The sequence below is a fragment of the Eulemur rufifrons genome, unplaced genomic scaffold (assembly GCF_041146395.1).
Source record: "Eulemur rufifrons isolate Redbay unplaced genomic scaffold, OSU_ERuf_1 scaffold_260, whole genome shotgun sequence".
Taxonomy (NCBI): Eukaryota; Metazoa; Chordata; class Mammalia; order Primates; family Lemuridae; genus Eulemur; species Eulemur rufifrons.
The window spans coordinates 45230-116780 of record NW_027183042.1 but is presented as its reverse complement, the minus strand read 5'-3'; the positions used below and the strand labels follow the sequence as shown (position 1 = coordinate 116780).

The 71551-nt window shown below is 48.1% G+C and overlaps 1 protein-coding gene, 2 long non-coding RNA genes, 1 other non-coding gene and 3 pseudogenes across 4 annotated transcripts in view; 3 read left to right on the top strand and 4 right to left on the bottom strand.

The window, feature by feature from the left end:
- The window catches only part of LOC138380041 (uncharacterized), a 28925-nt gene extending 20187 nt beyond the window's left edge, over positions 1-8738 (bottom strand). Inside the window, exons 1-2 of the long non-coding RNA XR_011232511.1 lie at positions 8648-8738; positions 7112-7249 (exon numbers count right to left, since the gene is read on the bottom strand). This is a non-coding gene — a long non-coding RNA (uncharacterized lncRNA). The remainder of the gene's footprint in view (positions 1-7111; positions 7250-8647) is intronic.
- On the bottom strand, positions 5348-5453 carry LOC138380045 (U6 spliceosomal RNA). The gene has a single exon (XR_011232513.1). It is a non-coding gene; the product is annotated as a U6 spliceosomal RNA (small nuclear RNA).
- A 2948-nt stretch (positions 8739-11686) lies between the features above and the next one.
- On the bottom strand, positions 11687-14089 carry LOC138380042 (uncharacterized). The gene is made up of 3 exons (XR_011232512.1): positions 14048-14089; positions 12010-12124; positions 11687-11847 (listed from the first exon to the last, which is right to left on the bottom strand). It is a non-coding gene; the product is annotated as an uncharacterized lncRNA (long non-coding RNA).
- A 9910-nt stretch (positions 14090-23999) lies between these two features.
- LOC138380037 (HAUS augmin-like complex subunit 8) lies at positions 24000-38979 on the top strand (annotated as a pseudogene).
- Positions 38980-44739: 5760 nt separating this feature from the next.
- On the top strand, positions 44740-49777 carry LOC138380036 (C3 and PZP-like alpha-2-macroglobulin domain-containing protein 8). The gene is given in 9 exon segments (XM_069464901.1): positions 44740-44823; positions 44918-45135; positions 46058-46145; positions 46852-46926; positions 47589-47694; positions 47786-47895; positions 48775-48943; positions 49250-49403; positions 49702-49777. Coding segments are annotated over 9 exon segments (1080 nt in total).
- Positions 49778-62347: 12570 nt separating this feature from the next.
- LOC138380043 (zinc finger protein 333-like) lies at positions 62348-65932 on the bottom strand (annotated as a pseudogene).
- Positions 65933-69490: 3558 nt separating this feature from the next.
- LOC138380035 (olfactory receptor 7A17-like) lies at positions 69491-70418 on the top strand (annotated as a pseudogene).
- The last annotated feature ends 1133 nt before the right edge of the window (positions 70419-71551 follow it).

Below are 71551 nucleotides of genomic sequence, written 5' to 3'. Positions count from 1 at the left end.
TGCTGAAAACCTCCTACATGAATATCCCAGGAAACGCAACATGTATAGAAAAAACTTAGTCTTCCCTGTTAACCTGCTGCTCCCCTCTGCTTACCTGACAATTTCCTATTCCTTCCCCATGTCCAGTTTAAATGCCAGTGTACAGCATGGAAATCTATGGATCATTTGAAATTTCTCTCTGCCCCCTAACATCGCACACTCAATAATCGTATTAACTGTACCTCTTTTCTGCCTCTGCTTTATGTTTCTACTACCACTGGAAACATACACATAAGTATTCACATATAAAATAATTATATTCATAATTCTTAGTTTAACATGGGCTCCTAATGAATGGCTTTCGCAGGAAGAGTAAACTGCCAACTATTATTATTATTTCTTAAATTAAAAAACATTAAGCAAAACAAATGAAAAGGCATAATGCCAAGGAAAAGATCAACATTTTAAAATGAATAAACTGAGCTCTCTATCTTTCTGTATTTTACCATGGATCAGTGAAACCTCCTAATATTAATAGATTGAGACTACTCCAAGAATTGGTGACAAGGAAACGATGGCTTTGACTACTGCAAAAGCTTCCTTTGTCTCCCAGTCTCTTTATGTGGTTACCTTCCACCTATCCCCTATATGGGGGCTCAGCAGATTACAGACCACTCATCAGATCCAGCCTGCCATATGGTTTTGTAAATAAAGTTTTTTTTTGTTTGTTTGTTTTTTGAGACAGAGTCTCGCTTTGTTGCCCAGGCTAGAGTGAGTGCCGTGGTGTCAGCCTAGCTCACAGCAACCTCAAACTCCTGGGCTTAAGCAATCCTCCTGCCTCAGCCTCCCAAGTAGCTGGGACTACAGGCATGTGCCACCATTCCCGGCTAATTTTTTTTATATATATTTTAGTTGGCCAGATAATTTCTTTCTATTTTTAGTAAAGACGGGGTCTCGCTCTTGCTCAGGCTGGTCTTGAACTCCTGACCTCGAGCAATCCTCCTGCCTCGGCCTCCCAGAGTGCTAGGAATACAGGCATGAGCCACCGTGCCCAGTCGTAAATAAAGTTTTACTGGAGCACAGGAGTGTCTATATGCTTACATACCGTCTACAACTGCTTTCACACTACAATGCAAGGTTGAGTAGATGTGACAGAGACCACCACCTGGCCTGAAACATTCACTCTGTGGCCCTTAGCGTAAAGAGCTGGCCAATCTCTACTTTAGACCATAACCAATCTCTGTTTTAGACCAAATCTAATCTTGTGGCTCCCTTGCTCAAAATTCACCAGTGAATCCCTGCAGCACACTTTGCTGGCTCCCTACAACAGCCACCTTATTCTTTCTTGCTGGGGAAACACAATCTTAGCTGGATATTTCTCAGCCCAATACCCCAACCCAGCTCCCAAACCAGAAATGATTATTCTAAGCTTATCACTGTCATTACATCTGCTTTCCCAGCGATTGGCTTAGGAATGAGCACGTGGTGTAACTCAGCCAATAAAGAGTTACAGGAAGTCCCCTGCAAGCTTCTGAGTTTTCTCCCTATTTAACAGAAACATGTGAAGAAAAGCAAGCCTTTCGGCCTTCAGATACTGTCCTGTGAGAACATGATGCTTGGAGCTGTTGCTAATTAGCCAACCATGAAAGGAGACAAGAGCAAAGTGCCACCAGCAGCACAGCTGAAAGAGGGACAACAAGTGGGATCCTGATGACACTGACCACCAAAGCAACTCTTGTCCCTATGGTTTTAGCCACTGTTAGTTATGTCATCCGCTGTCTATAGCAAAAAGCATTTTGATAAATTGCCCATGGCCTACAGGGTAAGATCTGCTCATTTCTGTACATTAAAAAGCCTTTCATGAGCTCATCTCAGCGAGGCAGTCACCTCATTCCCGGCCACTCTCACATTACACTTTTGCTGTAGGAAACCGAACTGCTTTAAACCCTGCAAAGTTCACTCGTGAGTACCAGATTTTGCACTTGCCGTTCCTTCTGACAAGCACGCAATCCTCTAAGATGTTCCTCCTGCCAAGCGTCATCCTTCTGCCTCTTCATCTGGCAGACTTTTATTCGCTCTGCCATGCTCACTTCACATCCTACCTATTTTCTTAAAGCTTTAATTTCTCCCCATGGACTTAAAGTGTCAGGCATATGTTACAGTTAACATAATAAATACATAACAAGTGGTCACTATGTGCTCCCGGGGGGCATCAGACACACGGGAAACACTGAATAAAGTAGTAAATAATAAAAAGGACAATGATAATAACCAGCTCCTGACAGTATTTTTGAATGTTTGTCTTCTGGAACATTAGAAAAATGCTTCACACCTAAAAGACACTTGATAGTTATTTGTTAAGTGGGCAAGGGAATAAATGCATAAAAATGATTTCTTTGACAATTCTCTTGAAAAATCACAGAAATTCTTAATAAATAGAAACAGCTCCACTCTGAGCACATTAAAGAACTAAACTAAGTCTATTCCATCTTCTTTCTCCTGCAACTTGCAAAACTTAAGTTACAGAAATTGTTTCAGAAGTAGAGACTACATTACAATTTAGATTACACAATGCATTTGGTGTCAGACTGAGGTGGCACGGTAGCATTTTGTTACTGTGAAGCATTTTTGTACTTTTATTATAATTTGTTGTGCCCAGAGTTGTTCTATTGGAATATTATGACAAAACTCTAGCCAGTAGTAACAGAATATCTTCTTCTAACATTGCTGATAGATACTGTGGCAATTATCGAGCAGAGAGAAGAACACATCCTGTTCTAACAAAGTAAATGTATTTCATTCAATTTCAACTTATGGGCAATGAAGTCGATAACAGTGACAATATGTTGGCACAAGAATATGTAACATGCCTTGTACTTCAAAACAAAGAATTGCCCTTCTGACTTCTCTACCCAGTAGGTATCTTTAAGAAATGACCGACTATTGCTGGTGGTGCACACGGGTACGTTTTGCACTTCTTATTGCCATTTGTTTATGGTATCACAAAGGTATTGTTGAGTTCACAGACATTGCCTTTTTAGTTGACAGAAATCACTATGTAATACAATTGACCCTTGAATAACAGGGGTGTGCACTGCAGGGGCCCCGTTATAAGCAGATTTTCTTCCACCTCGGCCGCCAACAGACAGCAAAACCAACCTTTGCCCTCCCTTCTCCTCCTGAGCCTACTCAATGTGAAGACCGGGAAGGTAAAGACCTTTATGATGATCCACTTCCACGTAATGAACATACTTTTTCTTCCTTATGATTTTCTTAATAGTTTCTGTTCTCTAGCTTTATTGTAAGAATACAGGACAATATTCTTACATTATTGTAAGAATACAGCATATAATACATACCAAAATTATGTGGTAATCAACCATTTATGTTATCTGTAAGGCTTTTAGTCAGTAATAGACGCTTACCAAAGTCTTAGGGGATCCAAAAGCTATACACCGGCTGGGCATGGTGGCTCATGCCTATAATCCTAGCACTTTTGGAGGCTGAGTTGGGAGGATTGCTTGAGACCAGGCAAAAAGAGACCAGCCTGATCAACAGAGCAAGACCCCATCTCTACAAAAAATTTAAAACTTATCCAGGCATGGTATCACATGCCTGTAGTCTCAGCTACTCAGGAGGCTGAGGTGGGGGATCACCTGAGCCTAGGAGTTTGAGACTGCAGAGAGCTATGAGGAGACAGCGCACTCTAGCCCAGGCAACAGAGCAAGACACTGTCTCCAAAAAAAATAGTTGTATGCAGATTTTTAACTGCAAGGGGGATTGGTGCCTCTAACCCTCATGTTGTTCAAGGGTCAACAGTAATGAATATTCCTTTACTAAATGCAAAACACTTATTATGATACTAAATAGAAGATTCATTTTTATAGCAAGTCCAACTCATTATAATGTGACTATAGAGGAAATTTACAACATACTAACTTAAACATCTCTTTTCTTATTCATACAAAAATATCATATAAGATTTCAGAGACCATAAGCAAGTAATTAAGTGAATTTTTTTCCAGAATATTGTTTTGGATTATAAATTACCTACAACCAACTTCTTAAGTAATTCTGAATTTGAGGCTTCTAAGGAAGAAATTAAGAAATTTAAATATTAATTTTTTAACTGATCTTTTGTAGTCACAACTCCTACTCTTATTATGGTAGAACCACCAACAGCAACTCACTATTAGAAGTCTTTCCTGGACTGCGATTTTGAGGATTATGATGCTTCATTTTTTCTTTATATTCTAAAATTTGCCGACATAACCTATGAATAAACAATAAATAAAATTACTATTTTAATACAGATATGAAAAATTTTTACTAAATATAGTAAATTCTTAGAGCACTTCAGAAAATATCACAGCTAATGTAAGAATGTTATCATATACACTTCAAATTTGTAAGGTCTATCTACAAACTTCTAATACAGCTTCTAATTAATGAAGAAAAAAGTAAGGTGAAGTACTCATGAATTAACTCACTACATTAACTGGAGCCAGCTAGACATAATGGAAAATATCCTGAAATCGGAATAAATTCTAGCTCCACAAACAGCTATTTCTTCACGGCCATGTTGCTTCTTTTAGGCTCAATATTTTCTCCTAAAAGTAAGGATTTTACTGCCTTAACTCGGTTGTTATAAAAATGTACTGAGACAACATTTTTTAAATGCTCAGAGAAATAGTGATGCAATGGAATACTTTGTTCCTGAACTTCATTGCTGAAGCTATTATAGAAGCCCAAATGAAACCCAATTTGTGTTTTTTCAAGGTTCTAATATTCAAATGTTGCATTTTTCAGAACATATTATTAAGATCTAATTTTTGTTGTTAGTTGTTCTATTCTTTGTAGCTCATAATTCAGGCCACCTCAGCTATTTCACAATTTTTAACAAACTGTATTTATAAATACATTATCTCCTTAAATTAGATAACATTATGGTCCCCCATCACTGAGACAATCAGTCATGCAAAGGGCAGAAAACAAACAGATGTCAAGACCTGGCTTGCACTACTACTGTTCCCTCCCTAGCTGCTCAGACTCTGAACCAGCAGACCTTGGTTAGAATGATGCTTAACCTCCATGTTCATCTCCAACCGACATGGAAGATAAAATCCTACCTTTTTAAATTCCACAAAGGAAGTTGACATTTTCTCATTTCTGAGCTACATACCAACAACATATGTGCACACAACATGCCATGTGTTGCTAAGCTCCATTCTCATTTCATAGATTACCTTACATAGATACCTTTGTAAAGAACATCACAGTTTTGATATCGAGTGCCGCCCATTGGGCTGGACTCACACAGTTTTGGTGGAGCTAGTCAGCAAACAGTCAAATGACCTTCCAGGGACTGTGCAAAATGGAGCGTCTCAAGAATGAGCACATCATATTGTCACAGGAGCCATGCTAACTGCTCCGTATTGTTTCAATTTTAGGATACATGCTGCCAGAGAAAGCACCAAGCCCCACCTCTGTATGTGGGTATCGATGAGTCCTGGGTGAGGCTTAGCCCTGTTACATCCAACTACCCTAGTTTAGACTCAGAGGTTTCAGCTGAATGGCTTCTTTGTGAAGCAGAATTTGAAAATGTTTTAAAACCTTGAGGTAGAGAACCAAGCAGCTTGGGAGATTTTTGTTATTATGGGGAAGAGATCACTTCAGGGCCAAGGGCAAGTTGGTGCCCACTACTGAGGAAGGATGATATGGACCATTCGCTACCTCAGAAAAGGTGCTACACAGGACACAAACAGACCTCAGGGTACAGAGCTGGTAACAAAGAAGAAAGGGAACTCTGATCTATTCCTGCAACATTGTTTGAACCTCTCTGACAGTTTAGAACAATCTCAACTAACATTTGCTTGAGAAAAGGGCTTCAAAGGATAACTTACCATGAAGGTTTAGACTAAGTCTAAGCCGAAATGTGGGTTCTACGTAAGGTTTGAAGTGCGGGGGGAAGGGTCACTTGCTCACTATGTGTGTGGCTAAAGCTAGCAGGCCCAGCTGCAGAGCAGAGTCCTGCTGCTTTGGGAACAATGGCTGAGCACATGAGCATATGCACGTGAACCAAAAAAAATGTTACTTGGAAGTCTAAGTATGGATGACCATGAAGACTGAGGGATCTGAACCAGCAAAGGTGTCCTAGTACCAAAGGTCATCATTACCGGATGGCAGGATCAGTTTCCATAGCAACAATGCAGCAACCGAATCAAGGGAAACAACTGAATGATTAGAATGTTCTTTTTTCCCTCCTTCTGCCTTATAAAAGAGGATCATCTTCCTTGCACTTTGGAACCCCTTAAGTTCTTTAAAATTCAAGGAGAAGGTTAGGACTGAGGTCCCCAACCCCCAGGCTGCAGGCTGCTGCTGGTCCGGCCGTTAGGAACTGGGCTGCACAGCAGGAGGTGAGGGCCTTCGTCTCTATTTACGGCCACTCCCCATCACTCACATCACCTCCTGAGCTCCACCTCCTGTCAGATCAGTCACTGTCGCCCATCAGCCCCAGATGGGACCATCTAGTTGCAGGAACACAAGCTCAGGGCTCCCACTGATTCTGCATTATGGTCAGTTGTAAAAATATTTCATTATATGTTACAATGCAATAATAATTCTGAAATAAAGTGCACAATAAATGTAATGCACTTGAATTATCCCAAAACCATCCCACCCGATCCATGCAAAAATTGTCTTCCATGAAACTGATCCCTGGTGCCCAAAAGGTTGGGGACCGCTGGTCTAGGAGATAGCCCCCAGGGTATGGTACAAGAGTTTCTGCTAAACTGGACATTTCAAGACCCAAATAACGAATTAGAAGTATCAAGGATGTGACCTTATTTTTATCCCATGCATAGGGGTTATACTTGGAATAAAATGGACAATGTTGAGATCCCTAAGGATAAAGGTCTTAAATGTCCTGAGGAAAAGAATCCTGCACCCTTTGCTACTTCTGACTAGGCTGGCCTTTTGCTTGATTCCCGGCACATGAAGTGGACTACCTCGCGGCCATTCCAGCACTACCTGACCCAAACTATGAAATCTCCCCTGATGTATAAGATGCAATAGCTATAATTATCTTATACCCCAATTTAGTATCAACTAGTCTTTGAATGGGTACACTTACGTAAAAGGCTGAATAGTAACAGCATAATCTTCTGCAGTCCGTCCCTGGTAATCTTTAGCAAAGACATCAACACTTTGCTGGAGCAGAAGACTGACTGTACTGGATGATTCACATTGTACGGCAAGCATGAGGGGTGTTCTAAAATAACAGAGAGATAACTCCACCCTTAGGAACTTTAATAAAGTTACTTAAACAACTAATATGATATACTTTACCAATTCACTATCTTGCCTGTCTGTGTACAATTAACCATTTACATGTACTTGTAGACACAAGAATCCTGGGTGCTCAAGGGTTCACTTTTGTAAATTACCACTGAGGCTAAAAGAAAGGGACAAAAGAAAGCCTCCCGTCTCACTGGGGTATGGGATAGTACAAGTTGCTAATTTATGGTCCTTTGATGGGCAAGAAACTATGCTGAGGTCACTTATCTACAATAGGCCGAGATTTAAATGGAGAATTATCCATTCTTCCCTAGTCTAAACAGAATATATTTTAATTCAAAGTCAGGTAGGGGTCACAGAAGTAAAAGCTACCTACAGCCTTACATCAACAATATTAGTAATAACAGTAAGAACTGTACTCAGAGTACTTTCAGGTATCGATGATGAGAAGCATGTGCTGGGCACTGAAGTAAACGCTGTACACACACGCAGACACACACACACACATAATCTCACACACAGCAACCCTTGGTGGATATCTTTTGATCTGCCTTTTCATATCAGAAAACATATTTGGTGATCAATAATGTCCCCAAGGTCCACACCTAGCAAGTGGGAAGTCAGGAATTGAACCCAGGTTTCTGGGAGTCTAAATCTATCTCTTTTCTCTTTATCACCCACCTATGGCTCATCTTCATTCAAGGAAAAGTTTATCCAATGAAAGCTGTCTTTCTTCCCTCTGCCCATACCAATTAAAAATAAAAACACCAAAATACACTAGAAATGCAAATGGAAAAAGCTGATGAATCCACACTATCTGGTAATAGCAATTCATAGTCACTTAAGGATAACTTAACATCAATATGCTTCAAAGAAAGCAACTTAAAGCAAAGACTCATTGAGTAATGCAAAAGACAAAATGAATTTCAGCTCCTATCTATCTGAAATAGAGCATTTTTAAAGGAAAAGTACGTAAGAAGCAGGGGTTAGACAAATACTCTGACGGGGTGAAGAAGTTCATGTTGAGTCATAAAGCAATCTAAAAGTTAAAGTTCATACTTCATAAAACTAACATGAAACCCCTTTCACTAATACAAGATCATATCACTGAAAAAAGATAATATGATAAAAAACATCAAATTACAAACATCAGTCAATATTGTAAAAGAAGATGAATCCTTCTGTATACTGTTCTTTACATTGTCCAGTCCAAATCACTGATTTTCTAACTGAACATTTCTGTTGACATTTTTCACTATACCCCAATAATTATAAGGTAATCTTCTTATTCGCTTAATATTTCCGACTTGAGTGACTGTTACCATTCTAGAAAAACACTCACTTTTTTTAAAAAAAGAACTAATTACTGTACCTGTCCAGGGCATCAACCGTATTTACATCTGCCTTTTCCTTTATTAAAAATTGTGCCACGTTCACGTTTTTTTGTTTCAGAGCAATCAAAAGTGGTGTGTCTTGTAGCTGTAATACAGCAAAAACAATTAGTAATGGACAAAACTAAGTATTTCTCAACTGAAGTGAACACCTTATATAAGACCCTAAGAATGTACATAATACAGAAAGTGAGTAAAGAGTAGCCCCTTCCTTCTCAGCCCTGTGCTTTCCCATGTGCTGCTCCTTCCCTTGGAAACTCGCCACCTCTGCCTCACCGCGTTAGCTCTGGTCATCTCCAAAGCTCACTTCAGACACTCACTGCTCCCAAGAATCTTTGCTTCTGTCACAGCATTTATCATGGTATATCGTAATGATTTTAGTGATTCTCATCTAAAAAGAGCTTCTTGTGGGCAGGGGCAGGATCTATTGTCTCTACACCCCCAGACCCTAAGATATAATAGTGAACATTTGCAGTATTTTTATTGAGTTAATGATCTAAATATTACCTCTAGAGCAGTGTTTCCTAAACTATATTCCAAAGAATATCTGCCCTACAAGAAGTAATGTTCCCCAACAGAAAGTTTGCATGATCATCTATTGGTGAGAAATATTACAAAATTGTGCACCGTGTGTCCAGTATGAAAACAATCTTCTGAATTTGCCTAATCCCTCTTTGACAATACATCTTTTGTGGCAAATATTAACATTTGAGAAATTATAGATTGAGAGAGACAGGTTTGAAAGCTTTCAACAAAGGTGGAGGATTTCTCCAGGTGATGCCAACTCACTTGACTCTCTTCTACCAATGGTGACAAGATCCCAGATGCCAATGTCTGCCACTCCTGCTCAAGTGGGTCATTAAGGAAATGGGCTTTGAATTAAAAGAGACAGGTTTCAAATGAACTTTGATTGCTTATTATTAAATGGTCCATGGAATTTCTCCTATTACAAGATCACAGATTTTTATCTCAGCTGTTAAAAAACTCAGTATGAAATTTTATTCTCAATGATAATGGTAATCCTGGGACCCTAATGCATATCTACCTTTTTAATCCATTTTCATTCTGGTTTCCCTTTTAGTTGTTACTTAAAACTATTTTTATTTTAGGCAAAATATGAATCAGAAATAGAAATATAATGGTTTCTTAATAAAAGTTCTGCTACTGCCTATATGAATTATTTCTAGCATAAGTAAAGGCACTAAATTACTTGCATTTTTAAGGGACGATGCTGAGAAGTAACATATAACGTCATCTACAATCTGCATAACCAATCCAACCATAACCCTGATTAACCGAAAAAGGCTTATAGGCAGTCTAATAGGAAGACGATTATTTATGGTATATATTAAGAAAAAAGAGTTTTTAAAAAGCCATCTTCTGAATTCTAATACTCAACCCTATTACTAAGGGAATAATATAAAACATAGGCTATATATTGTAAATAAAGATAATCTATCAAAAAGTGGGCAAAGGACATGAATAGAAATTTTTCAAAAGAAGACACAAGAATGGCCAAGAAACATATGAAAAAGTACTCAACATCTCTAATCATCAGGGAAATGCAAATCAAAACCGCAAGGAGCTATCACTTAACTCCAGTGAGAATGGCCTTTATCAAAAAGTCCCAAAACAATAAATGTTGGCATGGATGCGGAGAGACAGGAACACTCCTACATTGCTGGTGGGACTGCAAACTAGCGCAACCTCTGTGTAAAGCAATATGGAGATACCTAAAACAGATACAAGTAGACCTACCATTTGATCCAGCAATCCCATTACTGGGCATCTACCCAAAAGAACAAAATACATTCTATAACAAAGACATCTGCACCCGAATGTTTATAGCAGCACAATTCACAATGGCGAAGATGTGGAAACAACCCAAGTGCCCATCAATACATGAGTGGATTAATAAAATGTGGTATATGTATACCATGGAGTACTATTCAGCTATAAGAAATAATGGTGATCTAGCACCTCTTGTATTTTCCTGGATAGAGCTGGAACCCATTCTACTAAGTGAAGTATCCCAAGAATGGAAAAATAAGCACCACGTGGACTCACCATCAAATTGGTTTCACTGATCATCACCTAAGAGCACATTTAGGAATAACATTGATCGGCTGTCAGGCAGATGTGGGTGGGGGAGGGGATGGGTGTATACATACAGAATGAGTGCAATGGGCACCATCTAGGGGATGGACACGCTTGAGGCTCTGATTCTGAGGAGGGGGGCCGGGGGACAAGGGCAATATGCATAACCTAAACTTTTGTACCTCCATAATATGCTGAAATAAAAATAAAAATTTGTTCTTCCCTCTTCTTGCCCACTTCATTCCCACCTACTCACCACCAATCTGCTTTCCTCAGAGTCCTCCTACAATTGATGGCTTGGCAGGCTGACCACTCACTAACACTCTACCTGAGAATTATCATCCCCACAGCTGAAGAGCTCATGGTCTAAACATAAAAAAACCTCTTCTTGGTGTTTTCCCTGAGTTACATAATTGTCAAATTGGCCTGCATATTTCTGGTAGCTCTCCTTCTCCCTGTCCATTGTTCCCTTTTTAGCCTTGCCACCGAGAGGCATGTTCATAGCAACTAGTTTTTTTACGAACTTCTCAACAGCAAGATTTCCATTTCTGTGAAATGCATTTCTTTTGTTCAAGTTTTATGATAGAGCCCATTTCCAGGGTCAATTTGCTTTGCCATGTTGTTTTACACTAATGAGAAAACAAACAAACAAAAACTTGGTGGGAAAAGAATTTGAAAAAAAATTTTACTTTTAGTGTTAGCACAAATATTTACCCTAAATGCATAAAAGAAGCTGTACCCTCTAATGCTTCTTTAAAAGTATCAATATTTCAAGTAAAACCTTAGACAATTAAGGTATTTCAAAATATTTTCATTCAGGGAATGCTTGAACTTCCAAACATGGAAAATTGACCCTTACATTATGTCAATGTTAAAACAAAGGCATTTCCAATAGTTCGAAAATAAATACCTTGTTTGTCATTTCCAGAGTGGCACCATGAGCACATAGTTTTGCTGCTATTGATAAATCCCCATTATAGGCAGCATAGTGGAGAGCAGTGTTGCCGTAGTCATCCACAACATTGGGATCGGCACCATGTTCTAAGAGCAGAATGACACATTCCTGTGCCTGGCATTGTACGGCCTGTCAGTGTTAGACCAAGAAATAGATTGTAAACTCTAGGAATTCAATATAAACATTTCACAGGTTTCACTTATGAGTTATATTTCAATGAGATAAATTCATTTTTATCCTATGGGTTTAAACAAAACCCATCTCATGCTGAAATAGTTGGCAGCTATATACCTTTATCAGAGGTGTCCTGTTTTTGCCGTCACGGGGGTTAAGGTCACAGTCTTTGTGCAGCAGGAAAGTTACCACCTGTGCATCTCTGCTGGCAGAGGCCAAATGGAGAGCAGTCCTAGGAAGGCGAGAGGACTTTTTAGAAAATTGTAGTTCACCATCTCAAAACATATTTATGTAATTGCAAACATTAAATCTCATGGTAGTCCATCTGTTTTCAAAACAAATCTTTAATTTTCTTGTGAAGGCAGAATATGTCTTCGCTCTTAGTACTCACTGCATTAATGAAAGAGCAGCCTATCGGCATACAGAGACATTGACCTTTGGGTTCATTTCAACTTGGGTTTGAATCCTCCTTTAAGCTGTCACTTAACTGGCTATGACTTAGCTTTTCTGTGCCTCAGTTTCCTCACTACTAAAATGAAAATGAGAAGAGTGGGGACACCTCCCAGGATACCACTGTGATGCTTACGTGAGAATCTATGCTAAGTGTTTTGAAGAGTTCCCAGCACAAATAACAGCTCAATAATTGTTAGATATTATAACGATTACCATGACTACTACCTAACAATGATGACATTCTGATTAAGTAAAAATGATACAATACCTACCTTGTGGTAAGTTTGAAAGATGAGAGATTCAACCGTATTTCAGTGATTCTAAGAAACTCATTTTTTTCACATTTTAACACCTCTGACATTGGAATGCCACTTGTAATTCATGATTTATTATAACTATAATTGGCAGCATTTTAATTATCTTATTGATACATAAGATAATGGGGCATCACACAATCCATGATGACTTACATTAAATGAACTTTGGTATATAGAACAGGTCTCTGGCAGTTCTTTTCATATGATTAGCATTTAAAGACATTTTAGTTTTTACTTTCCACCGTAAACATACTATGAAAAAAGAGGGCTGAAATAACAACAGTGCATTTTTGAAACAAAGTTAATTCTTAATTTGATTTTCAAAGAACTTTAAACCAAAGGAAATGCAGGATTCAAATGAATAGGTATGGCTTATTTTGTTCAGTACTTAGACTTATAGAACGTACGTAAATCAGATATTCCCAATGACTAATATTAGTATTGAAGACTTATACCACATTTTGCTAATGCATTCATGAATTGATGGGCATTTGGGTTGTTTCCACATCTTTGCGATTGTGAATTGTGCTGCTATAAACATTCGGGTGCAGGTGTCTTTTTTATAGAATGACTTTTGTTCTTCTGGGTAGATGCCCAATAATGGGATTGCTGGATCGAATGGTAGGTCTACTTGAATCTGTTTAAGGTATCTCCACATTGCTTTCCACAGGGGCTGCACTAGTTTACAGTCCCAGCAGCAGTGTATGAGTGTACCTGTCTCTCTGCATGCACGCCAATATGTGTTTTGGGACTATCATGGAATATTACTCAGCTATTAGAAATAATGGCGATATGGCATCTCTTTGGTTCTCCTGGAGAGAGCTGGAACCCATTCTATTAAGTGAAGTATCCCAAGAATGGAAAAATAAGCACCACATATACTCACCAGCAAACTGGCTTCCCTGAGTGCACATTTGGGAATAACACCAATTGGGTATCGGACAGAGGTGGGGGCTGGGGGGAAGGGATGGGTGTATACCTACTTGATGAGTGCGATGCACACTGCCTGGGGAATGGGAATGGACACGCTTGAAGTTCTGACTCTGGGGGGATGGGGTGGGGGGAGGGGATGGGTGCATATCTACATGATGAGTGCAATGTTCACTGTCTAGGGAATGGACACACTTGAACCTCAGACTCGGCGGGATGGGGAGGCATAGGCAATATATATAACCTGAACTTTTGTACCCCCATAATGAGCTGAAATTTAAAAAATAGAAAAAAAAAAAGGGGCGCCTGGGAGCAGGACCCCTCCAGGGTTTCCTCATCCCAGGTGCTCAGGAGCCCGCGGAGGGGAGAAAGCCGAGCCCCTTGGGCGACAGGAGGGCTCGGGCTCCCGCACGCCCCCGGCCCGCTCCCAGCCCCGGGCTCACGGTTCCTATCACCTGTGCTTCGTGTCTGTCTCATTCAGCAAGTCTCTGTTGTGGTAAAGGATCTTCTGCACTTTCCGGAGTTTGTGCTGGTAGGCAGCTCTGTGGAACTTCCCCATCTCTTTCAACCGGAGGTCATGGTCATATCCTCGGGTTAAGAATGCGAAGTCACACGTCTCAGTCGGGGGAAGTTGGGTCGCCCTGGAAGGGGCAGGGGCAGGGGGAGGGGCAGGGGCAGGGGCAGGGGGAGGGGCAGGGGCAGGGGGAGGGGCAGGGGCAGGGGCAGGGGGAGGGGCAGGGGCAGGGGCAGGGGGAGGGGCAGGGGCAGGGGCAGGGGCAGGGGCAGGGGGAGGGGCAGGGGCAGGGGGAGGGGCACTGGCAGGGGCAGGGGCAGGGACAGGGGCAGGGGCAGGGGCAGGGGGAGGGGCAGGGGCAGGGGGAGGGGCAGGGGCAGGGGCAGGGGGAGGGGCAGGGGCAGGGGCAGGGGCAGGGACAGAGGAGGTGGACCCCACCCTGCCGCTCAAGCCGAAAGCTTCTTTCGGGTGGCGCCTTCCGGGTCCGCGGACACCTCAGCTCCTCCTCGCGTTTCCTCCGCCTCCGTAGCCCAAGGCTGGCAACCCGGTCTGGCCGACACCCGCAAGGAGCAAGCTCCGCACCTTCGTGCCGGTCAGACCAGTAACGGCCAAGTCAACCGTCAGTGCCCGCGCTGCACCTCAGCAGGCGATGTCGCCGGCGAGACCCACGCGCCGCGGCTGGGGAAGTCTCTGGGGCCGTGGGCGTCGCCGGCAGGTGGCGGCTGCGGCGCGGGAGGGCCCGGCTCTCCGCTGGCTGCCCCGGGGCCCCCGCGCGCTGCCCGCCGGGCCGAGACAGCAGCCGCGGAGCACGCGAGGAGGGTTCCGGGACGTCCTTCTCCGCCCTCGGCGCAGGCAGGTGCCTCTCCACGCCCGCTCCGTCGGCGGGGAGGAGCGGGCCGGGCCGGGACGCTGGGCGACCCTGAGGATGACAGCAACAAGCGGCCTGCGGGGCAGGGCAGGAGGGTTGGCCAGAGGCCCGGAGGCAGGGCTCCCACCTGGATGGAGTGGAACGGGGCCTCACCGATGGAGACGATGTCCCCGGGAACAATCTCGTCGCTGGCGATGGGCCTCCACTTGTGGCTTTGGTAGACCTGGGCGGTGAGGGGCGGCAATGTCACCGCGGAAGACGTGCCTGCGCTGTGCCCACCCCCAGACTGGGCAGGACTCTCCCCGCCACGCGCACCTGGATCACGCGGGGCTTGTTGCCCATCCTCCGGATCTCCGACATGTTCCGCATCTGCTGCTGCGCCAGGGAGGCCGCAAACGCCACCGGCATGGACAGCGTGAAGACGCTGTAGTACCAGTACTCGTCCAGGCACCAGAGTCCCACACAGAACACCTGTGGGACATCAGCCTGTCTGTCTCCACCCCACCCGTCCTGTCCCCCGCCAGCCTCTTCTGCCCACAGGCTCTGACGCACGAGGACAGGGACAGGTTTGGGGGGTTTGGAAGTGGCAGACAGGTTTGCCCCGGCTGTGAAAGCCCCGAGGAAGGAAACGAGAATGGCCAGAGCTGCCGCTTTACCTGAAACACGAAGAACGGGGCTGTGGCTCTCTCCTTGGAAAGCTCCGAGAAGTCGGGCACCACCATCTCGGCCCTGCAAGCGACCAGACCCCACATCCTGTTCCTGGTGCAAGGCCTCTCGGGGGTGGAGGCCCCACCCTGACAGCTCCACTCAGGGCACGGCAGACCCCCCCGGAAACCGAGCGGCCGTGGGTGGGTGTGGGGCACCTGGGCAAGCCTTCAGGCTCCTCCTCATCCGGGCCTCACCTGGGGCAGACGTGCTGCCCGCCCACAGCCCTCTGCTCCGCAGGAGCCCGAGGAAGCTTCTCAGTCTGCTGCTGCTGCGGGGCCGCTGCATCGTGGACCGGGCCTTGCTCACGGGGGAGTCGGTGCCGCAGATGAAGGTGGGTGGCAGGAGGTGGGGGTCCTCAAGCTACTCAGGAGGAAACAGGCCCGGAGAGGGCGGGCCAGTGGCTGGGCCAGGATCCCACCCAGGTGTAGATGGTGGAGGCGGGTGGACTCGGGTGAGTGCCGTGGACAGGAGGAGCTGGGAGGTGGTGGGAAGGAAGGAGGTGAGAGAAGCCAAGGGCAGCCAGGGTATCTGTGGGTGCCCGGGGGTGTCAGAGCAAGGTGGACTGAGAGAAGGGGGTGAGTCCTGGGAGAGGCGGGTGTGGTGGGGTCACAGGGAGTGGGAACTGCAAGTGCAGGGCGAGAGGAGACGGGATGCCGCCCCGGTGAGGGCGGGGCCTGAGATCTGGGTGGGATGCACGGGGTCGGGCAGGGAGCCCCATGAGGTCAGGCTGGCTCATCGCAGCCGCAGGGCCAGCTCTCCAGGGCTGGAGAAGGAGGCAGAGTGGCCCCGGCCATCCAGGGTCACCACCTTCCTCCCCAGGTGCCAATCGAAGACCTCAGCCCAGACCGGGTGCTGGACCTCCAGGCTGACTGCCGGCTCCACGTCATCTTTGGGGGCACTTCCTGAGCCTTGTCTACCTGTACAGGGAGGCCCAGGCCCGGAGCCCTGAGAAGTGAGTGCCACCCCCCAAGAGGTAATGCCCCTGCAGTCAGGAATGGCAGGAGGATGAATGCCCAGACACTGACGGGAGGGCCTGTGGGTCGTCTGGGCCAGGGAGGGACACAAGGCCAGGCCAGTGTGGTCAGCCAAGCAGGGGCCTGGCTCTGTGCCAGGGCAGCAGGGAGCCATAGAGGGTGTGTGAGGAGGAGAGGGAGCCCTGACCCCCACGCATCCCTGCAGGCAAGAGCAGTTTGTGGACCTGTACAAGGAGTTTGAGCCAAGCCTGGTCAACAGCACCGTGTACATCATGGCCATGGCCATGCAGATGGCCACCTTTGCCATCAACTACTTGGTGAGGCCTGGCTCCCCGCCCCCAGCACGCCCCGCCTGCCCACCCATCACCCACCACACGCAGCCAGCTGTCCATCCCCGCAGGGCCCGCCCTTCATGGAGAGCCTTCCTGAAAACAAGCCCCTGGTGTGGAGCCTCGTGGTGTCACTCCTGGCTATCTGCCTGCTCCTCGGCTCCTCGCCCGACTTCAACAGCCAGTTTGGCCTCGTGGACATCCCTGTGGAGGTGAGTGGCCCTTAGGCCACTGGGGCTTGGCTCGGGCCTAGCTGTGGGTCACTGGCTCACTGGCCCTCCTGGGATGGGTCTGTCCTGGGGTCAAGCCCTCAGGAAGGTTCAGGCTCGCGGCTCCTGTCCCCCACGGGGCTGTTCCCCAGTGTGTGTTGGGGAAGGGCTGCGTGGTGGAGGGAAACCGGATCCCCCCAGAAACTCCAAGGCTGACCCCTCCCTTTGAGTGGCTCCCCCTGCCTGTCTGGGGCCAGGGCAGGTGGGAGGTTGGGGGTAGGCCCAGCTCTCACCTGTGCTCCCACCCTCCTTCCTGCTGGGGGTCCGAGTCCACCACCTCAAGGCCGGCTCCGCTCAGCTTCACATCCCGCTGCGGGTGCCCCAAGTCCAGAGGGCCTGGGTCATCGTGGTGGGTGTAGGCCGCAGAGGCTGGCGGCAGCGGCTGCTCTGGAAGGGCGCTGTGGGGGAGGGGATCGGGACTGCAGGCAGCCCAGCGGGACCCAGGGACGGGAGGAGATATGTGGCCCAGAGCAGCAAACATGGGAGGTGAGAGGCGTCACAAGGCGGGGACAGGGATCAGTGGGAGAGGGGCAGGAGACCAGGGCAGGGACTGGGGGAGTCGGGGCCCTGGGGACGGGGAGGGACAAACAGGCAGAAAGGAACCAGGAGCCCACGTCGTGGGGAGGTGATGGACGAAGGGATGGATGCACGGCGGGCGGGGGCCGAGGCCGGGCGGGAGGACGTGGGGTCCTCACCGAGGGTGCAGCGGCTGGGGGGCGCTGGCTCCAGGTGCCCAGCACTGCGGCAGGCGGCCTCCTGCAGGCAGCAGGCGCTGGCGTAGACCGCCCCGTCTGAGCCGCACACCGGGGCCCCATGGGCGCAGCAGCATAGCGTACGCATCGTGGGACCGCCATGGGACCAGGCTCCCCAGGGGTCTAGCGTGGGGGATTGGCAGGATCAGCGGGGCATCGAGACCTCCACCTCATACTTTGCATGCGCCCCACAGGGCCTGGGGGATGGGGAGAAGTCCCTGGGGCTGGGGACCAAGCCCCCCCATAAGGAGGGAGCGGGCGCGACAGTTAATGGAAGGTCCTTGTAGTGCACGTTCTTGCAGAGAGTGAGAAAGACAGAAGATCGACACATGTAATAAAGTTATTGCGGAGTGTGGAAAATACCGTTAGAAAGATACATAATGTGAAGAAGCGCAGGCCGGAAGAGCACCCCACTTCAGAGCGAGAGCTGAGAAGAGACGTGGCGGCCGGGCTGTGGGGCCCGGGTGCTGGTGCAGCGTGCACGCACGTCTTCCCAACTCTGTGTGCGGTGACATCACACTTGGTAGTTGGAGTTGAACCGTGGTAGCATTTGCGCAACAGAAGTCAGCAGACGTGAGGTATCGGGGGTTTTCTTTCTTTCTTTTCTTTTCTATTTTTTCCAGAGTCAGTTATTAAATATTTACCGGCAAGCAAATACAAGCAAAGGGAAATACACCACGGACCGTAAGGAAAGGGGCGCGCGCAAAGGTGCTGAGCTAAGAGGAGCACTTGAGGGAAAGGTGTTTCTGAGCTCTTATTTCGAACACGAAGAATGAATGCACAGTGTTTATTATTAATAATGTACTTTTCTCTGCTGCAACTAAATGCATATTGAACAAATACAATATGTTTGTTTAAAATGATACCAAATTGTTACCTTGACCTCATTTACTCATTACTCATTTCTTGGTTAAGACAAGGATAATATATCAGAGGTTTGTTATAAAGAATAAATCTAACACTACATGTAGAATATACGGCTAAAAGTCCCTGGCACATACCAAAACCTTGATCAATGTTGGCTGTTGTTGTTATTATTAGTAGTAGTATTATTATTTTACTTTGCTCAGTGCACTTGATACTGTAGTTACGCCAGAATCTTGGTAGTTTCTGAAATGCAAAATATTGTTTCCTTGTCTTAAATATCTTGGTCTCTTGGCCTCAAAAATCCCTTTTTGTCTACCTGGAAACATTCTATTCATCCATCAATCTTTTACTAATTTCACATTCTTTCTTTCTTCCTTTTTCCTTCTTGATCTTCTCATAACACCTCACGTAAAAGGCCCTGTATCCGCACACAAGCCAATGCTATAACTTCTATGCATATTTTCACATGGGTTTGTCACACAGTAGATTAAGTCTGAAAAGAAGTTAGCACGTTCTTTTTTGGAGATGTTTTCTATCTTTAATATACTTCAGGGTTTTGTGACATGTTAAGTGGTCTGGTATGGCAAAATATCAAATCCATTGTAATATATTTATCATACATTAAAATGCTACTGAATACTTACTGAAATTATAATGTTTCCAAAACTCTATTACTTTTCCACATCTCTGATATTGTATAGAAATACTCTAAATGTTCTCTGCTTGCATATTTGATATAAGTATCAATTTTATTATTTTACTGATTTATTAATGTTCTGATTGTATTGTATATAACATATATAAAACATTATAAATAATTCCAATATACATAATGTATATAGTATATATACATATAAATAAACATACATATGCATACTTGATTCTGTCATTCATTAAATTAACTTGTATTTTGTATCCTGCTTTCAACTAACAGTTCTGTGTTCCTGATTTATCACAAATTATATCCAAGAATTAACCAAAATTAATGTAAATTCTTAATGATTTCAGTGATGCTAGGACCTTAGAATACTTTGCTTTCAATTACTTTCTCCCTCCTTTAGGTTCTTTTAAACATGCTTTTGTTAGTATCCCAAAGATATTATTTTTGTGATTAGATATTCAGTTTTCAAAAATTTGAATTAAAATAGCATAATTGAAATTTCTCACATAGGAAACTTAATTTGTTAACAATATAACATTTTAAAATCTTGTAAAACTTTAAAAATAATTTTATGTATAAAATTATACTTGCTAATCATTCAGATATCATTGCTATTTCATAATTTTGTAAGCAAAATAAGTTTACTTTCCCAGTTTGAGGGAAAACGTATGCATCTAAACACAGAATTACCCATCCAACCAAATTTTTAACAGCAACAACAAAAAACAAAGATCTAAAACTTAAAACTTAAATTTATATTGGAATAAAATAAGATTGTACTTCATCCCTGTTATGGAATTCTGCTGATTTTCATTATATTCATCACTTTACTTCACTAAAATCCATAATTATTTCTCTCAGATTGTAGAACACAGCTCTTCATCTCAATACATTTTATAAAATATACTCAAAGACATCTACACAGTCATTTGTTTTCAACAATTCTGGAACAAATGACAGATGTTGTTTCCAGAGTTTTCTTCCAATATTCTTAAAAGAACAATAGGGTGGTTTGATTATCTCGTCATCGTGTATCACTTTACTCATTCTCCAAATCCTTGGCATACTCAGGTACTCAGATAAAAGGGAGCAGGACCTAAACCACTTCCCAGTGTCACCTTCTGACCTCTATTTTTACCTACTTTCTTTCTCTGGTCATAGAGGAAAAAGGTTATGTTAATGAAAAAGTATTTTCACTTTTTTATTATATATCATAACTCAAAATTTATTTAACGATTGAAAGCACTAATGAAAAACATAGTTTCTATGCTGGCACATTGTTCTTTGAAAAATTGTTTATTCTTTAGATTTTCTCCTAAGATCTTTCAGATTGTCTCATTTCTCCAATAATTGTTACTCGCTATTAGCTTCTTAGACTAAATAGATAAATTGTAGATGTAGATAGAGATGTAGATAAAATTATGTATCACTTTTTATTTAAGAAATTAATTTGAGAACTATATTTCAGATGAAAAACATTTTTAATATTCCCTAGATGGTTTCTTAGTTACTGTCTGGAACTTGTATGCCCAAACAATAGAATTCATAAATCCATTCATATGTTTTTCTTTCACTATATATTAAGATTGTGATTGATGCCTATTTGAAATTCCATTATTTTCTGACATGTATAGATTTTATTCACATTGCTGGAACTACATAGACCAATGTATTGCAAGTGTGCACATATGATATATTGTGTATTCAGATGTTCACACCTACACCTACGTATAAGCACAAAATATCACAATGAATTAGACTATTCACTAAGAAAACTTTTATTGATACACTGCTATGAATCGAGCATCATGCAGAACACAAGAAATGTAGTGGTGAACAAAAAACTGTCTTGAGGTAAAATAGTGTTTTTCCAAACCATGTCTGAGAATATTGATGTTCTGTTACGAATGCGGTATTTGGGGAAGAAGGCAAGGGGGAATGTACTCCGTGAAGGAGAGGTCTTTCGAGCACGTTAGCAGTGTTAAGGTAACGGCAGTGGAGGCAAGATGACGTGATGAATATTTTACAGAGAAACTTCTTCAAGGCCACAATTGGGTACCATGTGATTAAAGCGTGGTTGCTTCTCAGTTCTAATTCTTACCAGACCATGTGCTATATGAAAACACAGTCACAGAAAAGCCTTTCTTTGCAGCAATTTAAGAGAACCCTGTAACATCAGAAACGGTTTTTCTTAAAGCTGTCATTGTTGAACTGAGCAATAGGAAATGATGACAAATGCTCTGCAATGTGTCGTCCTGCAGAGAAGTGACCCGAGTAAGTGTCAGCTTCTTTCAGCGTCAGTGATTACTCTGCTCGGGGGACCTAAGATAACATGTAAACACGTATTTGTCTTCTTGTTGTTTTTGTTTGATTTATCCTTCTTATGAGCTATTTTTTTCCAGCTTTTTAAGAAATTGACAAAAATTATATATATTTGGCTGGGTGCAGTGGCTCGCCCCTGTAATTCTAGCACTCGAGGAGGCTGAGGCAAGAGGATGGCTTGAGGTCAGGAGTTTGAGACCAGCCTGAGCCAGACCTCGTCTCTACAAAAAATAGAAAAATTAGCTGGGCATTCTGTTTTAAAAATTTTAAAAGCCAGCCAGCATGGTGGCATGTGCCTGTAGTCCCAGCTACTCGGGAGGCTGAGGCAGGAGCTTGAGCCCAGGAGTTGGAGGTTGCAGTGATCTATGTTAATGCCACTGCCCTCTACCTGGGGTGACAGAGTGAGGCTGTCTCAAAAAATATAATAAAAGTACATATTTATGGTGTGCCACAATGATGTTTTGAAATATGTACACGTTGTGGAACGGCTCCATGCAGCTCACTAACATGCATCGGCTGACATCCTTCTCATTTTTGTGTGTGTGGTGGGAACACGAAATCTACTCTCAGTGGTTTCCAGTATGCAATATGTTGTTATTATTAATAATAACAGTTACCACATTGTACAACAGACCCGTTGAACTTACTCCTCCTGTCTACCTGAAATTTTGCACCCTTTGACCACCATCTCCCCACCTCCCCTCTCACCCCAGCCTCTGGTAACCACCATTCCACTCTCTGCTTCTGTGAGTTCAACTTTTTTAGATTCCACATATAAATGAGATCACGCAGTGTTTGTCTTTCGGTGCCTATTCCTCCTGGCATAATGACCTCCAGGATCTAATCCAGGGTCCCTCATTGCATTTGGTATCTAGTAATATGTACCATATTAAAAATGAAAAGGGATATTTCATTATGGATACACAAATATGCATTAATTAATTAACATGATATTCACATAGTAACATACATTTATTTAAAAAAAAACCCATATGTTTCTTAAAACCAAAAGAAAAATTCATGGGAAGAGTGGTAATGTTTCACATTTTTGCAAATCTCTTTAATGTTTGGCTTATCAGAAGACAGACGGACTCTCATGTTTGATTCTGCATTCTCATATTTGGTGTGATATTACATCATGTAGCTTCTGAAAACTCCACCACTTACTTGTCAGAGGAAGAGAGTGAAAAAGGCAAATAATATCTTAGAATCATTATGAACAAAAAAAGAAATAAAAAAGAAAAAAAGAATTATTATGAACATAGTTTTGATCTTGCAGACCCCCTAAAAGGGCCCAGGGGTACCCCCGGGACATGCTTTGGGAACTGCTGCGGTAGCTGATCAGTGAGGCATGAGGAACTTTAAGGGGTTGGGGAGATGTGACGTCCCTTGAACCGCAGCCTAAAAATTCATCGTAAGTGGATAAATGGGCTTAATAAAGCCTGTTTCCAAGCTACAGTTGTGTAAGGAAGACGTCACATCTGCCCTCCTATTCTCTATCCTCAAGTGTGGAGTCTGTCGGAACAGGGGACCCTGCTGCATATCCTCGAAGGCGTCGGGGCCCCTGTGAGCCTGCTGGCCCGCGGTGGGGCTTTGGTGGTATCTGCTTCCTGGCAGTCCTCATCTTTCAAAGTCTGGGATCTCGCCAATGCTCAGAAACCCCAGGAATCTGCCCCCTTTCTGGACTGCACCAGCCTCACTGCAGTGTCCCACAATGGAAGCTACGTCTGCTTCCCCAAAACTGGGGACAAAAACAAAGTCACCATGTGGGACTTGGCAGAAGGTTTGTGAGATGTAAGTATAGTCATGTGTGTGGGTAAGAACTGAAGCTGTCTTAGTCAGTTCAGGCTGCCGTAACAAGTTCCCATAGACTGGGTGGCTGGAGCAATGAACATTTATTGCTCACAGTTCTAGAGGCTGGGAAGTTCAAGGTCAAGGTGGAGACAGGTTTGGCGTCTGGTGAGGGCCCGCTTCCTGGTTCATGGACAGCCATCTGTTGCTCTGTCCTCACATGGACGAAGGTGACAAAGGAGCTACCTGAGGCCCCTTTTATGTATGTATTTATTTTTGAGACAGGGTTTGATTCTGTTGTCTCTTTATCTTAGAGAAAAGTACAGTCAGAAAGACTCCACAATTAGAAAAAACAAGGTCAGAGAAAATGGAGTTGACGTTATTTTCTGCCCCTCGGAAAAAGAGCCCGGTAAGTGTCTGAGATGGAGGGGTTGCCGTTCACAGTTTGCATAAATCTGATTCTGCACCTCCCCTCCGCCAGGTGTCACCTGAGGCCCCAGGGCTCCTGGAGCAGACAAGACAGCCGTGCCCCTTAGGATAAAAATTAAGAGCACAAGCGTTCTTGGATCATCTGTAGAGTCTATGTTTCCCCAAGTACACAGACAGCAGTAGAAACCAACGTGAGATTGCGGCCTTCTCTGTGCCGATGCTGTGCTAGGGAGGACGTGAGGCCAGGCCCCGTCCCCTGGCAGGAGGACAGCTGGGCTGTGGCCTCACCTGGGTGAGGACAGGACCTAGGGGTGAGGGCTGGTGCCGGCACAGCACCGAGTCGCTGGGTGCTCTGAGCTGTCCTTTGCCCGGCTGCTGCCCCCTCCCCTTCCCCTGCCCGGTGCCGTGGGAGGGCCAGACCTCCCTCCTCCTGCTCACAGGGTGCTGGGAAACACGAAACACGTGAGAAAATAGAAGCAGCGGGGCCGCGTACCATAGAGGGTTCCCAAATTATCAAATGAAACACAGGAAACACGAGTCACGTTCCGCCCCTGCTGGGTTCACCCCAGCTCCCCGGGAACTTGAAGGGTCTTTTTCCTCTTCTCAAGAGCTTGTCCGAGGAGAGGGAGATGATGGAGTCCCAGACGCAGCTGCTGGTGCTGCTGGCGGTAAAGGTGAGAACAGTTCCCTGCTCACGTGTGACGTGGTGCAAGGCGGCCCCGATGCACCACCGGGAGGGCGTCCCCTCCAGCCTGAGCCTCCGTTTCTCGTTTAACAGATGGAGAAGGGTCTTGCCCAGTTTGAAGAAGAAGCAGAAAAACATTTATTAAAACTGTGCAAAGAGGAGGAGGAGCTACAGAAAAAGACCCAGAGCTGAAGCGCAGCCTTCTCCTCTGTCAGAGGAAGCGGGAGCGGGAGGAGGCCCTTGACGCCCAGGTGGGCTGTGAGCCACACCTGTGACCGGGGGCTCTGAGCTGAGCATCCTGGCGGGCCGTCCCCCGCCATTTCAGGGGGCGTTCATGGTAGGATGTCACTGCTCGCTCACGTCTCACTCTTTGCTGGGCTTTTGGTGTCGCCCACACTGTGGTCCAGGTGTTGGTCTATGACAGTTTCCCAGAGAATGAGGCTACAACGTAACGTGCCAACCAGGGAGGGGACCGGTGCCTTCAGCTCACTTGTGCAGATGTTCCTTGAGCGCCTCCTGATCACCATCGTGTGCGGTGACAGGAAGATACGATCTGGGCCTGCCCTGGAGGGTCAGTGGGCTGGTGGGAGACACGTCAGTCTTGGCACCGTGTGGCCAGCACTGGCACAGAGGTGTCCGCGTTGGGGAAGGACACGGAGCAAACGCTGGGAACCCAGAAAGGCCCGGCCAGGGGGACGGGCCCCCGTGCCCGGGGCGTGGGTTTCCTGCGGCTGCTGTAACAAGCACCACAGCGGTTCATTGTCTCGCCGTTCCGGAGGCTAAAGGTCCAAGGTCAAGGCTTTGGCATGGGTGGTTGGTGGGGGGGCAGTGATCTGTCCCAGGCCCCTCTCCTTGGCTTGTGGACGGTCGTCTGTGTCATCTTCTCCCTGTGTCTCTTCGTGTGTCCTCCCTGTGTGTGTCTGTGTCCAGGTTGCCCCCAGGACACCAGCCATGCTGGGTTAGGGCCCACCTAGTGACCTCACTCTAACTTGATGACCCTGTAAAGACCGTGTGTCAGAATAAGGGCACATCCCGAGGTGCTGGGAGTCGGGACGTCAGATAGGAATTTGGGGGACACAGTTCACCCCGTAATGCCCAGCATGTTCACGTGAGTGGCCCTGCAGCCAGGCCTGGGCTGAGACCGGGGCCCCTGACCTTGTGGAGCTCACAGAGGAAGGAAAAGAAAAGACGCTCAAGTGAGCAACTACGGTTGAGCCTTGAACGTGGGTTAGGACTACGTGCGTCCACTTATCAGCAGACGGTCTTCAATAAATACATTGGAAAATCTGTTGGGGATTTGCAACAACTTGAAAAGCCTCATAGATAAACCTTATGGCCTAGAGGTACTGAAAAAATTAAGAGGAAGGTATATCATGAATGTACGAAATATATGTAGATAGTGGTCTATTGTGCTAATCAACTGTGTTAGCGGCAAGGCTTCTGGTCAACTGTGGGCCATTAGTAGTTCAATTTAGGGGGAGTTAAAAGTTACACACAGCCAGGCACGGTGGCTCATGCCTGTAATCCTAGCACTTTGGGAGGCCGAGGCAGGAGGATTGCTTGAGGCCAGGATTTCGAGACCAGCCTGAGCAAGAGCTGGTCTATTTCTACAAAAAATGGAAAAATTAGCTGGGCATGGTGGTGGCTCACCTGTAGTCCCAGCTACTTGGGAGTCTGAGGCAGGAGCAACGCTTGAGCTCAGGAGTTTGAAGTTGCGGTGAGCTATGATTGCATTATTGTACTGTAGCCCAGGTGACAGAGTGAGACCCTGTCTCCAAAACAAAAACAGTTGTATAGGATTTTCTACTGCTATGGGTCAGGGGAGGGAGGTGACAGCCCTAACCCCCAATTTGTTGAAGAGTCAACTGTATATTGTCACAAACGCCCGTGAAGACCCAGGCAGCACGTATGGGGTGGGGGTGGGCCGTGCCAGGCTGGCCTTGGGAAGGCAGGCTCGTAAGTGGAGTGCTCCAAGGCAGGAGAGCCCAGGCCCGGAACACACTGGAAGGGGACACGTGTCCGTGGTGAGGAGCCTGGGCCGCCCTCCTGTCTGCTGGGCCGTTGGCGGGAGGGGGGAGCACACACCCACCCCTCACACCCTCAGAAGCCTCCTGAGCTCTGATCCCCTCGGGGCTCGTGAAAGAGCAGAGCCGTATCTTAACCTTGCTTGAGCCCTTAAACTTCCGGGCTGGTGACTGCAGGATCCCCTCCCACGGCCCCCTTCCGTCCTGCTTGCAGATGGAGATGCTCAGTCCCTTTGAGGCAGTGGCCGAACGCGTCAAGGAACAGTACAAGGCGTTCGCCACGGCCCGGGACACCACCCGGCACGAGCTGCCCGTGAGGTCGGTCCACCTGGAGGGAGACGGGCAGCAGTTCTTAGGTAGGAAACGGACGTCCGGCTGCGCCGCGCAGGCTGCGGGGGTGAGGAGCCTGTGTCAGCGCTTCCCATGGGCCTTACGTCACTTTGACAAGTGTCCTCTTCCCCGTCTAGTGGCAGAGGATGGTGGGGACTGGCCAGGCTGTGGTTCCTCCAGGGTCTTGCCCTGAGTAAGCGACTTTTGGGATTTGAACCCAGGGCTGTGGGATTCACCGTGATCTCCTGTCCTGCTGAAAGGCATTCTTGCGGGGGCAGCCTGCAGTCCCCTGGGCCCTACACGTGCCAGTCGGTGGCTGGAGGGGGCTACAGGGCCACCAGCCCGCCCTGGCTTGCCGTCTCTGCAGAGCGGTGAGGTCCTTTCTGTGTACCGGTTTCCCACCTCGTCCCCACTGGAGCCCTTGGCAAGTGTGAAAACCGCCACGCCCCATCCTAAAACCCTCTTCAGAACAGCGGTCCTGCCAGAGAGCGACTTCAGCTGCCCTGGAGTCTGGGTGTTCCTGAGAGGAGCTCTCATGCATCATCTCAGTACGTTTTGCTTGCGGCTGTTGCAGGAGAGGCCGGTATCTAAGACCCAGAGGTGGGCTTCCCTGCGAGCTCCGCCGGGAGCGCATCTGAGGCAGAATGAAAACACGGTCCAGGGTCCCAAGGGTGCTGCTCGATTGGCAGCCTCGGACAGAAGTGGTTTTCAATAAATCGAGCTTTCTCCAGCGTGACATGGTATAGGCATGACATCGAACTTCGGAAAGTGAGCCAAGTTGTAAAGAAAAAAGTGACAATTGTGGGTAATGTCACGGTTCCAGGATAAGCGCTGTTTGTCCATGGGAGTGTTTTCTTTCCATCGTTAGTGCAGCATAATGTCTGCGTAAACAGACTTGACATCGAGCCACGCGTGTCCTGGTTTCCCGCTTATTTCGTGCACGTTTCTTTGTTGGAAGTCGTCATTAGAAGGGTGTAATGAGCACATAACTCGTCACACGGGTGTACACAACTCCGCCCTCATTGGATGCTTGTCAGCGTCTGGGTTTCTGATTTTATGGCGACCGCAGTCACTTCTGCAGCAGTAACTCTTGGGCTCCGTCCGTACTACGTTCCCTAGGTCGCTGCCAGGAGCTGGACTAGGGACTTGACGCATTTTCTGCGGCTGCCGTGACAGATGGCCACAGACTGCGTAACTTAAAAGGACAGAAGTGTATTCCCTCGCAGTCCGGGAGGCCGGAGTCTGACGTCAACGTGGTGCAGGACTGGGTCCTTCCAGGCTCTCGGGGAGAAGCTAGTCCAGGCCTCTCTCCTGGTTTCTGGTGTTGCCGCTGACCTTGGCGGTTCCCTGGCCTGTGGCTGCATCACTCCAGTCTCTGCCCTGTCGTCACGTGGCCTTCTGCCTCGTGTCTTTATCTACATTCCCCCCGTCTTGTAAGGACACCGGTTATTGGATTAGAGCCCACCCTAATGACCTCACCTTAACTCAGTCACATTCAAAGAGACCCGGTCCCCAGCTAAGCTCACACTCACAGGTAGCTGAGAGTAGGACCGGAACATTGGAGGACACGGTTCAGTCCACAGCAGGACGGAGATGCTGTTTGTGAGGCTCTTAGGTTCCTGGAATGTGACCCTAATGTACAGCTGGCCTAGATATGGCGTGTGTCAGAGGGGAGAGAGGTGTGTTGTCTTAATGCACCTGGCGTATGTACGTGGGTTGCAGGTGTCCCTCGGCTCAGGGGATGCAGGTGCGCCAGGATCAGGGAATGCAAAGGATGGGGTTTTAAAGTTGCTCCGGAGGGAGCAGGGAAGATGGCGGAGTGGTGGTGACGGCCTGGATCTGCGCTCCCGGGGAGGAAGGCATCGATCCGGACCTGCCACAACGCTAGAAGACCGCTCCCACACAGGAACAGCGGTGTGAATCCACGGAGAATCAGCGTGGGACAAACAGAGCGAGTGAGGTCTGAGGTGAACGAACATTGGGAACGCGGGACAGACACTAGCCAGCGGAGCACGGGTCGGATACACCCGCCCCCAGCCGGGGTGGGTGCAGCCTCTCGGGAAAGCGGCTAGCCCTCCGCTCCCAATTGAACAGAGCCCTGACCCAGGCCAGCACAGAATCACTGAGGGATACGTGGCGCATTGGAGACAGGAGGCTTTTTTTGAGAAATTACCTTAGAACCTGGGGGATCTCAGCTGAGACAGCGCTTGGCGAGGAGGGACGGATCTGCCTCAGGGCGGAAAAACACAAAAGACTCCCGGACAGCAAATAGCGTCGTACCCCGTGCTGCCTTTTTCGGCAGTTCTCCAGCCGGTCACCCCCGGTGCGTGTCCTTGCTGGCCAGCTCCCGGGCAGTGGCGGTCTCTGCCTGCCGGGGAGCCGGTCCCCTCCAGCCCCGGAGCTCGGCAGGCGCCCTCTTGAAAGCGAGGGCGAAACCGCTCGGGAGCCATAAAGTGCCCAGCGGCTCTTTCTGCCCGTGCTGCCTTTTTCGGCGGTTCTCCAGCCGGTCACCCCCGGTGCGTGTCCTTGCTGGCCAGCTCCCGGGCAGTGGCGGTCTCTGCCTGCCGGGGAGCCGGTCCCCTCCAGCCCCGGAGCTCGGCAGGCGCCCTCTTGAAAGCGAGGGCGAAACCGCTCGGGAGCCATAAAGTGCCCAGCGGCTCTCTCTGCCTGGCGCCCTCCGCTGGTCTCTGAACCAACGCCAGGAGTGCGGGATATGCATGAGCACGCTGGGCAGCAATAAAGAGAGAGGCTTGGACACTGGGGCAATCTCCGCCGGGGCCGCGCTGCGCTAAGGCGTAAAAAAAAAAAAAAAAAAAAAAAGAAGAATAATAGGCTCGCCGAACTGTATGTTTTGTTCTTGGTGAATTTTTTTCTGTTTTTTTTTTTTTTTTTTTTTTTTTTCCGGCGGCTCACGAGCCGGACAGCCTCGGTGGTGCCTTTGCCCTCCGGGCCTCTGGCTGCTGCGCCTTTTTCAGCACGGAGGCTGGATCCCCACCACCCTCGGAGCTGTGCGGGCGCGCAGACGCCATCTTGAGATCCACTGCGAAACCGCCCGGGACCCAGCCGGGCAGGCGTGAAGGGGCGGAGCTGCACTAAGGCATAAAACAAAACAAAACAAAAAAATCATTGAGTCGCTGAACTATATACTTCAGATTTGTGTATCTGTCCGCTTTGCGGTGTGGTGTGCTGCTATGTAGTTTATTGTTGTTCATTTTTGTTGATGTTTTTGGTGTTTTTTGGTTTGCTTTTTTTGTGTTTCTTTTCTTTTTCTTTTTTTTTTTTTTCTTTTTTCTTTTCTCTTTATTTTTCTCCTCTTTCTTTTCTTTATTTCCTTTTCTTTTTCTTTCTTTCTTTTTTCTTTCTTTCTTCTCCCTTTTCACCTTCTAACTGAGGACCCATGGTGAGCTTCGGAACGGGCCAGGTCCCTGGCTCTGGTACATACCGGATCCTGAGCAGTCACCCCCAGCGCCGGCGATCTGCGGGCGCGCAATGGCCATCTTAGGGCCCACAGCCAAGTCACTGGGGAGCAATAGGGTACCAAGAGGCTCCCTGGATGGCCCTCTCCCCTGGTCCATGGACCTTATATAGGGGCCCCGCCCATGTGTAAACACTGAATACGTCTCCAGAAGCGAGAGTGTGGAACCTGATCCCTGGGGACATTGGGCCAAGGCAGACTTTTGCCCGTGGGAGCTACAGCAACTGGGGCGCTGAGCGAGCGAGGGCACCATCCTCTCCCCATAGCTAGTATCTTGCCTGTGGATAGAGACAGAAACCTCCCCTATAGAGGAAGAACCAAAGGGAAACAAACAAACAAACAAAGAGAATTTCGGTCTACTATTAGTGTGGACCCTGCCTGCCTTCTGAAAGACCACAACACAGTGTCCTAACTCGCCAAAGCGGTCTTGGATCACTCCAATCCTCTAGGATTGGACCCATCAGAAGCAGTCCCCCAACGGAAACAGAAAAATCTCTAAACAATACACAACACTCTCCCCCTCTTGCCAAAAGAAGCAACATACCAGACTGCTTCACAGCCTAAGAATAGAGCACAAAGAGTGCTGTTAACCAGACTAAATCTATAAGAAAAGATCCAACGATAAAGCTAGATGGAAAGGGCCTAGCGAAAAAACACGGAGAGCACAAAGAATCAAACAGAAAGCTCATCCCGAAAGAGAAATACCAGCTCCCAACCATTTGACACAAACCAGACTCAAAACACCAACATGTCACAGGAAGAATTCCAATTATGGATCATAAACAAGCTGAATAATATACAAGAATCAATGGATAAACAACACAGGGAAACCACAAAAAAAAAAAAAAACAGGATTTGGAGGAAAAATTCACTAAAGAAATTGAAATATTGAAGAAAAACCAAACTGAACTCCTAGAAATAAAGAATTCACTCAGAGAGCTACAAAACACTGTGGAAAGTCTCAAGAGCAGGGTAGATCAAACAGAGGAAAGAATCTCAGAAATTGAAGAGAACTCCTTCCAACTAAATAAGTCAGTCACAGAGATAGATCGAAAAAGTAAGAGAAATGATATGAGTCTTCAAGAAATGTGGGATTATGTGAAGAAACCTAACTTGAGAATTATTGGCATTCCTGAGGGTGAAGAAGATAATAAGCAAGGGTTGGACAAGCTATTTGAAGACATAATCGAGGAAAATTTTCCAGGCCTTGCCAATACTCTAGACATACAGATTCAAGAAGCTCAAAGGACCCCTGGGAGATTCATAGCAAATAGGAAAACACCATGCCACGTGGTCATCAGGCTGACCAAAATATCCACTAAAGAGTCCCTTCTCCGAGCTGTAAGGAGAAAGAAAGTAATTTACAAAGGAAAACACATCAGAATTATGCCAAATTTCTCAGCTGAAACCTTACAAGCAAGAAGAGGTTGGGGCCCCATTTTCACGCTTCTGAAACAGAATAATGCCCAGCCTAGAATCTTGTACCCAGCTAAGCTAAGTTGTCTATATGAAGGAGAAATTAAGACATTCTCAGATAAACAAAGGTTGAGGGAATTCACCAAGACAAGACCAGCCCTCCAAGAAGTACTCAAAAGAGAATTACACATGGATCAGCACAAGAAAGATCCATGAATGTAAAACTACTCAAGAGCTAAAGATCAAATTCCAGATACCACAATGGCTCAGGAGAGAAAACATCGCAATGAAGTTCTACCCAACAAGCTGAACAAAAAACTGTCTCACTTATCAGTTTTCTCAATAAATGTGAATGGCTTGAATTCCCTGTTCAAGAGACATAGACTGGCCCAATGGATAAAAAAACACAATCCAAATATCTGCTGTCTTCAAGAAACTCACCTAGCCTGCAAAGATGCATTTAGACTGAAAATAAAAGGATGGAAATCAATATTTCAAGCAAACGGTAACCAAAAGAAAGCTGGCGTGGCAATCTTAATTTCCAATAACTTAGCTTTCAAACCAACAAAAATAATAAAAGACAAAGATGGCTACTACATACTGGTTAATGGGACAATTCAACAAGAAGCCATGACTATACTCAATATATATGCACCCAACCTAGGTGCACCTAGATTCATAAAGCAAACCCTACTAGATATGAACCAAATGATAGATAACAATACTGTAATAGCTGGAGACTTTAACAGCCCACTGACAGTACAGGACAGATCCTCTAAACAGAAAATAAACAAAGACATAATGGACCTAAATAGAATGCTAGAACAAATGGGCATGACTGACATCTACAGGACATTCTACCCAAAGTCCACAGAATATACATTCTTCTCATCAGCTCACGGGACATTCTCTAAGATTGACCATGTCCCAGGACATAAATCATGTCTTAAAAAATTCAAAAAAAATAGAAATTATACCATGCATCTTCTCAGATCACAGCGGAATAAAAGTAACAATGATCACAAAGAGAAACCCTCACTCTTACTTAAAGTCATGGAAGCTAAATAACTTTCTCCTGAATAGTTATTCTATAAAGGAAGAAATCAAGACGGAAATCAAAAATTTCTTTGAATTAAATGACAATGGAGATACAACTTATCAAAATCTATGGGACGCAGCTAAAGCAGTCCTGAGAGGAAAATTCATATCCATAAATGCCTATACCAAAAAGACAGAAAACATGCAAATAGACAACCTAACGAATAGACTCAAAGAGCTGGAGTAAGAAGAACAGAACAATCCCAAACCCAGCAGAAGGCGAGAAATTACTAAGATCAAATCAGAATTAAATGAAAAGGACAACAAAGAAATTATAAGGGAAATTAATAAAACAAAAAGTTGGTTCTTTGAAAAGATAAACAAAATAGACACACCCCTGGCTAGACTAACCAAGAGCACAAAACTAAAATCTCTAATAAGCTCCATTAGGAACATGAAAGGAGAAATCACAACCGATGCCACAGAGATACAAGATATCATCTATGAATTCTACAAAAATCTTTATGCACACACTGGAGAATGTGGAGGAAATGGACAAATTTTTAGAAACACATAGTCTTCCCAGGCTCAACCAGGAAGAAATAGAGTACCTGAACAGACCAATATCAAGAACTGAAATCGAAACAGCAATAAAAAACCTTCCCAAAAAGAAAAGCCCTGGTCCAGATGGGTTCACACCTGAATTTTACCATACATACAAAGAAGAACTGGTGTCCATCCTACATAAACTATTCTCCAATATCGAGAAGGATGGACTTCTCCCCAACACGTTCTACCAAGCCAATATAACATTGATACCAAAACCAGGAAAGGATGCAACAAAAATAGAGAACTACAGACCAATTTCTCTCATGAATATAGATGCAAAAATTTTCAATAAAATACTAGCAAATCGAATCCAAGTACTTATCAAAAAAATAAACCACCACGACCAAGTGGGCTTCATCCCAGAGATGCAGGGGTGGTTCAACATACGTAAATCTATAAATGTAATTCACCACATAAATAGAAGCAAAAACAAAAACCATATGATACTCTCATTAGATGCAGAAAAAGCATTTGACAAAATTCAACACCCTTTTATGATAAAAACGCTTAACAAGGCATTGATGGAACCTACCTAAAAATGATACGAGCCATATATGACAAACCCACAGCCAACATCATACTGAATGGGGAAAAACTGAAAGCACTCCCACTTAGAACTGGAACCAGACAGGGCTGCCCACTGTCCCCATTACTTTTCAACATAGTATTGGAAGTCCTTGCGAGAGCTATCAGGCAAGAGAGCAGAATCAAGGGAGTCCAAATAGGGAAGGAAGAGATCAAACTCTCACTTTTTGCTGATGATATGATGTTATATCTGGAAAACCCCCAAGATTCAACCATGAGACTCCTGGAATTGATTAACGAATATAGCAAAGTCTCAGGCTACAAAATTAATATACACAAATCAGAGGCATTTATATATGCCAATAACAGTCAATCGGAAAACCAAATTAAAGACTCAATACCCTTCAAAATAGCAACAAAGAAAATAAAATATCTAGGTATATACCTAACTAAAGAGGTAAAGGACCTGTATAAGGAAAACTATGAAACACTGAGAAAAGAAATAGCAGAACTTGCAAATATATGAAAAACTATACCATGCTCGTGGATTAGAAGAATCAACATTGTTAAAATGTCTATACTACCCAAAGTGATCTACAGATTCAATGCAATCCCTGTTAAATTACCAACATCATTCTTTACAGATGTAGAGAAAATAATTATACACTTTGTATGGAATCAAAGAAGACCCCGTATAGCAAAAGCAATTTTAAGCAACAAGAACAAAATGGGAGGTGTTAATTTGCCAGACCTCAAACTATACTACAAGGCCGTGGTTCTTAAAACAGCCTGGTTTTGGCACAAGTTCAGGGACACAGACCAGTGAAACACAACAGAAAATCCAAATATAGAACCATCCTCATATAGTCACCTAATTTTTGACAAAGCGGGAAAGAATATACTCTGGGGACAAAAATCACTATTCAATAAATGGTGCTGGGAGAATTGGTTAGCCACTTGTAGAAGACTGAAACAGGACCCACAGCTTTCACCTCTCACAAAAATCAAATCACGGTGGATAACAGACTTAAACCTTAGGTGTGATACAATCAGAATTCTAGAAGAAAATGTAGGAAAGACTCTTACAGACATTGGCCTAGGCAAAGCAATTATGAAGAAGACCCCTAAGGCCATCACAGCAGCAACAAAAATAAATGAATGGGACATGATTAAATTAAAAAGCTTCTGCACGGCCAAAGAAATAGTCACGAGAATAAACAGACCACCTACAGAATGGGAAAAACTTTTTTCATACTACACATCAGATAAAGGACTGATAACAAGAATCTATTTAGAACTCAGGAAAATCAGCAAGAAAAAATCAAACAACCCTCTCAAAAAGTGGGCAAATGACATGAATAGAAACTTCTTGAAAGAAGATATAAGAATGGCTAACAAACATATGAAAAAATGCTCAACATCCCTAATCATCAGAGAAATGCAAATCAAAACCACAATGAGATATCACTTAACCCCAATGAGAATGGCCTTTATCAAAAAAACCCAAAACAACACATGTTGGCGTGTGTGTGGAGAGACAGGAACACTAATATACTGCTGGTGGGATGCAAACTAGTGCAACCCCTGTGGAAAGCATTATGGAGGTATCTTAAACAGATTCAAGTGGACCTGCCATTTGACCCAGCAATCCCATTACTGGGCATATACCCAAAGGAAAAAAGGTCATTCTGTAACAAAGACACATGTACCCGAATGTTTGTAGCAGCACAATTCACAGTAGCAAAGATGTGGAAACAACCCAAGTGCCCATCAATACATGATTGGATTAGTAAGCTGTGGTATATGTATACCATGGAATATTACTCAGCTATAAGGAATGATGAAGATACGACATCTCTATGGTTCTCCTGGAGAGAGTTGGAACCCATTATATTAAGTGAAGTATCCCAAGAATGGAAAAACAAGCATCACATGTACTCACCAGAAAATTGGTTTCCCTGATCATCACCTAAATACACACCTGGGAACGACACCAATCGGATATCAGACTGAGGTGGGGGGGGGAGGGGATGGGTGTATGCCTACACAATGAGTGCATTGCGCACCGTTTGGGGAATGGTAACTCTTGAAGGTGCTGACTCGGGAAGGGGGGGTGGGGAAGGGAGGGATATATACCTACATGATGGGTGCAACGCGCACTACCTGGGGAACAGACACGCCTGGAGCTCTGACTTGGGGGGAAAGGCGGTACAGGAGCAACGTATGTAACCTGCAATTCTGTATCCCCCATAACAATAAGATGAAATAAAAAAAAAAAAATAAAGTTGCTCCGGGCCTGGCTGGGAGACCCCGAGTGAGGCTGACACAGCAGAGCCTTTCCTGCATCTTGCATTGGTTTCTGTTGAGGATCCCAGTCTGTTTGAATGAGCACCTGGTGGACATGCCTGTCCCACTATCTCCGGCCACCATGATCTGTGGCCAAGGGACAAAGAGAAGGCATCAATGCATGAGTGTCTTGCTTTGCTTACCCTTCTTGCCTGTGAGCTCTAGCAGAGCATTACATTGGAGTGAGAAAAATCTAGTCGGCTACTCAACTCGTGCGTCTGTTGCTTTGGGCACCTTGCAATCCATCACTCACGACCGCTTTCCCCCACCCCAGACGCCCTGCAGTCCGAATTGAAGACCACTCAGAAGCTCCTGAGAGAACTTGGCATTGGCAATTCAGAAACAAACGTGCAGGTGCTGGACTTGCTGGGCGAACTCAAGGACGTGGCCGTGAAAAAGGACCTTGAGCTCCAAAGGTCTCTCAGAAAATATTTTCAGAACAAGGTGGCACTGCGTCCGGGCAGGACGTGGGCCGCTGGGGGCTGCACTGTCTGGAGTGGCTCCAGACTCCCCCTGGGGCTCAGCTCCCTGAGCCAGCCGCTCTTTCCCCGGACCGTGCGCGCTGCGGGAACAGCCAGCAGGTGTCGCTGTCGTCCGGGTTGTGGAGAAAGTCTCAGTCCAGGAGCACCTGCCGCGTCTTATGTCCCCTTTCTCCCCGCTCTGGAGTCGGTTCTGGGGGCGCGGGGGTGCTGGTGCCTTGGGGGTCAGAGACGTTGCAGGGTGGGCCCCAGAGTCACAGCGCGAAGGTCGGGCGAGGCAGGGGAGGGGATGGCGGGAGAACTGACACCGGCTCTGGAAGATCCGAGAAGTTCTCAGGCAGCCCAGAGAGAAAGGGCCTCGCCCCTCACGCACCTTCGCCCCCGCAATAACCGGCACAGAACAGGCGCCCTCGGATCAGCCCTGTTCGTGTTCTGCGTGTCTTCCAGGGCTAGGGTTTGGGAGGATGCTTCTGAACTCTTTATTGAAGTATAAACACACGCAGAAAAGACACAGATCCTAAGGGACTGCTCGATGGCTGTCACGGAGCACGTACCCTTGTGGGACCAGCCCTAGATCTGACACAGCCGGTGACAGCGCCCCGAAACCCCTCAGGACCCCCTCTTTTCACCTCCCCCAGGAGATTTCTACCTATGGGCTTTTGCACCTCTTCTAGAAAAGAATCTTGTTTTCTCTTCCTTACGATGCTCAGTCTGTCTCCTGAGATGCCTAAAATATTTGGAAAGGACTCATGAGAAACAGCTGTCACCTGCTGTGGCACGTCTTCTGTGGGTGGCTGCAGGGTGAATCAGGGCACACCAAAGGCTTACAGATGGCAGGGGTCACGGGTTTGAGGGGTTAAACACGCAGGTGTCACACACACTGCTCCATTGCCACGTAAGTGGCATAAGCAGGGACTTCATCCTGTTCACCGCTGTCCCGCCTGCTCCTGAGACAGACGTGCCCAGCTGTCTTGGTTTTCTGTTGCTTCTAACGATAACTGAAACTGGGTGATTGATAAAGACAAGGAATTTATTTCTTACGGTTCCGGAGACTGAGAAGTTCAAGGTCGAAGGGTCCCATCTGGTGAGGGCCTTCTTGCTGGTGGGGACTCTGCAGAGTCTGTTGGTGGTGACGCAGGACATCACGTGGTGAGGGGGCTGAGGATGCCAGCTCAGGTCTCTCATAAAGCCACCAGTCCCACTCCCGTGATAATGGATAATTAACTAATCCTTTAATTCACGAATGGCAGAGCCCTCATGACCCAGTCACCTCTTAAAGGCCCCACCTCTCAGTGCTGCCACTGTGGGGATTGCGTCTCAGCATGAGTTTGGAGGGGACAAGCGTTCAGACCACAGCGCCAGCACCGTGCTGATGCGCTCTGAGTATTTCTGGCCCAGTGAGCCTTCTTTCACGCCTGCCTGGTTCCGTCCTGGCAGTGTCCCTGACGGAGTCTTCTCAGACCAATCCTCTCCCCCACGCTCTGCCACCGAGCACACGGGGGACGTGGAGATCCCCCCCCCCACGCCGCAGCCCTCGCTCGCCACGAAGGGGCTGTGTGACCTGGCGCTCAGCTGTGAGTGAGAGGCCTCCGCTCCTCCTCTCGCTGCCCAGGAGCCTGGCCCAGCTGCGGGAACTCTCCGCCGAGGCGAGCAAAGAGGCCGCCTTGAGAAACCAGGGAGTCTGGGAAGAGGCCCAGGGCCCGGCGACCCCCAGCCAGTGGTACTTCAGCGAGGACAGCGCCCGTGAGGAGTCCCAGGGAGCAGTTGAGGGCACACCCTCGCCTGAGGACAACGCGCCACATGCCCCGGGAGGCCACACTCATGCCGTGTTCGCCAACCCCATGAAGACCGTCCTTCCGGCAGACGAGCAGAGAGCCTGCTGTGCCTCTCGTCCAGCGGGGACTTGCAGGGACGTGTTGGTGAAACTCAGGACACTTGAGCACTCTGTACACGACCTTGTTTGGTACTTAAAATAAACCCGTTTGCAACTGAAGCCTTCGTTTCCTATGCAGGGGGACACTTGGAAGGCCTGTGTTGTCTCACGTTCTGGTGAGGGGCAGCTCCTGGGTCTCGGGACCTCCAAGACATGACGAGTGTCCGCTGTCAAGATGATTTCACGTCCTTCGTCACAAGGGTGGTTTCGATGACTGTCTGATAGCAAGACAGGAATTGGCGCACAAGCGGGCGTTTTCCGGTCCCAAGTTCCAGCAGTTGCTGCTGGGAGGTGCTCACAGGCGTGGGCTGTGGCCGGAGATTCTTCCACTCAGCTCTCCAGCTTCCACCCAACTCTGCGTGGGCTCCGGGGTCTTCCTGGTCCTCATCGCACATCTCTGATTAATGGTGCTTGAGGGCAGATTTCTGTGCCTCCGTGTGACGTCGCCAGGTAGGGGACACAAGCCCCGTCAGACACAATCTGCACCCCCATCCTACGTTCGGGTAAAAGAGATGCACCTCTTCACCTCAGGTGGTTCAGGGATACGGTTTTGGTCTAAACTTTCACCTTAATACCACCGACCCTCACATTCCCCCCTGTAGCCTTGGCGAGGACTTCAGCAGCAGGTTCTGGTTTTACCATAGTAGATCAGGGGAGAGGAGGCACAACTTCTGCAATTTTCATCCAAGCTTCCACCCCAAACCCATCGCCTTAGTCTGTTCAGTCAGCTATAACGAAATACCATAGACTGGGTGGCTTATTATTAATAACAAGAGAAGGTGATGTCTCACAGTTCTGGAGGCCGGGAGTCCCAAGTTCAAGGTGCTGGCAGATTTGGTGTCTGGTGAGGCGTGCTTCCTGCCTGGCCGCCTTCTGTCTGTGTCCTCACGTGGTGGAGGGAACGAGGGAGCTCTCTGGGGCCTCTTGTAAGGGCACTAATTCCATTCAGGAGGGCCCCACCCTCGTGATCTAATCACCTCCCAAAGGCTCCACCTCCTGACACCATCACCTTTGGGGTTGGGGTTTCCAGCATAGCAATGTGGGGGGTGGACACACCTGCAGACCACAGCACCCAGCCCCACATGCGGTATCCTCCCAGTCTAACTGAAAGCCCACATCAGGGCTAATCTAAAGGCTCCTGCATCGAGGAATCCCGGAAACTGTTCTGCACACCTTGACTTTATTTCCCGCTTGTGAGCAGAAAGCTTTGAGTTCACAGCAGGGGGCTGAGCCAAGGGACCTTGGCCCTTTTGTCATTCTTTATCTTGATTAATCTGATTATTGCCCACGATGATTCCAGGTGTGGTTACACATTGTAATCTCCGCCTTCCAGTTTTTAAAATGTCTACAAACTGGAGTAAATATAGCAGACTTGTCTGGGGCCCTTTAAAATATTGAAGGATCCTAGACGGTCCCTTTGGTTCAACCAACCTTCCAAAGTGCTGTCTTAAGACCCTTGTTTCAACCCTATGAATGTCTGTGCCAAGGGTTTTAGGAACCCTGTGCCAGGAACTGTGGACAAAGGCCAAATATATATTTTTTATTATACTACAGGGACATCATTAAACCCACATTACACAAAAAAGGAGCCAGGCACAGTGGCTCACGCCTATAATCCTAGCGATCGTGAAGGCTGAGGCAGGAGGATCCCTTGAGGCCAGGAGTGTGAGACCAGCCTGAGCAAGAGCAAGACCCCATCACTATAAAAGATAGAAAAATTAGCCGGGTGTGGTGGTGCACACTTGTAGTCCCAGCTACTCGGGAGGCTGAGGCAGGAGGATCACTTGAGCCCCAAAGTTCGAGGTTGCAGTGAGCTCTGATGACACCACTGCACTCCAGCCTGGGTGACACCCTTGAGACAGGGTCTCGCTCTCTTGCCCAGGCAAGAGTGCAGTGGCACAGTCATAGCTCACTGTAACCTCCAACTCCGGGGCTGAAGTGATCCTCCTGCCTCAGCCTCCCACGTGGCTGGGACTCCAGGCGTGCACCACCACGCCTGGCTGATTTTTAAATTCTTTTTTTTTTTTTTTTAGAGACAGGGTCTTGCTATGTTGCCCAGGCTGGTCTTGAACTCCTGGCCTCAAGTGATCCTCCCACCTCGGCTTCCCAAGGTGGTGGGATCACAGGCATGAGCCACCACGCCTGGCCTCATCTCAAGATTCTTAACTTAATTACATCTGCAAAGACCCCTTTTCTAAATAAGATCACATTTATAGGTTCCGGGGAACATACCTTGTCGTGGAGGAGGGAGGCAGGCACCATTCAACCTGCTACACCTGCACCGAGTGTCCGGGTCCTTCCCAGCGTGGTGTGGCCTCAGCAGCATCCTTGAGACCCTTCCTGGTCCCATGGCCTGGAGTAGCCCCTTGCCTCTGGGATGGCATCCAGCACCCCCGCCCCCAGGCGATGGGCTTGTGTGGGCCAGGCCTGGGGTCTGGTTAATCTGCCCCGTTCATCCCTGGCACATGCCCCAGGTGGCACATCACAATGGCGCACCTTGGGGACAGTTGCCATGCTTTGTCCTGGTCTAAGGATCTAAAGTTTTGGAAGGCATTCTTTCTGCGATCACGTTTACCAAAGCTGGGGCTGCCAGAACACCTTTGCTCGTTTCTTAAATTCACTCATCCTCCTGCTCACTCATTTCTTCCATTTAATCAACACTATCAGGCAACTTCTCTGAACCGAGCCCATTGCCAGAACATGGACTCAGTCCCTGTCTTCCAGCAGCTCACATTCCCAGGGTGTGTGCAGGGTCGGTGGGCTTCTCCAAGGAGGTGACGAGGCCTGGAGGGATGAGGAGGGCCTGGGCAGGGTGGTGGTGGAAGCCAGATGTCTTAACAAAGACCTGGCCATGGGGCATGGTGGGACAGGGTGGCCAGGGCTCTGCCCACTTCCCCCAGGATGTCTCTGTGCTCATTTGCTGTACACACAAGCACTCTGGCCAGACCTCATCTGGGGCTTGAACTTAAAAGAATGGAGATGGGGTTTGAAAGCTGAGTCTGCAGGAAGTGGGAGCCACAGATGGTTGCAAAGCGAGAGACAAGGAGCCATCCAGGGCTCTCCCCAGGGAAGCCTGTGTGTTGGATGGGTTGGATGAGGACAGGGCAGCCTCCCAGGGTTCCCCTTTGCACCCCTCCCTGCAGGAGGAGAGAGGCGCCATCGCCAAGGCGAGGCGCTTTCTGGAGTCCAGCATGCCCTTGGCCACGGACCCCTACAGCTGTGCCCTCACTGCCTACGTGCTGACCCTTCTCCGCAGCCCGGCAGCCCCCGAGGCGCTACACAAGCTCCGCAGCCTGGCCATCATGCACGGTAGGTGACACCCTCCCGCCAACACCTGAAGCCACCACGTGGGGCAGCCCCCTGTGGACCCTAGTAAAAAAAAAAAAAATTAAAGTCCAGGCACTGTTGCACATGCCTGTAATCCCAGTACTTTGGGAGGCAGAGACTGGAGGACGGCTTGAGCCCAGGAGTTTAAAACCAGCCTGGACAACACAGAAAGACCCCATCTCTAAAATAAAACAGTTAGCCAGGTATGGTGGCATCCGGCTCCTAAGTCCTAGCTACTTAGGAGGCTAAGGCAAGAGGATTCCTTGAGCCCAGGAGTTCAAGGCTGCAGTGAGCTGTGATCACACCAGTGTACTCCAGCCTGGGCAAGAAACCAAGACCCTGTCTGAAAAAAAAAAAAATAGTAATAATGCAAAATTCTAAAACCACCCAATTGGATGAGTGACAGTGTCTATTCCTGACTAAATGTTCAGGATCAAGGGTGGGGGTGGGATGTAGGAAGGAGGGCTGGTTTCTCTCTGGGGTTGAGGGCTTCACAGCCCATGGGAGCTCAGAATCCTTGGAGCCCTGCAAGTGGGGAGTCACTGTTGGGCACTGAGTGGGAACATCTGGGGTCACCTCAGGACCCAGCCAGGAAGGAGGCCATTGATTGGTGATGTCTGCCAAGGACACAAGAAGGAAGCCATTGACTGGTGATGTCTGCCAGGGGCACAGGAAGGAGACCATTGAATAGTGATGTCTGCCAGAGGCATGGGAAGGGCTGGGGCTGCCACATGTTTGCAGATCTGAGATGGAGCTCTCAGGCCCTTCCTGTCCCAGCTGTCTTCCCCCCGGCACTCTCTTTCCACTGAGGTCCAGCACCCCAGTTTTTCTCCTCCTGAGACCACATGCACGGACACCCACCATGGGATGCCAGGCGGAGGCCTGGGTGGGGTTGTGACCCCGACCAATCCTGTCCTTGCAGATGGGGTCACCCACTGGAGCCCAACAAGTTCCTGGGACATGGACAAGGATGCATTTCTGAGCTACAGCGATGGGGTCTCTAAGTCAGGTACTGGCCACCGGCTCCCCGGTGCCTGCCTTGGCCGCTGTCTCCATGGAACTGGGTCCGGGTCCCAGCATCGAAAGGGCACCCGCTGGCCTCTTCTGTTGCAGTGGTCTCAGCCGAGGTGGAAATGACGGCCTACGCCCTTCTGACCTACACCCTCCTGGGCGACGTGGCCGCCGCCCTGCCCGTGGTGAAGTGGCTGTCCCAGCAGCGGAGCGCACTCGGGGGCTTCTCCTCCACTCAGGCGAGCTGGGCGGGGCCAGAGGGCGGGGCAGGGTGGGGTTGCTACAGTCCAGGGCCCTGAGCTTGCCAGGCAGTCGGGCCCCTTCCCACCTGCAGACCCTGGAGGCACGGACCCCAAGAGAGGGCAGGGATGGGGGACAAGGGACAAAGGACGGTGCAGCTGGACCCTCTGCAGGAACCTAGCCCCTACCTCTGTGGACACGCCCACCTGGCTGTCTCAGGACCCCCAGCTCTGTGGGTGTCTGCCAGGTTCGGTCTCCATTCCAGCCCCACTGGTGGACAGGGGCCAGGGGACCTCTGGCCACCTTGCTCTCGGGGCTGATGGCAGCCTCCCCCCTCTGTCCCCAGGATACGTGTGTGGCTCTTCAGGCCTTGGCTGAGTATGCCATCTTGTCCTATACCGGACACATCAACCTCACTGTCTCCCTGGCCTCCACCAACCTGGACTACCAGGAGACCTTCAAGCTGCACGGGACCAACCAGAAGGTTCTGCAGATGGCGGCGGTGCGTGTCCCCGCAACACGGCGTGGGCTGGGGTGCGTGTGTGTCGGCAGTGGGGTTGACAGGGCCTCACGGTGACTTCTCTCTCCAGATTCCCAGCCTCCCCACGGGGCTGTTTGTGAGTGCCAGGGGGGACGGCTGCTGCCTGATGCAGGTGAGTCTTTGGGGACCGTGGGGCACTCTGGGTCTTGTCCTCCCCTGGCCCCCCTGCCACACACAGCGGCATCTGGAGCCCCAGGGAGCCCCAGAGGGCTCTGAGCTCAGCATCGGGCCAGACCGCAAGGCAGGCTTTCAGCCCCCTCGTATGCAGCCCGCCAGGCCCCAGGCAGGTGGCCAGGGAGCCCATCAGGTGTGGGGCTCAGGATCCCCCCAGGAAAATCCATTTGACCTTCAGTCCAGTGGTCTCTGAGCCTACGCAGACCCTAAGCAACGGGTCAAGGTTATTCCCCCTCTGTGGCCTGGACAGGGACGCCCCACCTGGACTCCCCCAGCTCTCGCCCTTCAGCCCAAGCACCACCCACCACGTTCTGGGATTTAGCCCCCAGCTGGGCTGGCGCAGGTAGGACTCGTGGGCTCTGCCTGCCAGTCCGAGCGCGAATTGCCAGCCTCCGCCTCCCCGTCTCTACGATGGGAGCCCAGACCGCGCAGTGCGTGGGAGAGAGAGCCCCGCACTAGGATGAGGTTTGAGCGCAGCTCTGCTCCTGCACCTGCACCGCTGGGCTGACCATGGCACCTCCACCTGCGTCTGTGGTTTCAAGGCTAAAAGGAATAATGGTCGTCCCTAGAACTGTCATTGATGTCGTTGCCATCGTAATTCTCGTTGTCCCCACCTCCCTCCTCCCCTACCCCATACCTGTGGGGCGGGGCTGGGACCCCTAAGCCTCAGTCCTCTAATACCCTCCAGATTGACATCACCTACAATGTGCCTGACCCAGTGGCCAAGCCGGCTTTCCAGCTGCTTGTCAACCTCCAGGAGCCTGAAGTCCAAGAGCACCCACCTGCTGCGCCCGCCTCCGTCACTGCCAAGGGCCCCCGAGGGGACCGGCACCCAGCTGACGATGATGACCCAGCTGCAGACCAGCATCACCAGGAATACAAGGTGACGCTGGAGGTGTGCACTAGGTGAGGCCGACTGTCCTGCTGGCTGGCACCCGGAACAGTGCTGTAGGTGGTGGATGGCCTCCCGGGACCAGGGGGAGCTTCCAGGCAGGAGCTCAGTGATGGTTTCTGAAATGAATGAAAGAAAAGCAAATGCTTTCCAATGGACACAGCAGACGCCAGTGATGGTTGGGGCAGGAGGGCTGGGTGGGACAGCTGTGTGTGGCCAGCGTGCTGGGCCCCGCTCAATGCACCAGCTCCAGGCCCCTTGGTTTCCGGCAGTGAGCCTGGTACCCAGCCAGAGGGCCCCTCATCCACAAAGAGGATGCTCGTTGCCATGGCAACAAGGATGCTCATCACCATAGTGATGATCTGGCGGCCCAGAGGTGGGTGGGTCAGTGGTTGCCATGATACCTGTGATACCCACAGCCCATCAGAGCAGCCCAGGTACCTGCCCAGCCCACAGCCTGCAGGCTCCACTCTGAATGTCAGCCTCCCTTCCCTGTCCCCAGCGCCCTGCAGGAAGGGCCTGGCATGTAGCAGGTCCCACAGAAAGCCCAGTCAGCCACTCCCACTATGTTACAGAAGGAGAAACTGAGACCTGGAGCTAGGAAGTGACTTGCCCAGGGTCTCCTGCCAGGGGGGCAGTGGTCGAGGACCTGGTCTGAAGCTGCCCTACAGGGCCACGGCCCCCCATCAACAGACCTGGGTCAGGCCTAGAACCCTCGGCAAAGCCCTTTCCTTCTTGCCTCAGTGTTCTGGCCATAAAATGGGCTGATTGAACTGACCAAGCCAAAAATGTTTGTGCCAATGGCCACCAGCCAAACCCAGGTTAGGCGTCCCCAGGACATCAGCTGGGTGGACTCCAGAGGGCAGAGAGGGGAACCATGCATTCAACCTTGGGGCTGGAGTTCTAGGGCCTCTCTGTCTCCCCTGTCATTGGAAGGTGGCTGCATGCAGGGTCCTCCAACATGGCTGTCCTTGAGGTGCCCCTGCTGTCGGGCTTCCAGGTGGACACCGAGAGTCTGGAGCAGGTAAGGTGGTGCCGATAGCAGAGGAGGGCAGGGGTCTGGCGGGGTCTGTGGACAGTGGGCACCCCGGGTCAGGCTGGCTGGCAGCTCAGCCCTTTGTAAAATATCGTGGATTTTTTGTTCTTGTTTGTATTTGTTTGTTTTGCCTTTCTGCATGAAGATGGGCCTACCTAGGAGCTGGTGGGGTGGGGGAGGTGATGGGGAGGCTGAATGGAACAGCAGAGGAGGGGAAGGGCCAATTCAGAGGCCCTGGAGTGGGAATAAGCTGTTGTATCAAAAACCAAAGAGAAGTCTCAGGCTGGGAAGGGAGGTTACCTGGTGCAGTGAGGCCAGAGCAGTTGGCAGGGCTCAGCCGGGTGCCTCATGGGCCACAGAGAAGCCAGACTTGGTCCTGGGGCTGGACTGGGGGAGGCTGTAGGGAGGGAGGCAGATTCTCTGGGCAGGGATACCCAGCCTTTGAGCACCCTCTCCCAGGTGCTGGGGGGCCGACAGGGCCTGGGGAGCACTGATCATCACCCCCTGGTCCCAGCCAGGTGCACATAGACCCTGGCCCATGGGGACTTGCTAGATGATCACAGGCAAGTTCCTGAACTTCTCAGAGCCTCAGCTTCCTTCTGGGCTTGGTCTGCCTCGCACTGACCAGTGTGGACCAGGAGATCCGGGAGGAGCAGAGGGGCTGAGCGGACCCTGACTCTGGCTTCCTCTCCAGTTGCTCTTTGACAAGCACATCGGGATGAGGAGGTACGAGGTGGCTGGACGCAGAGTACTCTTCTACTTTGATGAGGTACAGCCGGTCAGGGTTGGTGGAGGAGGCTTCCCTGGTGCCCACACTGGTGAGGGAACAGCGGTCACTGGTGCAGCTCCCCACAATCTTGTACGTTGAAAAAGACACAGGGAGGATAAAGTCCAGGCAGAGCTGATGGCTCTATGCCCCAGACGTACGGCTCTTGGTGGAAAAAACGGGGAGAAGAATGTGGTGGAATATTACGCAGCCGTAACAAGGAACAAAGCACTGATCATGCTACAATGCGGATGAACCTCGAAACCAGGATGCTGAGTGAGACACAAAGGGCCACACGGTGTATGAGTCCATCAGCAGAAGTGCCTGGAACAGGCCAATCTGGAGACACAGGAAGCAGATTCGTGGCTGCCAGGGGCTGGTGGGGAGGGGAACGGGGAGTGACTGCTGATGGGGACGGCGTCCTTTTCCGGGAAACACATTGTTCTGGAACTAGATAGAGGCGAGGGCTGCGCAGTACTGTGAATGTGCCCCATGCCACGCGCACAGTGAGGAAGTGCCCGTGTGCGCAGCGGGCGTTGACACCGGGCAGGGCCAACTGAGGACCCCAAGAATTGAAAAGTGAGATCGGGTTTCTGTGTGTCAGCCTCCTGGGTAGCAGAGGGACCCACGGTGGCCCCAGCCGAGCGTGTCCGCTGTCCCCGCAGATCCCCAGCCGGTGCCTGACGTGCGTGAGGTTCGGGGCGCTCCGCGAGTATGTGGTGGGCAGGACGTCGGCGCTGCCCGTGTCCGTGAACGACTACTACGAGCCCGGTAGGTCCGCGCCCCCCGCGCTCTGGCCCGGCCCTCGCCCTGTCACCCCTTGCCCGGGTTGGTCATCCACCCGTCATCCCTCGCCCCCCAGCCTTCGAGGCCACGCGCTTCTACATCAGCACAGGCAGCCTGCTCACCAGGGAGCTGTGCGCCCGGCCCGCCTGCAACGAGGTGGAGCGCACCGCAGCCCCAGCCCGGTGAGTGTGGGGGACACCCCAAAACTGCCACCGCACCTGCCGGGGTGTCCCTGGGGTCTGGGCAGAGGAGGAGCCGGTACAGTGAGGTCAGGAGGGCACAGACCCCTGGTGGTCCCGCACGTCCTCTGCATGGAAAGGGACAGGCTGCTGGGGAGAGGGGCGAGGGGCGGGGCTGTGTGGGGGAGATGGTCAGTGTGGGGGCGGGGCCGAGCGTGGGCGGGGCTGCAGGGTGCGGGAGGGAGGGTCCCTCAGAGCCGTTCTTAAAAATTTCCACATTTCTTGGAATGAGTTTGGGTTATTTTAAAAGTTTTTTAACGGCCGGGTGCGGTGGCTCACGCCTGTAATCCTAGCACTCTGGGAGGCCGAGGCGGGTGGATCGCTCAAGGTCAGGAGTTCGAGACCAGCCTGAGCAAGAGCGAGACCGTCTCTACTAAAAATAGAAAGAAATTATCTGGCCAACTAAAATATATATAGAAAAAATTAGCTGGGCATGGTGGCGCATGCCTGTAGTCCCAGCTACTGGGGAGGCTGAGGCAGTAGGATCCCTTAAGCCCAGGAGTTTGAGGTTGCTGTGAGCTAGGCTGACGCCATGGCACTCGCTCTAGCCTGGGCAACAAAGCGAGACTTTGTCTCAAAAAACAAAAAAAAAAAAAAGTTTTTTAAAAATTTGTTTTCCTAAGTTCGTAAGTACTAGGCAATATCTGTGAAATTCCACTGGATCAGGGCTCAGGACCTTCCGTTAACTGTCGCACCCGCTCCCACCTTATGGGGGGCTTAGTCACCAGCCCCATGGACTTCTCCCCGCCCCCCAGGCCCTATGGGGTGCATGCAAAGTACGGATGGGGGGGTTCCCGTGCCCCACCGACCCTGCCCTGTCCCCCAGGCTGGACTCCCCGGGGAGCCTGGCCCCAAGGTGGCCCCTAAGGAGGGGGCGGTGGTCCCGCGATGCAGCTGCACCCATGGGGCCCTGGTGTGCTGCTCAGATGGTGTGGTCTACGCCAGCGCCTGCCGCAGTGCTGGGCACCTGGAGCCAGCGCCCCCCCCCCCCCCCCGTGCATCCATCCCTTCTCTCCATCACCTCCCCGTCCTCAGTCTCATCTCCTCGCGACCTGGGCTCCTGGTTCCTTTCTGCCTGTTTGTCCCTCCCCTCCCCCAGGGCCCCCCACTCCCCCAGTCCCTGCCCTGGTCTCCCGCCCCTCTCCCACTGATCCCTACCCCCGCCTTGTGACGCCTCTCACCTCCCATGTTTGCTGCTCTGGCCCACATATCTCCTCCCCTTCCTGGGTGCCGCTGGGCTGCCTGCAGTCCCGATCCCCTCCCCCACAGCGCCCTCCCAGACAGAGTCCCCTTCCTTCCAGAGCAGCCGCTGCCGCCGGCCTCTGCGGCCTACACCCACCACGATGACCCAGGCCCTCTGGACTTGGGGCACCCGCAGCGGGATGTGAAGCTGAGCGGAGCTGGCCTTGAGGTGGTGGACTCGGACCCCCAGCAGGAAGGAGGGTGGGAGCACAGGTGAGAGCTGGGCCTACCCCCAACCTCCCACCTGCCCTGGCCCCAGACAGGCAGCGGGAGCCACTCAAAGGGAGGGGTCAGCCTTGGAGTTTCTGGGGGGATCCGGTTTCCCTCCACCAGGCAGCCCTCCCCCAACACACACTGGGGAACAGCCCCGTGGGGTACGGGAGCCCCGAGCCTGAATCTTCCTGAGGGCTTGACCCGGGGACAGACCCATCCCAGGAGGGCCAGTGAGCCAGCGACCCACAGCTAGGCCCAAGCTGAGCCCCAGTGGCCTAAGGGCCACTCATCTCCACAGGGATGTCCACGAGGCCAAACTGGCTGTTGAAGTCGGGCGAGGAGCCGAGGACGAGGCCGACAATAGCCAGGAGTGACACCACGAGGCTCCACACCAGGGGCTTGTTCTCAGGAAGGCTCTCCATGAAGGGCGGGCCCTGCGGGGATGGACAGCTGGCTGTGTGTGGTGGATGCTGGGTGGGCAGGCGGGGCATGCAGGGGGCTGAGAACCAGGCCTCACTTTGTAATTGATGGCAAAGGTGGCCATCTGCATGGCCATGGCCATGATGTACATGGGGCTGTTGACCAGGCTTGGCTCAAACTCCTTGTACAGGTCCACAAACTGCTCTTGCCTGCAGGGATGCGTGGGGGTCAGGGCTCCCTCTCCTGCTCACACACCCTCTATGGCTCCCTGCTGCCCTGGCACAGAGCCAGGCCCCTGCTTGGCTGACCACACTGGCCTGGCCTTGTGTCCCTCCCTGGCCCAGACGACCCACAGGCTCTCCCGTCAGCGTCTGGGCATTCATCCTCCTGCCATTCCTGACTGCAGGGGCATTACCTCTTCTGGGGGTGGCACTCACTTCTCAGGGCTCCGGGCCTGGGCCTCCCTGTACAGGTAGACAAGGCTCAGGAAGTGCCCCCAAAGATGACGTGAAGCCGGGAGTCAGCCTGGAGGTCCAGCACCCGGTCTGGGCTGAGGTCTTCGATTGGCTCCTGGGGAGGAAGGTGGTGACCCTGGATGGCCGGGGCCACTCTGCCTCCTTCTCCAGCCCTGGAGAGCTGGCCCTGAGGCTGCGATGAGCCAGCCTGACCTCATGGGGCTCCCTGCCCGACCCCGTGCATACCACCCAGGTCCCAGGCCCCGCCCTCACCGGGGGGCGGCATCCCCTCTCCTCTCGCCCTGCGCTTGCAGTTCCCACTCCTTGTGACCCCACCACACCCGCCTCTCCCAAGACTCACCCCCTTCTCTCAGTCCACCTTGCTCTGACACCCCCGGGCACCCACAGATACCCTGGCTGCCCTTGGCTTCTCTCACCTCCTTGCTTCCCACGACCTCCGAGCTCCTCCTGTCCACGGCACTCACCCGAGTCCACCCGCCTCCACCATCTACACCTGGGTGAGATCCTGGCCCAGCCACTGGCCTGCCCTCTCCGGGCCTGTTTCCTCCTGAGTAGCTTGAGGACCCCCACCTCCTGCCACCCACCTTCATCTGCGGCACCGGGTCCCCCGTGAGCAAGGCCGGGTCCACGATGCAGCGGCCCCGCAGCAGCAGCAGACTGAGAAGCTTCCTCGGGCTCCTGCGGAGCAGAGGGCTGTGGGCGGGCAGCACGTCTGCCCCAGGTGAGGCCCGGATGAGGAGGAGCCTGAAGGCTTGCCCAGGTGCCCCACACCCACCCACGGCCCCTCGGTGTCCGGGGAGGCCTGTCGTACCCCGAGCGGCCTCCACCCCCGAGAGGCCTTGCACCAGGAACAGGATGTGGGGTCTGGTCGCTTGCAGGGCCGAGATGGTGGTGCCCGACTTCTCGGAGCTTTCCAAGGAGAGAGCCACAGCCCCGTTCTTCGTGTTTCAGGTAAAGCGGCAGCTCTGGCCATTCTCGTTTCCTTCCTCGGGGCTTTCACAGCCGGAGCAAACCTGTCTGCCACTTCCAAACCCCCCAAACCTGTCCCTGTCCTCGTGCGTCAGAGCCTGTGGGCAGAAGAGGCTCGGGGGGACAGGACGGGTGGGGTGGGGACAGACAGGCTGATGTCCCACAGGTGTTCTGTGTGGGACTCTGGTGCCTGGACGAGTACTGGTACTACAGCGTCTTCACGCTGTCCATGCTGGTGGCGTTTGCGGCCTCCCTGGTGCAGCAGCAGATGCGGAACATGTCGGAGATCCGGAGGATGGGCAACAAGCCCCGCGTGATCCAGGTGCGCGTGGCGGGGAGAGTCCTGCCCAGTCTGGGGGTGGGCACAGCGCAGGCACGTCTTCCGCGGTGACATTGCCGCCCCTTACCGCCCAGGTCTACCGAAGCCGCAGGTGGAGGCCCATCGCCAGCGACGAGATTGTTCCCGGGGACATCGTCTCCATCGGTGAGGCCCAGTTGCACTCCATCCAGGTGGGAGCCCTGCCTCCGGGCCTCTGGCCAACCCTCCTGCCCTGCCCCGCAGGCCGCTTGTTGCTGTCATCCTCAGGGTCGCCCAGCGTCCCGGCCAGGCCCGCTCCTCCCCGCCGACAGAGCGGGCGTGGAGAGGCACCTGCCTGCGCCGAGGGCGGAGAAGGACGTCCCGGAACCCTCCTCGCGTGCTCCGCGGCTGCTGTCTCGGCCCGGCGGGCAGCGCGCGGGGGCCCCGGGGCAGCCAGCGGAGAGCCGGGCCATCCCGCGCCGCAGCCGCCACCTGCCGGCGACGCTAACGGCCCCAGAGACTTCCCCAGCCGCGGCGCGTGGGTCTTTGTGCGCACGCCGGCGACATCGCCTGCTGAGGTGCAGCGCGGGCGCTGACGGTTGACTTGGCCTTTACTGGTCTGACCGGCGCGAAGGTGCGGAGCTTGCTCCTTGCGGGTGTCGGCCAGACCGGGTTGCCAGCCTTGGGCTACGCAGGCGGAGGAAGCGCGAGGAGGAGCTGAGGTGTCCGCGGACCGGAAGGCTCCACCCGAAGGAAGCTTTCGGCTTGAGCGGCAGGATGGGGCCCACCTCCTCTGTCCCTGTCCCTGCCCCTCCCCCTGCCCCTGCCCCTGCCCTTGTCCCTGCCCCTGCCCCTGCCCTTGTCCCTGTCCTTGTCCGTCCTCCTGCCCCTGCCCCTGCCCCTGCCCCTGCCCCTGCCCCTGCCCCTGCCCTTGTCCCTGCCCCTGCCCCTGCCCCTGTCCCTGTCCTTGTCCCTCCTCCTGCCCCTGCCCCTGCCCCTGCCCCTGCGTCTGCCCCTGCCCCTGCCCCTGCCCCTGTCCCTGTCCCTGCTCTGCCCCTGCCCCTTCCCCCCTTCCCCTGCCCCTTCCAGGGCGACCCAACCTCCCATGCCTGAGACAGGCTGCACCACCTGCGCATCCAGCGGATATGTCGTCCAAAGGAAAGAGCTGGCAGTGTTCCACGAAGCTGTCTTCTTGGGTGAACTCGAGATCGTGCAGGAGATCGCTTCCTGCCCCTGCTCTTTCTGCTCCAGAGAGTTGCTGAATGAGACAGACACGAAGCACAGGTAATAGGAACCGTGAGCCCGGGGCTGGGCGCGGGCCCGGGGGCGTGCGGGAGCCCGAGCCCTCCTGTCGCCCAAGGGGCTCGGCTTTCTCCCCTCCGCAGGCTCCTGAGCACCTGGGATGAGGAAACCCTGGAGGGGTCCTGCTCCCAGGCGTCCTTTTTTTTTCTTTTTCTTTTTTTAATTTCAGCTCATTATGGGGATACAAAAGTTCAGGTTATATATATTGCCCATGCCTCCCCATCCCCTCAAGTCTGAGCTTCAAGCGTGTCCATTCCCTAGACAGTGCACATCGCACTCATCATGTAGGTGTGCACCCATCCCTCCCCCTACCCCATCCCCCCCCCCAGTCAGAACTTCAAGCGTGTCCATTCCCCAGGCAGTGCGCATGGCACTCATCAAGTAGGTATACACCCATCCCTTCCCCCCAGCCCCCACCTCTGTCCGATACCCAATTGGTGTTATTCCCAAATGTGCACTCAGGGAAACCAGTTTGCTGGTGAGTACATGTGGTGCTTATTTTTCCATTCTTGGGATACTTCACTTAATAGAATGGGTTCCAGCTCTCTCCAGGAGAACTAAAGAGATGCCATATCACCATTATTTCTAATAGCTGAGTAATATTCCATGGTAGTCCCAAAACACATGTTGGTGTGGATGCAGAGAGACAGGAACACTCATACACTGCTGCTGGGACTGTAAACTAGTGCAGCCCCTGTGGAAAGCAATGTGGAGATACCTTAAACAGATTCAAGTAGACCTACCATTCGATCCAGCAATCCCATTATTGGGCATCTACCCAGAAGAACAAAAGTCATTCTATAAAAAAAGACACCTGCACCCGAATGTTTATAGCAGCACAATTCACAATCGCAAAGATGTGGAAACAACCCAAATGCCCATCAATTCATGAATGCATTAGCAAAATGTGGTATAAGTCTTCAATACTAATATTAGTCATTGGGAATATCTGATTTACATACGTTCTATAAGTCTAAGTACTGAACAAAATAAGCCATACCTATTCATTTGAATCCTGCATTTCCTTTGGTTTACAGTTCTTTGAAAATCAAATTAAGAATTAACTTTGTTTCAAAAATGCACTGCTGTTATTTCAGCCCTCTTTTTTCATAGTATGTTTACGGTGGAAAGTAAAAACTAAATGTCTTTAAATGCTAATCATATGAAAAGAACTGCCAGAGACCTGTTCTATATACCAAAGTTCATTTAATGTAAGTCATCATGGACTGTGTGATGCCCCATTATCTTATGTATCAATAAGATAATTAAAATGCTGCCAATTATAGTTATAATAAATCATGAATTACAAGTGGCATTCCAATGTCAGAGGTGTTAAAATGTGAAAAAATGAGTTTCTTAGAATCACTGAAATACGGTTGTATCTCTCATCTTTCAAACTTACCACAAGGTAGGTATTGTATCATTTTTACTTAATCAGAATGTCATCATTATTAGGTAGTAGTCATGGAAATCGTTATAATATCTAACAATTATTGAGCTGTTATTTGTGCTGGGAACTCTTCAAAACACTTAGCGTAGATTCTCATGTAAGCATCACAGTGGCATCCTGGGAGGTGTCCCCACTATTCTCATTTCCATTTTAATAGTGAGGAAACTGAGGCACAGAAAAGCTAAATCATAGCCAGTAAGTGACAGCTTAAACGAGGATTCAAACCCAAGTTGAAATGAATCCAAAGGTCAATGTCTTTTTATTCCAATAGGCTGCTCTTTCATTAATGCAGTGAGTACTAAGAGTGAAGACATATTCTGCCTTCACAAGAAAACTAAAGATTTGTTTTGAAAACAGATGGGCTACCATGAGATTTAATGTTTGCAATTACATAAATATGTTTTGAGATGGTGAACTACAATTTCCTAAAAAGTCCTCTCGCCTTCATAGGACTGCTCTCCATTTGGCCTGTGCCAGCAGAGATGAACAGGTGGTAAATTTCCTGCTGGGCAGAAACTGTGACCTTAACCCCCGTGACGGCAAAAACAGGACACCTCTGATAAAGGTATATAGCTGCCAACTATTTCAGCATGAGATGGGTTTTCTTTAAACCCATAGAATAAAAATGAATTTATCTCATTGAAATATAACTCATAAGTGAAACCTGTGAAATGTTTATATTGAATTCCTAGAATTTACAATTTATTTCTTGGTCTGATACTGACAGGCCATACAATGCCAGGCACAGGAATGTGTCATTCTGCTCTTAGAACATGGTGCCGATCCCAATGTTGTGGATGACTACGGCAACACTGCTCTCCACTATGCTGCCTATAATGGGGATTTATCAATAGCAGCAAAACTATGTGCTCATGGTGCCACTCTGGAAACGACAAACAAGGTATTTATTTTCAAACTATTGGAAATGCTTTTGTTTTAACATTGACATATGTAAGGGTCAATTTTCCATTTTTGGAAGTTCAAGCATTCCCTGTATGAAAATATTTTGAAATACCTTAATTGTCTAAGGTTTTACTTGAAATATTGATACTTTTAAAGAAGCATTAGAGGGTACAGCTTCTTTTATGCATTTAGGGTAAATATTTGTGCTGACACTAAAAGTAAAATTTTTTTTCAAATTCTTTTCCCACCAAGTTTTTGTTTGTTTTCTCATTAGTGTAAAACAACATGGCAAAGCAAATTTACCCTGGAAATGGGCTCTATCGTAAAACTCAAACAAAAGAAATGCATTTCACAGAAATGGAAATCTTGCTGTTGAGAAGTTCCTAAAAAACTAGTTGCTATGAACATGGTTTACCTCTCAGTGGCAAGGCTAAAAAGGGAACAATGGACAGGGAGAAGGAGAGCTACCAGAAATATGCAGGCCAATTTGACAATTATGTAACTCAGGGAAAACACCAAGAAGAGGTTTTTTTATGTTTAGACCAGGAGCTCTTCAGCTGTGGGGATGATAATTCTCAGGTAGAGTGTTAGTGAGTGGTCAGCCTGCCAAGCCATCAATTGTAGGAGGACTCTGAGGAAAGCAGATTGGTAGTGAGTAGGTGGGAATGAAGTGGGCAAGAAGAGGGAAGAACAAACTTTTATTTTTATTTCAGCATATTATGGAGGTACAAAAGTTTAGGTTATGCATATTGCCCTTGCCCCCCGGCTCTGCCCCCTCCCACCCCGGAATCAGAGCCTCAAGCGTGTCCATCCCCTAGATGGTGCCCATCGCACTCATTCTATACACCCATCCCCTCCCCAACCCACATCTGCCTGACACCCGATTAATGTTATTCCTAAATGTGCTCTTAGGTGATGATCAGTGAAACCAATCTGATGGTGAGTCCACGTGGTGCTTATTTTTCCATTCTTGGGATACTTCACTTAGTAGAATGGGTTCCAGCTCTATCCAGGAAAATACAAGAGGTGCTAGATCACCATTGTTTCTTATAGCTGAATAGTACTCCACGGTATGCATATACCACATTTTATTAATCCACTCATGTATTGATGGGCACTTGGGTTGTTTCCACATCTTTGCCATTGTGAATTGTGCTGCTATAAACATTCGGGTGCAGATGTCTTTGTTATAGAATGTCTTTTATTCTTTTGGGTAGATGCCCAATAATGCGATTGCTGGATCAAATGGTAGGTCTACTTGTATCTGTTTAAGGTATCTCCATATTGCTTTCCACAGAGGTTGCACTAGTTTGCAGTCCCACCAGCAGTGTATGAGTGTTCTTGTGTCTCCGCATCCATGCCAACATTTATTGTTTTGGGACTTTTTGATAAAGGCCATTCTCACTGGAGTTAAGTGATAGCTCGTTGTGGTTTTGATTTGCATTTCCCTGATGATTAGACATGTTGAGCATTTTTTCATATGTTTCTTGGCCATTCTTGTGTCTTCTTTTGAAAAATTTCTATTCATGTCCTTTGCCCACTTTTTGATAGGTTATCTTTATTTATAATATATAGCCTATATTTTATATTATTCCCTTAGTAATAGGGTTGAGTCTTAGAATTCAGAAGGTGGCTTTTTAAAAACTCTTTTTTCTTTTTTTTTTTTTTTTTTTTTTTTTTTTTTTTTTTTTGAGACAGAGTCTCACCCTGTTGCCCAGGCTAGAGTGAGTGCCGTGGCGTCAGCCTAGCTCACAGCAACCTCAAACTCCTGAGCTCAAGCGATCCTCCTGTCTCAGCCTCCCGAGTAGCTGGGACTACAGGCATGCGCCACCATGCCCGGCTAATTTTTTCTATATATATTTTTAGCTGTCCATATAATTTCTTTCTATTTTTAGTAGAGGTGGGGTCTCGCTCTTGCTCAGGCTGGTCTCGAACTCCTGAGCTCAAACGATCCGCCCACCTCGGCCTCCCAGAGTGCTAGGATTACAGGCGTGAGCCACCGCGCCCGGCCTTTTTTCTTAATATATACCATAAATAATCGTCTTCCTATTAGACTGCCTATAAGCCTTTTTCAGTTAATCATGGTTATGGTTGGATTGGTTATACAGATTGTAGATGACTTTATATGTTTCTTCTCAGCATCATTCCTTAAAAATGCAAGTAATTTAGTGCCTTTACTTATGCTAGAAATAATTCATATAGGCAGTAGCAGAACTTTTATTAAGAAACCATATTTCCATTTCTGATTCATATTTTGCCTAAAATAAAAATAGTTTTAAGTAACAACTAAAAGGGAAACCAGAATAAAAATGGATTAAAAAGGTAGATATGCATTAGGGTCCCAGGATTACCATTATCATTGAGAATAAAATTTCATACTGAGTTTTTTAACAGCTGAGATAAAATCTGTGATCTTGTAATAGGAGAAATTCCATGGACCATTTAATAATAAGCAATCAAAGTTCATTTGAAACCTGTCTCTTTTAATTCAAAGCCCATTTCCTTAATCACCCACTTGAGCAGGAGTGGCAGACATTGGCATCTGGGATCTTGTCATCATTGGTAGAAGAGAGTCAAGTGAGTTGGCATCACCTGGAGAAATCCTCCACCTTTGTTGAAAGCTTTCAAACCTGTCTCTCTCAATCTATAATTTCTCAAATGTTAATATTTGCCACAAAAAAATGTATTGTCAAAGAGGGATTAGGTAAATTCAGAAGATTGTTTTCATACTGGACATACAGTGCACAATTTTGTAATATTTCTCACCAATAGATGATCATGCAAACTTTCTGTTGGGGAACATTACTTCTTGTATGGCAAATATTCTTTGGAATATAGTTTAGGAAACACTGCTCTAGAGGTAATATTTAGATCATTCGCTCAATAAAAATACTGCAAATGTTCACTACTGTATCTTAGGGTCTGGGGGTGTAGAGACAATAGATCCTGCCCCTGCCCACAAGAAGCTCTTTTTAGATGAGAATCACTAAAATCATTACGATATACCATGATAAATGCTGTGACAGAAGCAAAGATTCTTGGGAGCAGTAAGTGTCTGAAGTGAACTTTGGAGATGACCAGAGCTAACGCGGTGAGGCAGAGGCGGCGAGTTTCCAAGGGAAGGAGCAGCACATGGGAAAGCACAGGGCTGAGAAGGAAGGGGCTACTCTTTACTCACTTTCTGTATTATATGTACATTCTTAGGGTCTTATATAAGGTGTTCACTTCAGGTGAGAAATACTTAGTTTTGTCCATTACTAATTGTTTTTGCTGTATTACAGCTAAAAGACACACCACTTTTGATTGCTCTGAAACAAGAAAATGTGAACATGGCAGAATTTTTAATAAAGGAAAAGGCAGATGTAAATATGGTTGATGCCCTGGACAGGTACAGTAATTAGTTCTTTTTTTAAAAAAAGTGAGTGTTTTTCTAGAATGGTAACAGTCACTCAAGTCAGAAATATTAAGCGAATAAGAAGGTTACCTTGTAATTATTGGGGTACAGTGATAAATGTCAACAGAAATGTTCATTTAGAAAATCAGTGATTTGGACTGGACAATGTAAAGAACAGTATACAGAAGGATTCATGTTCTTTTACAATATTGACTGATGTTTGTAATTTGATGTTTTTTATCATATTATCTTTTTTCAGTGATATGATCTTGTCTTAGCTAAAGGGGTTTCATGTTAGTTTTATGAAGTATGAACTTTAACTTTTAGATTGCTTTATGACTCAACATGAACTTCTTCACCCCGTCAGAGTATTTGTCTAACCCCTGCTTCTTACGTACTTTTCCTTTAAAAATGCTCTATTTCACATAGATAGGAGCTGAAATTCATTTTATCTTTTGCAATACTCAATGAGTCTTTGCTTTAAGTTGCTTTCTTTGAAGCATATTGATGTTAAGTTATCCTTAAGTGACTATGAATTGCTATTACCAGATAGTGTGGATTCATCAGCTTTTTCCATTTGCATTTCCAGTGTATTTTGGTGTTTTTATTTTTAATTGGTATGGGCAGAGGGAAGAAAGACAGCTTTTATTGGGTAAACTTTTCCTTGAATGAAGATGAGCCATAGGTGGGTGATAAAGAGAAAAGGGTTAGATTTAGACTCCTAGAAACCTGGGTTCAATTCCTGACTTCCCACTTGCTAGATGTGGACCTTGGGGACATTATTGATCACCAAATATGTTTTCTGATATGAAAAGGCAGATCAAAAGATATCCACCAAGGGTTGCTGTGTGTGAGATTATGTGTGTGTGTGTGTCTGCGTGTGTGTACAGCGTTTACTTCAGTGCCCAGCACATGCTTCTCATCATCGATACCTGAAAGTACTCTGAGTACAGTTCTTACCGTTATTACTAATATTGTTGATGTAAGGCTGTAGGTAGCTTTTACTTATGTGACCCCTACCTGACTTTGAATTAAAATATATTCCATTTAGACTAGGGAAGAATTCTCCATTTAAATCTGGGCCTATTTTAGATAAGTGACCTCAGCATAGTTTCTTGCCCATCAAAGGACCATAAATTAGCAACTTGTACTATGCCATACCCCAGTGAGACAGGAGGCTTTCTTTTGTCCCTTTCTTTTAGCCTCAGTGGTAATTTACAAAAGTGAACCCTTGAGCACCCAGGATTCTTGTGTCTACAAGTACATGTAACTGGTTAATTGTACACAGACAGGCAAGATAGTGAATTGGTAAAGTATCTCATATTAGTTGTTTAAGTAACTTTATTAATGTTCCTAAGGGTGGAGTTATCTCTCTGTTATTTTAGAACACCCCTCATGCTTGCCGTACAATGTGCTTGTTTTCTTCCCAGCACAGTGCTAGGCTTAAAGGAAGTCAGATTGAACAACTTCAACTCTCTGATCTCAGAGAACTTACAGAAAAGATGAAGATAAAGTCCAGTCAACAATTCCAAAAAGCAGTGTGATATAGGGAGGAAAGCAGCGTGATTTAGGAAGTGTGGTTTCTTGGATGTAGAAACCTACTAGGCATTGCTATCATCTCGCAACAGGAAAAAGCTGAATAATTGACAAAAACATAACCTTTCTTAAACCCATCGGTGAGCTGAGGTTGCACACAACCTACTAGCCTGGAATCTAAGAGAAAAGCTGTAGCGGCTCCCCTGAAGCAGAGCCACTAGACGAGACGTAAAATTTCTGCTAAAATTTTTAACAAACTACTAAAATCCAAGTGTGGGCTGGTATGAAGGGGAAGAAATCTGAGGCTCAGATGTAAGGGGAGTTCTCACCCTCTCACAGGTTTTTTTCCTTGGACAACACCAGGTGCTCATGACAAACACTGGGGGCAAAGCGGAGACGGGAGAAAGCCGCCCTCCTCAAGTTCATTAAGTACACATTCTCTCTCCCAAGTTACCATCGACAGCATTCTTACCAACGGCTTCCCCACCACAGAACCTTTGCCTAACCTCTAGTAGCACTTTCCTTACCCCCTTTCAGCTGCTTTCTTGCTGCTTAATTTCAAAGTCAATGCCACATTTTAAGATTTTGTGGAACTTCCATACCATTTTCCACAATAGCTGGGCTAATTACATTCTCATCAACAGTATACAAAGTTTCCCTTTTCTCCACATCCTTGCCAACATTTGCCATTTTTCATCTTTTTGACAGCATTGTGGAGAGAGCCACTTGCCACTCGGGTGACCCGGAATAACTCAACTTAACTTGCTTCAGCTTCCTCGTCTGTGAATTGGGGATGACAACAGTACCTACCACAAAGTGTCACTGCGATGATGAAATTAAAGGATGCTAAGCTTTAGGCAGTGGCTACTATCTGTTAACAGTAAGCTCTAAGTAAGTATTTGCTATCACTGTGATGAATGGTTGAAGGCTCATCATTAGGGAAAAGATGGTTACTTTAAAAGAATAAAGTACCAATGTGCTGGAAATGTATCCAGTGTCAAAATCTCTTCATTTGACAATCCAGTCATGATGGGAAAGTTTAATATCTCTCTCTCTCAATAATGATATGTCAGAGATCAATAGTTATAAATGGGTCGATGGTGTGTAAACACAAACAATATACTTGACCTAGTGGACATACCATACCCTGATTTCAACCACCCACAAAGCATTTATTAAAAATTGGCATATGCTAAGTGCATCAGGGATTGCATTTGGCTGAAATAAACCCACCCCCTCCCAAAAATAAGGTCTAGTACCAATAAGAAATGCGTTTTTTTCATATAACGGGACGTCCAGAAGTAAATAGTCCAGGGCTGGTGCAGTTACACAAAGATGCCAACTCTACAAATATATTCTAACTATTTTTTAGGTTAGGGAACCAGGATGGTTGTGATTTCTGGCCACACCCTCCTTAGCCTGTGGCTTTTACTCTCCTGGCCACAGGATGGTTTCTCTGGCTTTGCACATCATGTCTGCTTGTTGAAAAGGCAAGAAGAGATCTGGCTAAATGAATCTATTTCTGTGCAGCGTCTTTCCGTGGAGGCACACCCAGGGAATTCCCATATTTAGGCTTGCCAGGACTGGAGAACATGGCCTCCTGCCCTTGCTACAAGAAGGGGTGGGAGATGGAGGTGTTTGAATAGTCCACATTACCAACCTGAACAAAAAACCCAGGTTCTGTTCTAAGGGAGAAGAGGCAATTTGGTTGGTAACTAGCAGGATAAGCCACAGCAGACCTAACAGCAAAGTCAACAAATACCTAAGATCCAATAACACAAGGGCTACATATTCTGCTCACCATGTAATTAAATTAGAAACCAAAAACAGAAAGGCAACTAAGAAACAGCCATATAACATGCAGGAACCTTCCAGAATGACAGAAACATTCTATATCTGGAATGGGGTATTGGTTACATATATGTATACATCTGTCCAATTCATCCAACAGTATGCTTAAATGTATGCATTTCACTATGTCATTATGCCTCTCTGAAAATATATCCACGTACTGATATTGAAAAATCTAATTCCAAATAATGCATGGGTCAAAGAAAAAGTGATAATCAAAGTTAAGACAATACTTAGGATTAAACCAAAATGAAAACATTATACATCAAAACATAGGATGCTGCTAAAGGAGCATTATGAGGAACAGTGGTAGCCCCAAATGTTTATATTTCTACAAACTGGAAGTTAATTAGCAAGGGGACCACCATAGGAATCAGACACTGATAAAGGCAGGCCACCATTCCTAATGTTCTCTCTCCCCATGTGGGTCCTTTTGTGCACAGTGAGTGAGGAGCTGTGTCTGAAGGCTTTATCACACTGATTACACTGATTGAGTCTCCCCGCAGTGTGTGTTCTCACGTGCATGATGAGGTGTGAAGACTGACCAAATGTTTGCCCACATTCCTGGCACGCATATGGCTTCTGGCCACTGTGAGTCCTCGCATGTTTTCTGAGGGAGGAGGGCTCGCTAAAGGCTTGCCTGCATTCCTGGCATGCGTAGGGCTTCTCTCCAGTGTGAGTTCGCATGTGACTCTTCAGGGTTGAGAGACGACTCAAGACCTGACCACAAGTCCCACACTCGTACAGTTTCTCCCCTGTGTGTATCCTCTTATGCACATTCAGGTGAGTGGTTGTCCAGAAGGGCTTGCCTCACTGGTGGCATTCATACGGTTTCTTTTTGGTATGGGTACGCAGGTGAGTCTTCAGTGACGAGTGTTCCCTGAAGGCTTTCCCACACTGGCTGCACTTGAAGGGCTTCTCTCCCATGTGAGTTCTCACATGGCTCCTGAGGGATGATGGCTGATTGAACGCCTTTCTGCAATCCTTACACTCACAGGGCCTCTCTCCTGTGTGATTTCTCTGGTGCAAAATCAGGTTAAAGTTCCTCATGAAGGTTTTCCCACACTGGCTACATTTGAAGGGCTTCTCTCCAGTATGGGTTCTCAAGTGTTGCCGCAGGTTTGAGGAATACTTGAAGGCTTGCCCACATTCTTGACATTCAAAGCACTTCTCTGTGCTATGAGTCTTCTCTTGCCTGATGAGGTCAGAGCTGTATCTGAAGGATTTTTCACATTGGTTACATGCATAGGTTTTATTCCCATTATGGATTTTCTCAGGCATGATTAAGTGAGTGCTCTGGAAGAAGGAATTTCCACTCTCTTGACATTCATAGGGGGCCTCTCCCACATGAAGTCTCTGGTGCTGGAAAAGTAGTTTGATGCTGTTAAAACATTTCTCAGGTTCATTATATCTACAGTTTTTCTCCAGGCTGAGGTTGCTCCCATCAATTAAGGAAAATGTGAAGACCAAAGACTTTATTGCATTCACAGATATTCTTCCCCATGCGAACTGAATGTAAGAGACAGACATTTCTATATCTACCACTTTTACCATTTTAGTGAATCTGTACCATTTCTACCCCAGAGAATGGAACAGGGTGGATGCTCTGGTACAAAGAGCCATCTTTTCATTACTTTCATGGGCTTTTTAGATGCAGAGTTTTTCTGAATTGTTTAAGACTAAATTAAGTTTTAAACACTAAGTATCTGTGTCACATTTGTGAAAATAGTTACTTATGGGAACTCTATGAAAACACAAGTCTTGATCTACATTTAGAATTTTCTGCCAATTCATGATTCACCAACTCTCTCCCAAGAAATTGCTTCTCCCGGGCAGGCACCAATTGCCTCAAATGTCAGCTATTGTGTTGCTTGTCTAACCTACAGCACCCCAGACTCTTCATACCATGGAGGACCAAGAATAATCCCTGGTGAACCTTACCCTTTTCATGCCAAAGGACCGAATCTCCACAAAAATATCTTCACCAGGAATTGACTCTCTGGGTTGAAGCTGAGGTTCTGAAATGAGTTAGGGGAAATAATTAAGGACACAGAGAAAGAAACTGTGGGACCAAGGTGACTAAAAAAGTAAGCAAGGCACATACAAATTATTTCTTTTTAAATATTTATCCTAAATATGGGGAAAAAATTGCAAAGTGTAGGAACGTATCAAAGAGGGAAGGAAAATTTTAAGGCATTTGGCTATGTGAGGCATTATGTAATTATAGGAATGAAGGGTGAAAATAGCACATAATTTACTGAGAAAGGATTCTATGAAGATTGTGACTAATATAAAGTAAAATCATTTGCAAGAATGTACAGTGGGGAGGAAGTGGATAAAATATACACGTGGAAATTTAAAGATGAAGAGGAGGTAGGACAAATCTTTCTATGCAATCAGAGTAAAATATAAGAGATTAAAAGGAAAGGGAAAGAGGAAAGAAGATCGAATTGACTAAGGGCGTTCAACCAGACTTCTCAGTCAAGGGCATTGAAAATGTTTCCCTGATTGATAATTTCCCAATCTAATGCTCTTCTCACTGACCAGAGCTGGTGCTCACCTGATCCACCTGGTACTCACCCGGACACGTATCTGAGATATCTCTTCTCTCCTTGGTCCACAGCTCTTCTCTTTGCTCCAAATGGGACAATGTACAGGGTTTGCAGAATTGATCTCCTGCTTGTAGGAAAAGATGCACAGTGTGGGTGGACTTCATGCCGCCATGACACTGGGGCCGATATTCTAAAGTCTTTAGGGGCTCTGGAGACGGGAGTAGCAAAATGAGCCTGCCTGAATTCTGATGGAGACAGCAAAGCTATTTCACTAAGGAACTAAATACAAGTTCCCTCACTGAGTCCCAGAGGGTATTAGGCCTCCCTAGTCCCAAAAGGCCAGGGCCTACCTCAGGAATATATTTGAGAAGCCCAGATGCTTTTAACCATGGACAGAGTGCGGCAGACAGATCTTCATTTCCATGGAAAGGCCACCAGACTGCAGGCATCGTGAGTGTGGGACTTATCTGTCTTTCCACCCCTTGGCTTCCCAAACCTGCACAGTTTCTGGGACCCATGGCTGCTGTATGAGTGTGTGGATGCAGCGACGAGGCCAGCCCTACCCACGGAGGCCAGGTTCCTGTAGTTCTCCCGCATCCCGTCTCTGTGCAGGCTCCTCTGAGCAGAGTCCAGGAACACCCATTCTTCTGGGGTGAACACCACAGCCACATCTGCGAAGGTGACTGGTTCCCAAAACACACACCCATCCCGGCTCAGCCAGGCACCACCACCACCAAGACTCAAGAGGACGCTGGAGACCAGCAGGCCTGGGGAAGGGAGGACCCGTGCAGAGCATTTTCAGACAGGCTTCTGAGGTCCTCCAGAATCTGCCCCCTGGCTCAGGCTTCAGAAAGAGAACTCTTCTCTCTCTAGTCTCCGCTCCCTGAGTGACGGCAGCAAGAGGCTATAACTAACGTCAAAAGGCTTCCACTTCACGAAAGGACTTATCTGCTGACAACCAGTCAGGAAGTCCTTGCAGATTTATACCCCTCTCGCTCCAGGGTCCAGCAGACCTGAGCACATTGCAGGCAGGAGAGAATTATCTGGCAAATGACTGAACTCTTTGCTCAGCAAGACCGTGAAGACCACGAAAGAAGGACAGCTCACATTCTTGCTTTGTTTTCCCTCCTAGCTCTCAACAGCCTGGGGAGGGGTCTGAATGAGGGGGTGGGATTGTCGTCCAGGCTGCTTCCCACTGGCTGCAAGAGGCCCAGAGGGTCAAGAGAGTCCAGGCAGGTCACGGGAAGGCAGCAAGTCCAGCCTTTGGGCACAGCAGAAGGGTTTTTTACTTACCTGTGAACAGGTGGTCAGCAACCCTAGGAGCCACGGCTTCTTCCTGTGCTCTGTCCTCCTGGAGCCAGGCGGGGCCCGCTGCAGGCAGAGCTAGTGGAGAAGAGAAGAGGTGCGAGGGTCAGTGCCCAGCCCAGGGAGCCACTCACAGGCCCAGAGGCTGCCCGCCCTGTGAGTGACCACGTGTGTGCACCCACACACGGTTATGGTGGAACACACATGCAGAGACGCAAACACATGCTCTTACACTTGTACACACACATGTACACACAGACATGCACACACAGACACACCACGCACACACATGCACACACAGACATACACACAGACCAGCACACAAACACACACAGCCAGACACACAAAGAGAAAGACACACACACACACACACACACACACGCATCCCTCCATATCCATATTCCAAGAGCTGCAGTCTCATGTCACCAGGAGACTCCAGAGCTCCCGTGGCACCCACCGTTCCCCTGTCTCAGCCTTGGGACAACTCTTCCTCCCCAGCTGCCGGCCCCTTCCTCCGCCCCCTACCCCACATGGCTGGCATCACCCCAGAACTCACCACAAGTAGGGAACAGATGACCCAGTACCACCCTGTGATTCTGCCTAAAAAGGAAACGTCCTTCCCACCTGCCTTCAAATCTCAACTGCCCCCCTGCCCCCACACCAGGCATCCTCCCTCTGGCCGAGGACAGACAGGCGAGTGACTCCTTGGTCACCCCTGGTCCCCCTGCACCCTCACCTCTCCCTCCTGATGGAGACTTTCCCCTCAGTACTTAAACCTGGCCCACAACCAAAGCAAGAGCCCAGCCCGCAGGCTCACCAAAGACATCCTGCAGAGCGACATGCAGCCTGAATCTAAGAATGACTTCCTGTCATTCCAAACTCAGGAGTGGATGACATTTTGAAGAAACAAAGTTTATTACTCTTCCTAGAAGGCAAATTGGAAGAAAACAAACATCTTGCCGCTAAAACTAAAATGTTATCTGTCTTCTAGAATTAGCTTTTCCCCACTTCTTGGGAAATGTGGCTTTGAACCTCATTTTTTAAAAGCTCATTTAAAACCCAGTCCATTTATAGTAAATTCAATCGTCATTTTCAAACTCAACCAATACACAGCCCTTGGGAAATTTCCTGGTATTTTTCCTTGGTTGTTTCATGTCTCTGCCTTCTGCTTCCCTTCGGTTCCAGGACTCTGCTTTCTGCTGAGCTTGTCTGGAGCTGTGGCTCAGAAGCCCAAAGGTGAGTGCTCAGAGCCAGAACAGAGAGAGCGTGGCCCAAGGTGGCCCAAGGCAGCCCAAGGCTGGACCAGCCACCACCCATGTTCTCCAACAGTGACAAGTGTTTGTTTGGGAGCGATACTTGGGAAGGCTTGTTCCTGTGCTTGTTTGTTTAACTGACCATGGTGTCAGATGTAGACATCTTTTTATTTACCTTTTTGTCTGGTTTTTAATGTGTGTGTTATTTGGGTGATGGGCACACCTATAGCTGGAACTTACGCATTACAAAAGTGATCGATGTAACCTAAACCATTGGTACCACATTAGTACGTGGAAATTTAAAAAATAAAAATGTAATCAAAGCAGGTGAAAGTCCTGCTTGTCTGGATCTTTCATACAATGGTGAGCACAATACAGTGCAATCAGTGTGTGTGTGATGTAACGCCCTCAGGGATGAATCATACACAGGAGTTTATTCTGGGCAGAAGGAGAGGATTATCACGGTGTGCGCAGGATTTTAGAGAGTGTGGTCTAGGGAAGCCTTTGCATGTGAGATGAAGACCAGAACCAGGACTAGAGTGTGACCATTGGATTTGTCAAAAAAAAAAAGAAATAAAAATGTAAAGATCAAAAATAACGGAAGCAAAAATGCCACTCAAGAAATATGAGAAAGGGGCTGCCTCATCTGCTAGCAGACCATATAAAATACAAAAACCAATTGACCAGCCCGAGCAACATAGCAGGACCCCATCTCTACAAAAAAGTTTTAAACATTAGCCAAACATTGTGGTGAGTGCCTGTACTTCCAGCTACTCGGGAGGCTGAAGCAGGAGGATCGCTTAAGCCCAGGAATTTGAGGTTACAGTGAGCTATGATGACACCACTGCACTCTAGCCTGGGTGACAGAGTGAGACCCTGTCTAAAAAAAAAAAAAAATCAGTATGTCCAATAAACTTACAGTAGGCAGAAAAAAATAAAAACCCCTCTACTGTTTCACCTAAAAGTGTCCAAACTTAGCAGTTCCTTGTATATTTCCTTTTTTACATTATTGATTTGTACTATATGCCCATTTTTTCCATTGTTGTTCTCTATCTGTAAGTGTCTTGACGCAGACAAGACACTTGTCTTGTGTTTGTCACTTTGTAGATTTTTCCTTGTATTTCATTATTTTTGCTGAGCATCAAGGGGATACCAAGGAGCTGGGAATTCTCCAAAACTAGGAAGTTTTTTCTTCCTTATTGTCTCTCAGGGATCCCCTTAGCTTATTAGATCTTTTTCCCCTTTCAGGTCAAATTAATTCCTCTTTCTCTGTTTATTGGACAGATTTAGAAATATATATATATTTCTTTAATTGCAAGGCAGAAACTGGCCCTACGAAAATGGAGTCTTAGGGTTACATGTGTCTGGGAGATTTTCAAACTGGAATTTCTGGGTATCATTTCTGTATTTAGTCCAGGAGACATAATGTGATATTGACCACTTGCCTGGAATCCATTCATTTCCGGATGCAGATATGGAGCCCAGTTTGACTGAGGTGAGAAGAACATGGGCGGAACACAGCCTGAGGAGGTCACACTATACTGCGTGTGTGCATATGGTCTGTGTACTTGTGTGTGTGTGTGTGTGTGTGTGTGCATACTGTTAGGGTGAGAGCAGGTTTCAGAAAATGGAAACCTTGGCTCAGTATATTGTGAAAGGAAACTTACAATATTATATAAAGGCCAGAACTCAAGGCTACAGCAGGGAACATACAGGGGACGCATTTCAATCCATGGGACACTTTTGCAACTAAATTAATGAAGTGCAAATGCAACAACATCTGGATAGAGGGGCTTCTTGTGTCTGCACGTTTCATTAGCTATAGGACCACCTGCTTCCTCAACATCCTCTGACACCTTCTCTCATCACTCTCCTCTTATTCTTTCCCCTGCCACACTGGCTTCCTTGTTGGCCTTGAACATCTGAAAGAAGCACATTCTTCAGGGCCTTTCACTGGTCATTTCTTCTTCCTCGCACACACGACTTCCTTCTGCAGGGAACATGGTGCCTCACACCCTGTCCCTGTGGTCCCTGCTCAATAACACCACCACTCACAGTTTCCTTGTTACCTTCTTTCTTGTTCTTCATAGGATTTGTCACCATCTGACATAGTATGTGATATTTCTTTCATGTGCTTTTCCTTTTCTCTGACATTAGATTGCAGGGACTTTTGTTTTCTAGCACCATCTACTCTAGGAAATGCCTAGCACATGTCAAAATTCACTTTGTATTCTTTAAATGCATGAAGCATTTTCTAATTAAAACTTTAGAATACATGCCCTCAAGGAAAGGCTGAGAGTGATATGGGAGTTCTGATAGGTTTGTAATGCATGCCTGTGTCATGTTCTCATTCTCTTCCTATCAGTCATGTCAACAAGATGGAAGGAGACAATGACACATGAATTTCAGAATTTCTTCTTCTGGGATTTTCAGAGGACCCAGAACTGCAGCCCGTCCTCTTTGGGCTGTTCCTGTCCATGCACCTGATCACTGTGCTTGGGAACCTGCTCATCATCCTGGCCTCAGTCTCAGACTCCCACCTGCACAGCCCCATGTACTTCTTCCTCTCCAACCTGTCCTTTGCAGACATCTGTTTTGGTTCCACCACTGTCCCAAAGATGCTGGTGAATGTGCAGACACAGAGCAAAGTCATATCCTACGCAGGCTGCATCACCCAGATGGACTTTTTCATACTCTTTGCAGGGTTGGATATCTTTATGCTGATCATGATGGCCTATGACCGGTTTGTGGCCATCTGTCACCCACTGCAGTACACGGTCATCATGAACCCCAGGCTCTGTGGGCTGCTGGTTGTGGTGCCCTGGATCTTGAGTGACCTGAATTCCTTGTTACAAAGCTTAGTGGTGTTGTCACTGTCCTTTTGTAGACACTTGGAAATCCTCGCTTTTTCTGTGAACTTAATCAGGTGTCCACCTTGCCTGTTCTGAAACCTTCTTTAATGACATGGTGATGTATCTGATGTCTGTGGTGCTGGTGGTGGTTCCCTGGCTGGGACTCTTTATTCTTTCTTACTGCAGAATAGTTTGCTCCACACGTGCAATCTCCTCGGCTCAGGGGAAGTGTAAAGCATTTTCAACCTGTGCATCTCACCTCTCAGTTGTCTCCTTATTTTCCTGCACAAGCCTCGGGGTGTACCTCGGCTCTGCTGCTACCCAGAATTCGTGCTCCCGTGCAATAGCCTTGGTGGTGTACACGGTGGTCACTTCCATGCTGAACCTCTTCGTCTACAGTCTGCGGAAGAAAGACATAAGGAGGGCTCTGAGAAGATTCCTCAGTGGGGTGTAATGAAAGGGCCATTGTTCAAGTTTTGCATGTGATTTCAGAGCTCTTCATCTCAGAGCCAGAAATTGTGATTCAACAACACCTAAGTGCACATATAGGAATAACATTCATCAGTTGCAGGGCAGATGAGAGGCGGTAGGAGGGGATGGGTATATATATATACACAATGAGTGTGATGCTCACCAGCTGGGGCATGTGCACACTTGAAGCTCTGACTCGGGGGATGGGCAAGGGCAATATACGTAACCTAAACATTTGTACCCCCATAATATGCTGAAATAAAAAATAAATAAAATAAATTGTGATTCAATTGTCAGATCATTGAAGCAGACTTTGCACCTTTATTTATGTCCTGGAGTTTCAGTCTGTTTGATCTGAATTTCTTTATTGAATTCATGCCATTCTCTCTTAATGCTTTCTGCTCTCCGATATCCAACTCTTTTGTCCTCTGTCATTTTCCTTCTCTCCTGACGTTATTCAAAACTATGGTCAGAAACAAGTTGGAAATTCCTATCTGTCTCATATACTGGTTTCTGGTTAAAGCTGAAAGACAAGTTCGATTTGGGGGAGGTTAATGTGGGCGGCAGTGGGAAAGTCTTCACAGAGAGTGGAACCTTGTATCTGAAGATGTAGGATTTCAGCTTCATTCTCCACTGAGGAATCGCAGGATGGGGAGGGCATTAAGGGGGACATTAAATGATCTGCTTTAAAACATGGATTTCTCTGGTTCAATGACAATGTTAGAATAGAGGGCTGCCAGCGGGAAGGCTAGGACAGAAGACAAGGAACTGAAAGGACGCTGTAGAAATGGGAACCGAGAGGTGAGAAAGGAATGGAACTGTTTGAGACGGAGAAGGAAAAAGATGAACTCTGTCTCATCACCAATGATAACCATTCATTTACTAAGAAGAACTATTGGAAATTGCTTTAAAATTTTAATTTAGTCTGTTGACCACCTCAGGAAGATGGATACTGCTGTACCACTATAGAGGAAACAATATTAATATTTAGAGATTCTGTCATTTGTAGCAACAGGGATGAAACTGGAAGTGTCTATGTTGAGTGAAACAAGCCAGACACAAAGAAAAATGTCACATGTTCTCACTCATATGTGAAAGCTAATAAAGCTGATATCA